The 72,089-nt window shown below is 40.6% G+C and overlaps 1 protein-coding gene across 1 annotated transcript; it reads right to left on the bottom strand.

Annotated features, from left to right (window-relative positions):
- Positions 1-880: 880 nt before the first annotated feature.
- LOC130681392 (uncharacterized) lies at positions 881-43,135 on the bottom strand. Its single transcript, XM_057494456.1, is given in 5 exon segments — positions 881-1,216; positions 23,509-23,611; positions 27,642-29,265; positions 41,000-41,066; positions 42,938-43,135. Coding segments are annotated over 5 exon segments (2,328 nt in total).
- Positions 43,136-72,089: the final 28,954 nt, after the last annotated feature.

Here is a 72,089-nt window from a genome sequence, read left to right on the forward strand (position 1 = left end):
AGACCAGTGAACTGAAGCCACATTTAATCAGCAGCATCTTACTATGGCTATTGACTTACTCAGCAGTTGACACCTTCAAATACATATGCTTTTCTGTGACCATGGCTAGTTCCCAAGGTAGGAATTCTGTGTGTGTGTGTGTGTGTATGTGTGTGTGTGTGTGTGTGTGTGTGTGTGTGCAGACTGATACGGGGTCATGGGCTGCAAGTGGGAATGTTTTTCTTCTTTCATAATAGAACATGATTGACCAGGTATGTGGTGTGACCTCCCTCTTAAAAAAAAATACTTGGCACCCCTAACGCCCTTGAACTAGGCTTCATTATTCCTATTCCAGGGGTTTGCTTTGTTTTATTAGTGAACACGTAGCTGTGGCAGTGGACAGGAGTAAATCCTTGACGGGTCCAGGAGAGCTGTGTGGGCGAGAGCCATTAGTTGAAAGTGGAATGTTCTCGATGAATTCTTACTCACAGAGACAGCCAACACTGGCCTGGACTTTAGGGTGCTTCAGGACAGCACCCTCAATCTATGGATGAGGGAAAGAAACTGAACTCTGAACGGCCAGCAGTGTGCCTCTAAATGCGGTCCTTCTCCCGCGTTCCCAAGTCAGTTAGTGAGGTCAGCATCTATCCCATTATTCAGCCGGAAACCTGGAAGTCCTCTCATTTCCATCCTCTTTCCCTAGGCATTCTCCAACTTCTCTTTTCTTCTACCGCTTTAATCCCCAACTTGTTCACTTCCCAGCTACCACTCTTAGTATCTGGTCTGTTGTAGCGTCACTTAGGCGGTCTGCTTGCAACAATCTGGTCACCTGGCATCCTATTCTCCATATTCCATGTTCCATTCTGGGCCTCCCCTGGTCCCCAGGTAAGGACATCAACTTCTACTCATCGATCCCACTCAACAAGTATGCCAGCAGAGGGATTTCTGGAGGCGGAGCTTTCTGACAGGACAGGGTCATCAGCGTGCTGCGTTCTCTGCTCATAACGGTCCAGTGCCAGTCCTTTCCTCCACCTTCTCTTCCTCCCCTATTCTTCCCTTTTGTGTCTTGATTCTCAGCTTCCAGAAGACCTGCCCTTGTGTACTCCACATTCCAGAGGGTTCTCTTCATTTCCCTCTTCCCGTAGCCTGAGGAGGTGGTGCTCTTCTCCCACAGATGCAAGACCGTTTTACCACCATGGAGACTCTTCACTAATTGTCCACGGTGCACTACGTGCAGCTGGTTGAAACCAGAACTTCCTGCTTAGTTCTGGCCTAAAAAATTTGAGTTGAGGATTATGTAACTTATTTTCTCTATTGGCACAAAATTTCTAAAGATCAGCCCACTAAACATACATTTTACAGTCTTAAATTCTATGCTTTATATAGACCCACTTAATTGTATCTATTCCTTAAGTAACTGCCATTCTCACTCTCCCCATATATGCCACCAAAATGTCTCTTTCCAATGGAAATATGATCATATTTTCACTTTACTTAAATTTTCTCGTTAGCATTTTAATCACCCAATGCTAAGGAACAAAATACTAAGAATGGCACCTAATACTTGTTCTCAGTCTGCCTGTGGCTTAACTTTCAGTGCTCATTTCTCACCAATCACCTGGACACAGCTTTCTTTTGGATATTTCCAATATTTATTACAGTGCATGGTACCTAAGAAATACTCAAAAAATTCTTATCTCTCTAAACCACTTGTGAATCTAATGAATTATATTCTCTTCTGCCTCTGCTTTTTTATTTTCTCTAATGGTCCTGCAGTTTCTCTTCTGCCTCATCCACTTGACTTTCTAGCTTCAGCTCCAGAGGACCTCCCCTGGAGAGCTTTCCACTCAGCGCCATGCCTTCCCCGACAGAGTACCCTTCCTCTTTATTTCCATAGCTCTACTGCAACATTTAGCTTGCCCTACAATTAAGTGTAGTAGCCTGTGTCCATTAGACTCTCAGAATATTTGCTGTGTTCATCATTATATCTCATGCCTAGCACTTTAACAGACACAGAATGAACATTTTTGGATGAGGTACATTTTTGTCATTTTTACCTACCATAGGATGAATGGGTAGAGTCTAGAAGACTTCAGATTGGTCATGCCGAGTATGAACTATTGTCCAGAAAGGATCCTCTCTCCCCTGCTACTCTGGGAAGACACTGCTAATGCTGTTTATGACATCTGCCTTGCCAAGCTGGGAAAAGTAAAAATTACTCTGCTGTGAGTCTGTGTGATTCCAGTTTTCATAGAGTTTCTATAAGAGAGGATGCTTTTGTGACTCAGTCTTGCATCTCTTTATATAACTTCAGGTCATGGACAGTGGCTCCACCATTACTAAATAATACTATTAAACAGACCTCTTTAGAGGATGTGCCCATGAAATAAACAGATAGATACACACACACACACACACACACACACACACACACACACATACATATATTTATCTTCTGGAGGCCATACTTCCATATGTGTGTATATGTATATATATAGATAGATATAAATGTATATATATATATCTATCATCTACCTACCTATCTTCCTATATTTAAATCTTTAAGAGACTATCCCAATTTAGATGTTCCTGACTAAAGAGAATGCACATTAGCAGGCTACCTAAATATTTATCACAGTAGAATTGTTTCTTAGAAACATGTCCAAAGATATTGGACAGTGGGTGCTTCTGTTGCCTTTCTCCTATATAACAAAGAAGATCATAGAATTTTAAAGTTAGAATTTTGTACATATAAAAGATTTATGCATTGTATTAAATTGCTTGCTAAAACTTTAATTGGACTTATGAGCACTACAAATCAGGTACGCAGCGTGGATTTTAAGCAACACCTCACGGAGCATCCAGGCTCACTGTTGCTTTGTTCTTGCCCCTCCCCATGCTTCTGTCCTCCATCTCAAGGGCCCCACTGGCCCTCCCATGTGGTACCAGCCTTGCTCTGAACCCACATCTATTTTTCTCAGAGGCAGTTCCATGAATCTGGAAACCAGCTTTTCAAAGAGGTGGTTCTAATAAATGAGTTGGCTCAAATAAAATCATCTTTTTGAGGGTGTATGACTGGTTTTTTATCAGTTTTATGAGCCTTTTTGATGGACTGTTACTTTGTTGTTTTCCCCCTGGTATTTTCCATGGGACTTCTATGATTTGTTTGAAGACTTATTTAAAAACTTGTTTATTCATCACAACAGAACATTGATGTTTGTAAATTATCTCACCATAGTTGATGTTTTATAGAACTATGGTTAGATCTGCTTATTTTTAGATAAAGATGTCTTTAAACATTTTGTGTTGAATAGAGGCTCCTGCTTGCTCACCTCGATGTTTTTTTCCTTCCTGGCTGGATTGAAATGACTATTGAGTATTTTTTCCATAGCCTGGAGACTGGCCATCCATCTTTCATTCCTCAGTACAAATATTTACCTGTCCCACAGGAAGCTGAGATGGTTGTCTTGAGCATACAAATTACCGAAGAGGTTTCTGGCTAACTTTTCCTTAGAAAGCATGACTATGATTAATACGAAATTGTGCTCTAACACTATTTTCTCTGCTGAGGGAAAGGCAGTGACTGTCCTTGCTCATTGTGAAATAGATGTGGCCGGAAGTGCAGTTGTAGCCTGTCATGAAGCATTTGGCATCTCTGCTAAAGTGGTGAAATGATGATACTGGCAAAACCATCTGGGTGTGCATCAGGTATGCTGGTGCCAGACAGACGCTCAGCTGTGGCTTGTGGTGTCATAATGGCCACACTTCAAGCCCTCATGTGAAGGGCCCAGGTGGGACCACCGGCCAATTTTTGCCATGTCAAAAGACCAACCAATACTATGGAAGCAGATTTTGTCTCCTTTAACTGCAGCTATGTTTATGTGATTTTATTTCTGCCTCTTTTTCATGTTTCATAGAACATTATTTCACCCAACATATTAAAAATCACCTATGTTAGAGGGTAAAAAAGGAAGGAATAGGTGATAGATCACATTACCCATTTTTCTGCAATTCAAATGTAAAAACCTCAATGATGTGGACATAGACAACATAATTTTACCCTTAATGAAGAGCCAAAATATGCTTTTATTTTGAATTTCCAATGTAAGCAAAGATGGTTTTACATTTCCTTGTGTTTTAATTTTTCCCTGGCCTACAGGGTAATACACATGGTCATATTATCTGGCTCTTAGTGTTTGTAGCAAGTCTAAAAAGTGTAAAAGGGCCTTAGCTTAGCTTTCCAAGCAATGGCATTAGTTTAATTCCAATGGTGCACTTCAAAATTTTAACTAAATATTCAAGTTTGAATTCTCTGCTCAAGCTTCATTAGGAGTGATTAGCTAACACAAATGCATCTCTGATTTATGCATGTCTAAAAATGATTCTGAAAAGCTGCCTTGTGCAGGGTTGATTGTTATTATGTACACTCTCGTCCTTCTAGACCATCTTCTTCAAACACTCTGATCAAGTAGGCCACCTTTGGGACATGACACCAGCAGACGGCTTGTACTCTGCAAATTAACTTTATAGATGCAGTGCTACAAATTGAGAAGACTGATATTTTTGTGATAATGAGAGGTTGGGACTAAAATTATGGAAAAACAAATTGATACCAGGAGGAAGTTTTTTTAAAAAAAAGCTACTGTAAATTTCTAAATGAATTTCTGACATTTTGAAATGTTTTGACAGTCCTTCCTTTGTATAAAGCTTTATGTACAGCAGCCTCATTGACTTGTTTCTGTTTAGTCTGGTTTTTATGTGATCATTTTTACCTCTGTTGAATTGGTGAAAAATAATGTAATGCTTTTTTTCGAGGCTCTAGCTGGCACAAGGAAACTCTGAAGCCAGCCAGGGATTTTTCTATGGCCTAATTTGTGTATTGCAATGAGCATAAAATTTGCATCTAGTTTTATTTTTCAGCCTCTGTACTGGTATTTGTGTAATGCAAAATTAAATGTTGCAGAGCGTTAATTAACCAAGGAGAACCATAATCATCAACAGAATCTATGTAGTAGACCTGTGAAATTCATAGACACTCAGAATATGAGGTAAATAGCCATCGTTTGAAATGATATTGCTGAGTTTGGGCTCCAACCAAATGACACAGGTGAGCAGCAGAAACCTGTGCTGCAGGAGACATTTTTCCATACTCCAGGGAGTTATAAGGGTTCTTCTTTCTCACTTCAAAAGATTGACCAAAAAAAAAACAGTGTCAGGGAAATGATTGAATTTAACGTTAATATTTTCTGGGCAGCCTAGAAATTAATATGGTACAATACATAATGTGATTTTTTAATGTCATTACAGTGTGCTTTTAAAACATGGGTTTTAAGAAGATTGTTTTACTTCATTGAGGTGTCTTAATTTTATTTGATTAACCAACCATTCTAATTCTATCAGGAATCAGAAAAGGAGTCTCTCATCTTGACATAATACCATTTTCTAATGCACAGTAAAGGGAATTATTAGATTATTTGGGGTAATATGGTTGACCCTGAGGCCTCAGAGAAGTTCTTTTCTAACTGGCTCTTAATTCTCCCTTCAGCATCAGAAATACTTACAGTGGGATGAGACATACTCCGATATTTTTTTCCCAGGGGGATTGGAGAATCCATAGCAACTTGCTACCCTGCTACCTGGGAGGACAGTCTTCACCTCCCAGTAATAAGATTTCACTCCTACGGGGATGGGATTTTACTTGTGTGCTAACAAGGTAGCATGCGGCAGCTTCGTGGACGCTGGCAGAAGACATGAGGCCTTTTCTTGGACACAAAGGACCTTATTATTCATGGCTTGACAGATGGCTTGTTTCCTGGTTGCTTTGGCTGCCCTTCTTGCCTCCTCTGTACCCCCCAGGTCCCATGGCAGGATGAGGAGCAGCTCAGGCAGCTGCTGTGCACGCAGTGGGTGTTCAGTGCTGTTGTACGCTGAGTAGAGGGCACCCAATATTATATAATGGGCTGTGTATAAACCTGGCCAATGTTTTCCCTGGAGGGAGACACTATCTTTACCTTCTAGGGCTATTTGCCATATAGACACTCTTGGAACAAAAGCTGATACAAGATGTGCTGAAACACCTTGGAGAGTTGTCTCTGAACACTGCCAAGTGAAAATGACTGAACCCTGTTTCAATCCTTCTCTGCAAATAGTGTATCTGTGGGGTTCTTTCAGTAGCAGGTAGAGGTAGGAGAAAACTGGTTCTTGAACAGTGTTTTTATTACAGCCACACATCGTCTCATTGGCCACTGGTTACTCTGTCTTTTGGAGGCCTCAGAAGTCATCACACACCTGGAAATCAGTAACAGGAAACTAGGATTTCATCCTGGCTCCCCGTTGGTGGCTGTAGTTGAGTCAACCTTGATTGAAACATTGATAAAGAAGAGTATCTTAAGTGTAACTACCCTTCTCGTTCTGGGTCTTCTCTCCTTGATCTTCCTTTCCTTATCTTGCCCTGTTGGGTATTTTTGGGTGGAACTGTATAAGATCCTTGAGAGAAGTTGATAGAAAAGGGGAAGAATCTCTTCCTCCAATCCCCACTCCCTGACGCCGAGCTAGATCACCCTTGGCCTTTCGAGCCCAGGGATCCCCTGCCTCAGCAGTGTTAGATCTTTGGCCAGAAGATGCTGTCAAGGATTGAATGTGTTACCCTATATCCTTTCATGGCACCTGTGGGTCAAGGGTCTGGAGATTAGGGCCTGTGTTAGGGACTAAATGTGCCTGGGCTCATGGCCATAAAGAAAATCATAGTAGGGTCTATGGTGATGCAGGGTGGAAATGTCCACCAACCACAAGGGCCTGAGATGTGAGGCCTTTGCCTTTTTAAAGTGGGTATGAGAGCTACTGTATATAATAGCAGACACTGATTTGGGGAGTAGTTTAATGGAAAGTATAGTACTATGAAAATTTGATTTTGCTGTATAAACCTAACATTAATTTTAGTCATTTATGTGAATGACTTAGCATTTATCCCTAATTACCATGCAGCACAATGATTATTCATAATACTAAATATGTGTCAGATCAATGTTTTTAAGTTGCATTAATTATAGCACTAAAAGCTGTTCGTGTATGATGCTCATCTTCATTTGATGGGCATCTGCTAAAGTAGAAAGGGCTTTCTTCTTACCACTTAAGATATTTAGGTTTTTTAAATGAATGTAGAGGCTCATTTGTATTAGAAGAGATAAGTCTGCAGCCAGTTCAACTGTGGGTTACTATGGACAGTTAGACCCTCATCTCTTGAGGACAGTGGTTAGGAATAGCAGGGGCACTGATATTTTAAGACATTGAGTCTAGTAGCTAGTTATCTAGTTCTCCTCTTGTTTTATATCCATTACCTCTGTTATTACCAAGGAATGATATTACTGACCCCTAAAAAATATGATTGCCTGTATGCCAGCCAAGTAGGGGAGTATACAATATTCTTGATACGCTGAAATAGGCGGAAGGAATTAACTGTGTGCGGGAAGATCAGTGATGTAAAGTCTTCCTTCTGCTTTCTGGATGATGACAGCTTTCTCCTCTACGTTTTTTTCTCTCAGTCTGACTACTAATTTTACCAGGGCATATTAACCAAGTCCACTTTGCTTTAGAAAGCAGATTCATTTGGGATGATGTTAGAATTAAGTGAAACAAAACAAGCCATCTTAACAGGGTGGGGGATCCACAGTGAGTATTAGCTCCACAGAATGATGAGTTGTAGTTTTCATAACTACAAGTGGATGATGGAACATTAGTCTATCAAACATATATGGAGTTGCTACTGTGTAGGCAACACATTTGTGTCCCTAGCCCTTGATAGATGAAGGAAGTTCAAAAGAAATAAGATGCTTGTAAGGCTTGAACTTGAATAACTGGCTACTTTTAATATGTTTGGCATAGTTTTAAAGTATAGTTGTAGTGATTATATAATTTAGAACTCTGTCTTTATTGTAAACCAATGTTTACTATTTATCCACGGTCAAGTTATCTCCTGGATTTTAGGTCAGTTTCAAACTGTCTAATGCTGGATTTATCATGGAAACAGAAAGCCTGTACTTCTGCAAAACAGAAGTTACCAAGGCCAGTGGAATTACTGTAAAAAAATATAGAAAAAAATATTTTTTAAATAACCTAAGCCTCTTGAGTTAAATACAGTCTCTGAGGTGTTCCTGGCATAGTAATGAAGCTGTTATCTTTTGTGGAAGAATCAGCTTCTCTGAATGCTTTTTATTATGTGTGTGTTTAGTTGAATTCTGCAACTTCAATGAAATTATAAAAACTTGGCTTTTCTAGGTAAATTTTTGAAAGAACAAATTTATTTTCTTATTATCTGGGTGTGGAGAAATGAATACACTCAGTGTACCATGTATGAAGTGACTGTATAATCAGTGTTTTGATCTTCTTGCTATAATTACTGCTGTGTAAAACTGAAGAAGACTAGATTGATCTAGCTGTATAATCAGCATTTTGCCCCTTTGTTATAAATCATCTCTGCTGCGTAAAACTGAAGACAAGAAGATTAATCAGAACATGAATTATCCACTTGTAATCCATTTTCAGATGAAACAAAGTGGCCCACCATATCCAGATTCGAATGTCCAGCCACCCTCCACCCTAATTACATAAATTACTGATGTGTAAATGCATTTCTTAAGTGATATATGTAAGCGCATTTTTCTTAGTGATGACTTATACAATATTTAATTTTATTTATGTATTCTGTAAATATCTATTATACATGTCTTTTACTTTGTCAGTTCCAATAGTCTTAGATTTTAAGTTCCTAGAGGACAGTTCCACCTGTGTCTAATTTATTTTAAAGCCATCTGTGACTTATATAACTAAGGTCTTTGTAAAAGCCTTGACCCCCCACCCCCTCAGTGATGGTGGTAGTTGAACTGAGGTTTTCTTTGTCAAATTTGCTTTTTCTTGTAACTTCATTTATATGAAATTATAACACTTTACTTTATATTTAGAAATAAATTTTTTGGCATAAGTCATGGATTTTACTGTGCAGTCCTGATTTTTAATATTTTTTTTCAATCTCAGATTCAGTATTTGGTTACTGTCTAGAGTTTTTCTTCAGAAAAACTATGTATGTAGTCATCGTATATAAAATAATAATTGCATATTTATGAAGTAAACTTATCTTGTTAAATTATTACCATAGCAATCCTCAATATATGCAAATAACTTTTAAACTCTAGAATTTCTAATCCTAATATTTTAATAAAGTACCAAAAGAGCAGACAAAAAATGTTGACATATGTGTAACTTCAAATTCTGTCAGTTACGTAGTTGTTGATTATAATTAGTTTAACGATCCTGGTTAGAATCCTTCCTTTTTTTGTCCTTGCCCTGAAGTGTATTTCAGGGGTCAGACATTTATTTATCCTTTTAATGGAAAATTTTTGTCATTCGAATGTGGCCACATTGACATTTATCTTTAAACACTTGGTGGAAACACTTAGCTTCAACTGCAAAAAATACTTAACATCGCAAGCTTCATAATCCCAAGATGGGCCTCTTTGAAAGAATCTCAAACCTCAAACAATATAAAGTGATTTCCCTTAACTTGCAACTACTGGCAGCTCAGGTGGTAGAAAGAGAAAACAGTTATTTGCTTGGCGACGACATGGCACTTACATAAATGTGATGTACAAAGTAAACACATAAATAGTATTTCAGAGACAGAGAATCATCTGAGTCCCTGTTGATTATCGTATAGGTGCTAGACATTTTAATGGAATTGCTTTTTAATTACCAAACTCTCTTTGATAGCCATGAAAAAAAATAGGATTGGACAGTATTGATTCCAAGCACTTCTGTTCCTCTTTAGGGATATTCTGAGCTGGCAAAACACACACAGATGGGCAGACAAGACTGCTTAGTTTGCCCTCTGCTGAATTTGATCAATAGGAACCTATTTCTGTATCAAGGAGAAGTGGCTCTGTTAATTCAGGTTTGGAAATCTCATCATTAGGCACTCTTGTGTAAGAAGATTTCATATATTTTAGTGAAGATATAAATTGTGTGTAGGCATTTTCAGAGTAAAATTTGTTTTTCTTTAACTGCCTTTTTTTTTTTAACATGTCAAGTACTTCTTGGAGGTTTTTTCCGCCCCCTTGAATAAGAATGCTAAGAGGGTCTTAGCTAGTGGATAATACTCCTGTTCCACATTATTCTGCTAGGGAACTGTTTTTCTTGCAGTGTTGCACATAGTTTTAGGAACTGGTGGAAAATAGAATGAAAACAAAGAGAACTATTTTGGCTGATAGCACAGTAGTGTTGTTTTCTTTTGTCAGTATCCAGATTAACATAGCTTCTTTTTTGCCTTCTGTGTTCTCCTACTGTGATCTTACTTTTATTCATTCAGAAAACATTTACTGAGCCTTACTATACTCAAGGGTAACTGGTTGATATCTTGGAATCAAGAATACACTACATATTAGAAATGCCAAATTATATTTTTCTATTTTAAGCATTTCTGTATATAATCACACTTGTAGTAGCAAAATTGTATGAGGTATATAGATTGGCTGTGTGATATGTGATTTATGATACTTCCATCTTATGACAAAATACCCAAGAAGATCTTCTTTGATCTTTTCTGCTCAGTCCTTCTAATGGAGCCATTTCCCTGAGTGCAAAAATAAAGTTCAGACTCACTCTAAGGAGTAGGAAGTAATCGAGAAGGGTACAAAGCCTTGGCGAGCAGCTGCATTTCTGTCTCAAGGTGCTCTGGCTCTGATTTGACTTTCTTTTAACAGTTGGAATAGGTTCTAAGAGACTGCTCTGCCCAATTTGTTACATTTGTCAGGTTTTCAAGAAAAAAGAAAAAAAAAAGAATGATCTTTGAGTTGTAGTTTGAGATTTGGAATTCCCAGATCATATTTCCAGTTCCTGCTATATGTATTCTGAGGGAGTTGGAACATCATTAAAACCATCAGGGAAGTGGAGATTGCAGGAGACACTGATAAAAATGAAGAGGTTTGTAAGGAAGAGGTGATGTGAAAATGGGGAGTGCATTCACAGTTTGTAATTGGTCTTGACAGGAGAGATACTGGAACATGGTTGTAGGCACTCTTCTGAAATTATAATTCATGCTCATTTGATTTTTATTAATTTTATCATAGATAAGGAAGAAACAGATAGATTTCTATCCAACTAAGGAAGAAAAAATATTTGTTTTCTTCTTCTGAACCCCCAAACCATGAATGACCTCAAAGAAAAAGGATGTTAGATCATCATTGAATGGCTTATAATGAAGATTATCTTGGTCACTGAATTGGAAAAGTCCAACAAACTATGAAAGGCATACTCATTTCAGGGTAGAGTATAAAGCAATAAGGGGAAATACTGAAGATGTCGGAAAATACAGGTACAACTCTAAGTAGGTCAGTTTATATTCCTAATGTCAGAACGAGGCATGAAGTTTTGGAATGAAGCTGGATTCCAGTATTTCTATTGTTGTAGTGTTGCAGTGTATCCACTCCTACATAATCACTGGGATAAAGGGGTGATTTTGATTTTCTTGTTTTTGATAATTCTTGGTAAGATTCACAGTATGTTCCTCTCCCAGCTTTAAGCATATGAATGACTCTAACTCCTTCCTGAAAATAATGCCCTCTAAGCCACAAAGGGATTGATCAGTGTTCACATTTGTTTTTGGAACTTAAAAATGATAAATTGAATAATGGCATAATTAAGATCTGCCTTAATTAACTGGCTATGGCATGTGCATATATTTTTAAACCACCTTTTAAAATTCAGTGTTTGAAAGTTGCAGGAGTGATTTGAAGTTTGACCTGAGAAACATTTTGAAAGGTTATTTGCTTGATTCTCTTTGTAACTGTAATGATGATTAATGAGCAAATTGGTTTGCTTTAAAGACTTTTGAATAGCTAAATTCACAATATCACAATTATCAACAGCAAGAGTTCCATTAGATTATTTTACTTGGAGCTCAAGATGTAGTGAGATATTACACATGACAAAACCGCCAAAAGGTAGTTTCTGTGAAAGGGCATAGTTTTCCTCAGGACTGAAGCATTCCTCCATGTGTTTTTAGCTCAGCCACTGAAACACTAGTAGTCCATGGGATCAGAAAGCCAAACCAACAATGGATGGAGAAGTCTGCCTTCAGACTACTAGACATTTACTGGGGATTTGAGCAAATTAAAGGAGTTTAACTGAGAAGGCTTGGGATTCTACAAGTCATTTAAGTTATTTAAGTTGTTGATGGTTTTATACATAGGCAAGAAATTTCTTATAATTTAGTAACTAAGCTTCATCTTAGAATGCTTTCCTTCTCAGGGATCATATATTTTCTGTAAGATTCCATAATGTTTTATAAAGATAGATAGATAGATAGATAGATAGATAGATAGATAGATAGATAGATAGATAGATGATAGATAAATATAGATAGATAGATAGATAGATAGATAGATAGATAGATAGATAGATAGATAGATAGATAGATGATAGATAGATAGATAGATAGATAGATAGATAGATAGATAGATAGATAGATAGTTGGTTTGTTAGGAAACATGTTGCTTTTTGCAGGATCACTCAGCCAGGGGCCTGCTCTATAGATGCTTTAAGACTAGATGTTGTCAGTCATTTGAAAATACATTTGTTTTCTTTAGAGGAATACATGCACAAGGGTATTGATCTTCTTATATCTCTACATTTAGTAGTAAACTGTGGGAAGCCATTACTTAACTTAACAGTGGCTCTAAGAATTAGACAGCTCTTATGACTCTAAATTCTATTTGCAGGTAGGTTTTGGTTAAGGAACTAGATCTGGCAGCATGCCTGCTCGGCATGGGCCCACTTTCAATGGTGAGGTCAGAGCATCTTGTCAATAAGTGTAACTTATGTTCAAATAATGCATGCAAGCCAGACAGCTACTGCCAAAAACAAGCTGCCTGGGGGCAGAAATGAAAAAAGCATCATATGTACTATTGAACAGCTCACTGTAGGCTTTTAATTATCTGAGATTTACATAAGCAACTCTACAAAATTGGAGATACATCCAATTAAATGACAGTAAATTTACTCTGCTACAGAATTCAATAATTTACATCTTGGTTCCCCTGCATTGCATTAATTACCTATTTGGTAGCAGATGAAAAAGCATCTGGATAAAATTTAACCTACATACATTTAAATTAACTGGAGTGATTGATTTATCTGTATGTTCACTCATTTATTTAGTATATTTATGTGCTAGACATTGGGGATAGGAAGACATATAAACAGCTTCATATCTTTCAAAAGCTGACAGTTCGGTAGAGGTGATAAACATACAAGTAAAAATGATGATGTATTGTAATAAGGATGACAACAAAATATGCTTAACATAGTTATAACGTTCCTTTGTTTAATAACTAATACCTGAGCCTCTACCGTCTGCCAGAGTAGGCATGGCAGGTGGACTTGGATAGACATGAGGTCTCCGAATCAAGGGCTGGTGGAATGTTATCAGAGGAACATAGCCATGGGGATGTTCATTTCTTACAGTATAAGAGACCACCTGATTTAAATAATCACAGGCTGGTGAAAAAATATTTTGAAATCTTTTAAAATGCATTGCTGAGCTAACACAAAAGGAAAAAATCTGGAGAAACCAAACTGAAGCAAAAGCTGGAATTCTGTGAGGTGGATGAGCCCCAAAGCTGGCCTTCACCCTGAGGGTTTCTGCAAAATCCATGAGACCTTGGACTTTCACTCAGGGAGTGGGTGACGCCTGTGTTACATGAACTCTTTCAGAGAAGGAAGAGGAAGCAATCCCAAACAGATGAGACGAGGCAAGTACAACCTTGATACAGAAACCCATCAAGGAAGCAAGCGGATTGGAAGAAACAAATGTTATAGGCTACTCTCCTCTTGAATATAGATGCAAATACATGAGTTGCAGCACAGGAAATCCAGACACATCTAGAATTTTAGTATATAATGTGCAGTTTCTTTTAATATTAGAAAATTGATTAATGTAATATATCGCACAAAACATATTAAAGATTTTTTTTAAACTCCCTATGGATTAAGGAAAATAAATTTGGTAAACTTCAGCACCTATTTATAAACTAAAAATAATAATTCTTGGAAAACTTGGAAAATAATGGAATTTCATATCTGCAAAGATGCAAATAATGAAGACGCAAAAATAAAAAACCATTAAGAATTTACTTTGACCATATTAAACATATTCTTTATCAAAAGATACTGTAAACAGTGAAAAGACAAGCCAGAAACTAGTATCCAGAGAACATAAAAGACTACCTCAAATAAGTAAGAAAAAGATAATCCAATACAAAAATAGAGGGAAAAAAGAGAAAATTAAGACTCACTCACAAACATGACAGGATGTGAAATAACATTATAACTCAGGGAAATAAAAATTAAGAACACAATGAGATAGAATTACCTACCCACCAAAGCTCTCAAACTAAAGTGTTGTGATAGCAGTGTAAAACCTTATCCATTTTTGGCACTGCTTAGTAACTTTAAACACACACACTCCCATAATTCTAAATACCATCTTAAAATATACATCCTGGAAAAATGCTTGCACACTATTATACAAAAACATTCACAGCTTCACAGTTTGTAATAGCTACTCTTGAGTGACGAGAGTAGAACATATAAATAAGTAGTTATATATTTTTGTCATAGAAGGAGAAGAACCAGTTTCCTGGACCTAACTATGTAGTTAAGATGTTGTCTAAATAGAATTTGATCAGCTACTGGAAGGTAGCAGGGAACCTACCTCATGGAAGGTAGAGTAATGCAAAGTGAGTGGACCAGAGTGATTTCTAGTTTTAATCTTCTCAATTACGTCAATAGTGCTGCCTTTGACCATGACATTTTATTCAGATCATTGGTAAATTTAAGTTTTAAAGTCAGATTGCCGGAGAAGTGCTTCTTATCTCTCCTGATCACTTGAAAATGTTCTAATAAAAGCCAGTTATTAACAGAATCCACAGTAAATATACTATGATATTGGCAAGACACTTTACACACGCACGCACATGCACGCGCAAACACACACACACACACACACACACACACACAGAAACTCAAAGAGCTGACAAAAAAAATACTCCAATGCAGTAGCTTCCTTTGTTTCAATTACTTCACACTGATGTGTACATTTTTACTTTGTTCTTTCTTCCATTTGGGAGACAAGCTTACTGGACTCAGAGTGAAACTGGTGTTTTCCGAGTTTTTGTATTTAAAAAAATTTTTTTCTCCCTCAGTATCATGCCCTGCTTTTCACTTTGGGTGGAGAAAGGGGCACCATCTGGTTAGACATTAGGTGGTTTGTTTACAAACAGAAGAGTTTGTCTATGTGGTTGTACCTACCAACTGTTCTTCTTTCTTTGAGCCCACCATGCCTGCCTGAATTCAACATATCACACACAGATCTCATCCCTGTTATTCTATTTTTTACTTTCTTTTCTTGGTATCATTAATATGCAATTACATGTGTGACATTGTGGTTACTAGATTGCCCCCATTATCAAGTCCCCACCGCATACCCCAGCACAGTCACTTTCCACCAGCGTAGTAAGATGCTATAGAGTCACTACTTGCCTTCTCTGTGCAATACTCCTTTCCCTGTGCTGCACCTACATTATGTGTGCTAATTGTAATGCCCCTTACTCCCCTTATCCCTCCCTTCCCACCCATCCTCCCCAGACCCTTTCCCTTTGGTAACTGTTAGTCCATTCTTGGGTTCTGTGAGTCTGCTGCTGTTTTGTTCCTTTAATTTTTGCTTTGTTCTTATGCTTCACAGATGAGGGAAATTATTTGGTATGTATCTTTCTCCGCCTGGCTTATTTCACTGAGGATAATACCCTCTAGCTCCATCCATGTTGTTGCAAATGGTAGGATTTGTTTTCTTCTTATGGCTGAATAATATTCCATTGTGTATATGTACCACATCTTCTTTATCCATTCATCTATTGATGGACACTTAGATTGCTTCCATATCTTGACTATTGTAAATAGTGCTGTGATAAACATAGGGGTGCATGTGACTTTTTTAATCTGAGAAGTTGTTTACTTTGGGTAAATTCCTAGGAGTGGGATTCCCAGGACAAATGGTATTCCTATTTTTTAGTTTTTTGAGGAACCTCCATACTGCTTTCCACAATGGTTGGACTAGTTTATATTCCCACCAGCAGTGTAGGAGGGTTCCCCTTTCTCCGTATCCTCCAGCATTTCTTGTTCCTAGTCTTTTCTATGTTAACCATCCAAACTGGTGTGAGGTGGTATCTCATTGTGGTTTTAATTTGCATTTCCCTGATAATTAGCCATGTGGAGCATTTTTTCATGTGCCTGTTGGCCATTTGAATTTCTTCTTTGGAGAAGTATCTGTTCATGTCCTCTGCCCATTTTTCAATAGAGTTATTTGCTTTTTTGGGTGTTGAGGCAAGTGAGTTCTTTATATATTTTGGATGTTAACCCCTTGTCAGATATGTCATTTACAAATATATTCTCCCATACTGTGGGATGCCTTTTTGTTCTGCTGTTGGTGTCCTTTGCTGTACAGAAGCTTTTTAGCATGATGTAGTCCCATTTGTTCATTTTTGCTTTTGATTCCCTTGCCCGAGGAGATGCATTCAGGAAAAAGTTGCTCATGTTTGTACTCAGGAGATATTTGCCTGTATTTTCTTCAAAGAGTTTTATGGTTTTATGACTTACATTCAGGTCTTTGATCCATTTCAAGTTTACTTTTGTATATGGTGTTAGACAGTGATCCAGTTTCATTCTCTTACATGTAGCTGTCCAGTTTTGCCAACGCCAGCTGTTGAAGAGGCTGTCATTTCCTAATTGTATATCCAGGACTCCTTTATTGTATATTAATTGACCATATATGCTTGAGTTTATGTCCAGGCTCTCCAGTCTGCTCCATTGGTCTATGGGTCTGTTATTGTGCCAGTACCAAATTGTCTTGATTACTGTGGCTTTGTAGTATAGCCTGAAGTTGGGGAGCATAATCCCTCCAACTTTATTCTTCCTTCTCAGGATTGCTTTGGCTATTTGGGGTCTTTTGTGGTTCCATGTGAATTTTAGAACTATTTGCTTTAGGTCATTGAAGAATGCTGTTGGTATTTTGATAGCGATTGCATTGAATCTGTAGATTGCTTTAGGCAGGATGGCCATTTTGACAATATTAATTCTTCCTACCCAAGAGCACAGGATGTGTTTCCACTTATTGGTATCTTCCTTAATTTCTCTCATGAGTGTCTTGTAGTTTTCAGGGTATAGGTCTTTCACTTCCTTGGTTAGGTTTATTCCTAGGTATTTTATTCTTTTTGATGCCATTGTGAATGAAATTGTTTTCCTGATTTCTCTTTCTGCTAGTTCATTGTTAGTGTATAGGAATGCAACAGATTTCTGTGTATTAATTTGGTATCCTGCAACTTTGCTGAATTCAGATATTAGTTCTGGTAGTTCTGGAGTGGATTCTTTAGTGATTTTTAGGTACAGTATTATGTCATCTGCTAACAGTGACAATTTGACTTCCTCCTTGTCAATCTGGATGCCTTTTATTTCTTTGTGTTGTCTGATTGCTGTGGCTAGGACCTCCAGTACTATGTTGAATAAAAGCAGGGAGAGTGGGCATCCCTGTCTGGTTCCTGATCTTAGAGGAAAAGCTTTCATCTTCTCACTGTTAAGTATGATGTTGGCTGTGGGTTTGTCATATATGACCCTTATTCTGTTGAGGTACTTGCCCTCTACACCCATTTCATTGAGAGTTTTTATCATGAATGAATGTTGAATTTTGTCAAATGGTTTCTCAGCATCTATGGAGATGATCATGTAGTTTTTGTCCTCTTTTTTGTTGATGTAGTGGATGATGTTGATGGATTTTTGAATGTTGTACTATCCTTGCATCCCTGGGATGAATCCCACTCGATCATGTTGTATGATCCTCTTGATGTATTTTTGAATTCAGTTTGCTAATATTTTGTTGAGTATTTTTGCATCTACGTTTTAAATGATAATCTTGCTGGTACAGTATTCTTGGTTTGCAGCCCTTCTGTTTCATTGCATTAAATATATCATATATCATGCCATTCTCTTCTGGCCTGTAAGGTTTCTGCTGAGAAGTGTGATGATAGCCTGATGGGTTTTCCTTTGTAGGTGATCTTTTCCTCTCTCTAGCTGCTTTTAATACCCTGTCCTTGTCTTTGATCTTTGGCATTTTAAATATTATATGTCTTGGTATTGTTCTCCTTGAGTTCCTTGTGTTGAGAGATCTGTGGACTTCCATGTTCTGAGAGACTATTTCCTTCCCCAGCTTGGGGAAGTTTTCAGCAATTATTTCTTCAAAGACTCTTTCTATCCCTTTTTCTTTCTCTTCTTCTTTTGGTACCACTATAATGTGAATATATATATTGTTTCATTTGGATTGGTCACACAGTTCTCTTAATATTCTTTCATTCTTAGAGATCCTTTTTTCTCTCTCTGCCTCAGCTTCTCTGTATTCCTGTTCTCTGATTTCTATTCCATTAACAGTCTCTTCCACCTCATCCAGTCTGCTCTTAAATCCCTCCATTGCTCATTTCATTTCTGTTTTCTCCTTCCTGAATTCATCCCTTAGCTCTTCAACATTTGTCTGTAACTCCATCAGCATGCTTATGACTTTTATTTTTAATTCTTTTTCAGGAAGGCTGGTGATTTCAGTATCACCAAGCCCTCTCTCTAGTGTTTGAGGGATTTTGGATTGAACAAGTTTCTTTTGCCTTTTCATGGCAATGGGAATAGCCACCAGCGAGTGGTGTGTGTGTCAGCTGGGAGAACAAAGTCCCTTCCTGCTTGCCAGCCACCTTGCCTGTCTCCACTGTCTGTGCCAGTTAACTGTACACAGGAAGCAGCCTCTGGATTAATCCCCTAAGCTGCCATGGGTGGGGTGGGGCGGTCCTCAGGATGGCCTAGAGCAATGGTGGGGGTCCCAGGCCAGCAACACATGTTCTGCCACAAGAGCAAAGCCCCTTCATGCCTCCCTGTCTCTGCACCCATCTCTGCTGTCTGTGCCCATCAACTGCATGCAGGGAGCACCCTCTGGGTTAATCCCCTAGCTGCTGTGGGTGGGGGGCAGCCCTAGGGATGGCCTAGGCACTGGCAGGGGTTGCAGGTGAGTGGTGCCTGTTCTGCCACAAGAACAAAGCCCCTTTGTGCCTCCTGGTCTCTGCACCTGTGTCCTCTCTCTGTACCAGTCAACCGCATGCAGGTAGCAGCCCTTGGTTCTTGGCCAGTTTGCCACATGCAGGGAGAAGCCTCTGTGTTAAGCTGTGTGGTTGCTGCAGTCAGGGCTGCTCTCCCGCTGGTCTGCAGCGATGGCAGGGACAGCCAGTTTACTTGCAGGTGCCAGCAGGGAGGAAGGAACGGCAGGCTGCTTATTGCTATGAAGGGTCTCAGAGCTGTGTTGCTAACCAGGGGGTTAGGGTGCCTGAAGGTCCTTAAAGTTCTGAGCCTGCTTAGCTGAGTGTGCCAGGACGATTTTGTCCACCTGTTAAAGCCTTGTCCCTTTAAGACTTTTAAAGCACCTGCTTTTCTTTTGTCCCAGGGCAACTGGCTGCGGGAACCTGTTTGCCATCTTAGTCTCAGATTTTGCTTTTCTGCTCCTCTAATATCCAAAGCACCATGCAATGTGTGTCTGTGCTCCTGGGGCAGACTACTAGGGCTGGTTATTTAGCAGTCCTGTGCTTCCACTCCCTCCCCACTCTGATTCTTTTCCTCCTGCTGGTGAGCACTCCCAGGGTCGGGGGAGTGCTTGGGTCCCACCGGGTCCTGGCTTTATATCTTATCCTTTTCTGTGAGATGTTGGGTTCTTGCAGATGTTGCCTGGCTGGTGTACTGTATCTTCTGGTCACTCTTTTAGGAATAGTTGTATTTGCTCTATTTTCAAAATATATATGGTTTTGGGAGGAGACTCCCACCACCCTACTCACGCTGCCATCTTTTCCTCTCCCTCTCATCCTTATTATTTATATGTTTCAGAACGTGATTATACTTTCCAGTTCTCTTTGTATTCCTTTGACTTAAAGGGAAAGATACCTCTCAAGCACTGCCACTTGATATGATGTGAAAGACAAAAACTGCAGGACCATTTGCAGGAATGACATATTAGCAGTTGGCACCATTCTCGGCTTAAATGTGTCCTCAGTTCCATTTCTCTAATTAGTCTCATAGGAAAAGAGAAGCAAGATTATGCTACAAAATGGGATATTTTTGGAATTCTCATTATTCTTCTATAATTGTGCCCCTGGCCATTTTTTTTTTTTTTTGTCTTTACCTTGGTAGAGTTTCTAACAAAAACCAGAGGCTAGACTGGTTTAATTTATTGAGCTGCTACCATATACAAGGCATTGTTCAGTCTACACAAATATATAGGACCTGCATATATTCCTTCCTCAAGGAATCTATAACTTAAAAGGGCCAAACAGTGATGTTAATAATAATAATTATTGTGAGTAATGTTGTGATCAACATGGGAGGGACAGATATCTCTTCGAGGTATCAATTCCATTTCCTTTGACTATATGCCCAGGAGTGAGACTGCTGGATCGTTTGGTAATCCTATTTTTAATTTTTGAAGAACCCCCATACTGTTTTCCACAAAAGCTACACCAATTCACACTCCCACCAAGAGTATACAGAAGCCCCTTTCTTGGCCTCCTCACCAAAGCAAGCTTTTGTTAACAGTTTTCTTTCTGATAAGAGCCATTCTAAGAGGTGTGAGGTGATATCTCACTACAGTTTTGCATACGGAAATATCTGTTCACCTCTCTGCCCATTTTTTAATTGGGTTGCTTTGGTTTTTTTTTTCTGTTGTGTTGTAGGATTTCCTTATCTGTTTTGGGTATATATTTTTAATTACCTTCTATCAGATGTTAGCCTTCCAAGTATTTTCTCCCACTCTGCAGACGGCCTTTTCTTTCTGTTGATTGTCTCCTTTGCTGTGCAGAAGCTTTTTGGTTTAACATGGTCCCACTTGTTTACTTTTGCTTTTGGTGCCACTACAGTGTCATTCACAATGACAAGAATATGAAAACAACTAAGTGTCCATTGACAGATGAATGGATGAAGAAATACCACATAATATATATATATATATATATATATATATATATATATATATATATATATATATAATGGACTATTATTCATCCTTAACAAAGGAGATCCTGACATTTGTGACAATATAGATGAACCTGGGGGACATTGTGCTAAGTGAAATAAGCCAGACACAGAAAGAAAAATGCTGCATATTCACTCTTATATGTGGAATCTGAAAATGTTGAATACACAGAAGCAGAGTGTAGAATTGTGGATATAAGACAAGGGTGTGATAGTGGGGGAAATGGGGAGGTGCTGGTCAAAGAGTACAAAGTCACAGTTACATAGGATGAATAAGTCTAGAGATCTGGCACAAAGCATAGTGACTATTGTTAATACTGCATTGCATCCTGAAAATTAGCTTACAGAGTAAGCTTACCACACAAATGCAAAAAAGGCAACCACATGAGGATATGGATATGTTAACTAGCTTGATTATTATATTCATCATTTCATTATGTATATGTGTATCAAAAGTCACATTGTAAACCTTAAATATATACAATATTTATTTAAAATAATTATTATGATAACATATAATACAATAATGTTATATGTAACATTATATATATAATATAATAATATATAATTATATAGTAATATAATATATGATATAATTATAATAGTAGAATAATGGTGATAACAACAACCCAAAAGTAATTTAATCATTTTCTGCATGACAAACAGTCTTCATATGTTAACTCACCTGGTCTTCATAACAACTATATCACCTGGGTGCTATTTGTCATCATTTTATAAATGAGGAAATTAAAACAGGGAAGACAAATTATGTGCCCAAAGTCATACAACTGCTAACAGGTACAGTCAGGATTCAAAAACTGGGTGGTCTGGCTGTAGTTGTGCTGTGCCCTCTACACACACACACACACACACACACACACACACACACACGCTGTTCAAGTTCGCTGCAAAATAAAGCAGAGAACAAGGTTAGTGAAAGGCCCAGGTATGAACTGAGAACGGTACAAGTGTTGGATTCTCCCAGAGGAGAGCGCCGCCCCAAATCACTCACAGAAGGCGTCTCTTGATGCAATAAGCAAGAGGAATTTATTCAGAGACCAGCTAGCTGGGGTCCAAGTGTCAGCCCGACGCAGCGGGTCTCAACAAGGACCCCGAGCACTCAGAGTCAGAGGTTTTTATAGCAAAAGGGCAGTATTTTTCCACAAGCACATCACAGTGTTTTTCCAAAAAAACACATACATTTTGGCTGACGCCACATCCTGGGGGTCTGGTGAGATAAGATCACTCTCGGAATGTTAGGGTGGTTCTTAGTAAGGTAAGCTTGGTATGTATGATTAACTGACTGAGGTTGGCTAACTAAAGGTCACTGCAATCAACGCGGCTGACTAACTTGTTTTTCAAGGTTCTAATATTTTCCTATTTTCTTCCTTCTAGGTTAGAAAATTGTGTCTAAGCTTTAAGATGGCTATACTTATGCTAACTTTCTATCTTCAATAAGGTTGATTCTTAGTGAAGGGTTCTACATTTCCCACTTCTCTTTAAGGAGCATTCCAATCATGGAATGCTTGTGTCTTCTTGTTGTGCGAGTGAATGATATTGTTGCCTCAACATTAGCACTTGAACGGTACTCACTCTTTCTCTAACAAAAGTCATCAGCCGATTTAGTATACAGGGTCCTAAAGTGAGGAGTAGTATAAGAATAAGTAAAGGTCCAGTCAAGGTGGATATCAAGGTTGTAAGCCACGGAGATCTAGTAAACCAGGACTCAAATAGCCCTTGGCCGGCCTCCCGTTCTCTCTTCCTTTGATCTAACCTTTCCCTAAGTTTTGACATTGAATCTCTTACTATTCCAGAATGGTCTGCGTAAAAGCAGCATTCTTCCTTTAAGGCTGCACACAATCCTCCTTCTTTTAAAAACAACAGATCTAATCCTCGTCTGTTCTGCAAGACTACTTTAGACAGGGAGGTTAGAGATTCTTCAAGTTTGGTAATGGATTGTTCTATAGTCTTTAGGTCTTCATCAATTGCTGTCCTCAATCCCGCATAATGTTGGTTCTCTTGGATAATGGCGGCTGTCCCTGTTCCTACTCCAGCTGCGACTCCTATTCCTAATAATACAGCTAAGGTCAGCGAGATTGGCTCCCTTCTAAACCTGTGTTTTGGTTCGAATTCAGCTACGAATGAGAAATCATCATGATACATCAATCTAGGTACTAATTGAACCATGATACAGAAGTCACGGGAAGAATTGAAGACGGAAGTAGAGACACATGGGGTCAATCCAGTATTACAGGCCCACCACCCTTTGGGAGGAGGGACTAGATATTCATTTTCCCCTGAGGAATTTATGGATATGGTTTCATTACACAAAGCTTCATGAGTGGGGGGAACTGAACCTAAACATTTCCCTCTTCTAGTCACCTCGGTCAGGGTCAGCTTCTTATGGCTTCCCCAGCTACAGATCTCGTGGCTGGTTGTTCTGTTAAAATTGCTCAACAGCCTCAATTTTTCATAGTAAGGAGGTCTAGAGGAGAAACACAACTAACAGGATTTAGTAGTATTAGGGTTGGTGGTGTTTAGAACTTGGAAAGCCCCCTCAAGAAGATTGAAGAGGCGTTGTCTAGTGTCAGGAAAGGGGGCTATTTGGTCAGGGGTGAGGGCAGCAGAAATAGTGGTAGGGTCTACCGGAGGCACCGGAGTCTGCTTCAGGATCGAGGCTGGGAGACGCGGTTGATTTCTTAGGACAGAATTAGGTCCTATTGGGGCAGCTGGAAGGGTCTCAACTTTGAGTCTGACAGTAAATATGAGGCTCTTGTCATACTTAGATTTATAATATCTAAGTCTCCACTGTCGTCCAGTGATCTACTCATCATACTGGCGTCCCTTATCACTGAACGTGATATTTAAGGGGAGGCACAGTCCTGTCCATTCACAGTTGGGGGATGTGCGGTTCTGGGCTACTTTAAGGAGGTCCCAGTCAGACACAGGATTCCAATAAACGTTACCCGTAGTCTCACAACCCCAAGAGCTACAATAAAAAGATTCCAAGCCCCCACACTGTCGGACTAGTTGATGGGTTCATCCGTCACGGGGGCAGACATAGAAAGTAGTGGCTTTTGTCTTATTTCGAGCGTCGGGTGTACTGCATCCAAAACTGGCGGGCCACCAACCGCTCACTAGGGGGTGATTGAGAGTTTTGTGGGCCTGTTCCCAGGGTATATTAGGTATATCCCAGGTATCTAATCCAGCGACCAGGGCACAAACATCGGGGTGCAGGGACGGCCACCAAGTCTTAAGGGGGGCAACCTTAGAAATGGACCACACTACCTCTCCTGTCTGAGAGCAAATTTGCCATGTCAACAACCTGGGTTCATGGGAATTGGGATTCTGGAGAGTTAGAAGTGGCAGGAGCATCAGAATCATCAGTGACACACTCATTCTTACACAAACGAAGTTTAAGGGGGTTATCAGTTCGAATTACTCGCCAATCCGGGCCTGGTTGAGGCGCTCTCTTCAGATGTGAAGCATGGACTCAGGAGGAGATGCCATCTACTTTCACAGCTGTGGGAGTAGTCAAAAGGACAATGAAGGGTCCTTTCCACCGGGGCTCAAGATTTCCTGTTCGGTGTCGTCTCACGTAGACAGAGTCTCCCACTTGGAATTGATGAGGTACTGAGATGTCCTCTGGCCGATAGACTTCTTGGATAGAGGCCCACACTTCTTTCTGCACAGCTTCCAGAGCCCGTAACCTTTCAAGCAGAAACTTATTAGTCATACATTCAGAGGATGTATGGAGGTGAGCTGCATTTAGCAGAGCTGGAGCTCCAAACATTATTTCAAAAGGTGTTAGTTTAAAACGGCTGGGGGTGTTTCTGACTCGAAATAAGGCGAAAGGAAGGAGGACTAACCAATCACATAAACCAGTCTCTAAGGATAATTTAGTCAGGGTCTCCTTTAGAGTTCTATTCATCCTTTCTACCTGTCCTGAGCTCTGGGGTCTATATGCACAGTGCAATTTTCAATCTGTCCCCAGGATCTTGGCCAATCCCTGACTTACCTGGGCAATAAAGGCAGGACCGTTGTCAGAGCCGATTACCTTTGGGATCCCGAATCTGGGAAATATTTCTTCAAGGATCTTCTTGGACACCATCTGAGCTGTCTCAGTTTTGGTGGGGAACGCCTCTGCCCATCCTGAAAAGGTGTCTAGGAAAACTAGGAGGTATTTATATCCATACTTAGCAGGCTTAATTTCAGTGAAGTCAACTTCCCAGTAGGCTCCTGGCCGATCTCCTCGAAGCCTCTTTCCGCATATTACTTGATGTCTGTTCACATTTACTAATTGGCAAGGAACACAATTTCTTACCACCTCGTCCGCCAATTTTCCCAAACCGATGACATGATAAGGGGAATCTCGAACCAGGGTTTTTAGATTATTGGCCCCCAAATGTGTCAACTGATGTAATTGCCTTAAGTATTCTCCTGCCTTTTTCTGGGGCAGGATAATTTTCCCATCTTCTGACTTATACATTCCAAGGGTTGGGGATTTTTGGATCCCCAACTTGTCCATCTGAGCAAGATCCTCGGGGGTATACTGAAAGTTCTTACTACATGTGGCTTCTGGGTACACCTGGAGGGGTAAGATGTTCGTTCCCTGGGCTGCTTGTTTTGCGGCTTGGTCCGCCCTTCTGTTTCCTTGAGCTATTGGAGAGTCACTTTTTTGATGCCCAGGACAATGTATTATTGCTACTTCTCTAGGTCTATGGATAGCTTCTAACAGATCTAAGATTTCTTGTTTGTTCTTAACATCTTTCCCGGCAGAAGTCAGCAGCCCTCTCTGTCTATATATAGCCCTGTGTATATGAGCAGTGGCAAAAGCGTAACGGCTGTCAGTATAGACATTAAGTCTCTTACTTTCTGCCATTTTTAAAGCCTAAGTCAGGGCGACGAGCTCTGCTCGCTGCGCAGAAGTGCCCGTTGGGAGTCCGCTGGCCCACACAACTCGGTCATCATCTACTACTGCAGCTCCTGCCATCCTCTTACCTCCCATGATGTAACTGCTCCCGTCTGTGTACCAGGTCAGGAGTCCCGGTCCTTCTAAGGGCTGATCTCGTAAGTCCCGACGGGTCCCCGTCTCCTCAGCCAGGATTTCCTGGCAGGTATGAAGCACTTCTTTTCCCACATCGGGGAGCAAAGTAGCCGGGTTTAGGATGGCAGGCGGGGCAAATTCCACACGACCACGATTCAGGAGTAAGGTTTGATTGTGAGTCATTCTGGCATTCGACATCCATCTTTCGGGTGGTTGTCGAATTACGCTTTCCAGCGCATGAGGAGCAACCACAGTGAGTTTTTGTCCCAGCGTTAGCTTGTCAGAATCTTTAACTAAGAGGGCCACAGCTGCCACTACTCTCAAACAAGTGGGCCATCTACTACTCACGGGGTCTAATTTTTTAGACAAATAGGTGACAGGTCTCTTCCAAGGTCCCCATTGTTGGGTCAATACTCTTTGAGCTACTCCGTTCCGTTCATCCACGAAAAGGATAAATGGCTTAGTTATGTCTGGCAATGCCAGAGCAGGTGCCGAGAGGAGGGCCTTTTTGATATCATCAAAGGCCTGTTGTTGTTCAGATCCCCAAACAAACGGGGCTGCTCCTTTAGTGAGGGGATACAGAGGGGCTGCCAAAGAAGCATATCCGGGTATCCATAGTCTACAAAACCCTGCTGTCCCCAGAAACTCGCGAACCTGGCGTGCAGTAGTGGGAACCGGAATCTGCGTCACAGTCTGCTTTCGGGCTTCAGTAAGCCACCTTTTCCCATTTCTCAGGGAGTATCCCAAATAAGTCACTTGTTGTTGGCAGATCTGTGCCTTCTTAGCAGATACCCTGTATCCCAATTTGGCAAGCTCAGCCAAAAGGGCTCCAGTGGCCTTTTGGCAGGTTCTCCGAGTAGGGGTGGCTATCAATAAGTCATCAACATACTGTAACAAAGTTACCTGTGGGTTAGAAGCTCGGTAGAAAGCCAAATCTTGATGTAGAGCCTCGTCGAAAAGGGTGGGCAAGTTCTTAAATCCTTGTGGCAAACGAGTCCAGGTCAATTGTCCAGTAGTTCCTGTGGAGGGATCTTTCTATTCAAAAGCAAACAGCGGTTGGCTGTTCTGGTGCAAGCGCAGACAAAAGAAAGCATCTTTTAAATCTATAACTGAATACCAGGTGTTTTCCGGGGCCAGGGAGCTTAGTAGGTTATAAGGATTTGGCACGGTGGGGTGAATGTCCTGTGTCCTTTTGTTAACTTCTCTTAAATCTTGTACTGGTCGGTAGTCTCCCGTTCCTGCCTTTTTTACAGGCAGCAAGGGGGTGTTCCATTGGGATTGACATTTTACTAATATCCCCTGTTCCATAAGCTTCTGGATATGTGGCCTAATTCCGTCCCTGGCTTCTTTACTCATTGGATATTGTCTCACAGTTACTGGTAAGGCTGAAGCTTTTAGTTCTATGACTACAGGGGGCTGGTTCTTGGCGAGCCCCATGCCGGCCGTTTCCGCCCAGGCTCCTGGGAACCTGTCAAACCACTCCTGGCTAATTTTGGAGGGCCCCGGTCCCTTAAAAAGATGGTATTCATCCTCTAATCTTATAGTCAGGACGCTTAAACTCAAAGGTTTATTCTCTTGATTGGTCACCAGAGGTTCCCCGGCTTGAAAGGATATTTGGGCCCCCACTTTGGTTAAGATGTCTCTTCCTAACAGGGATGTGGGGCATTCCGGTATGACAAGGAACGAGTGGTTTACTCGTTCTACTCCTAAATCCACTGTTCTCCGGGTAGTCCACACATATTGTTTCTGGCCCGTAGCCCCGATCACCCAAGATTTTTTATCAGAGAGGGGGCCCTTTGCCTGAGTCAATACAGAATGTTGAGCACCGGTGTCTACCAGGAATTCAACGGGTTGCCCCTCCACTTTCAGAGTTACCCTGGGCTCGGGGAGGGGCTCCGAGCCCCGTCTTCCCTAATCCTCGTCTTCCAGCAGGGACAACACCTTCTTCGGAGGCTTTTTTAGTGGCTTTTTAGGGCATTCTTTTACCCAGTGCCCTTTTTCCTTGCAATATGCACATTGATCTTTATCCAAAGGAGGCCGGTTGCCCAGGTGCCCTGCCTTACTAGTTCTGCCGCTAGAGGGCGGGCGTCCCTTGCCTTCTACCACTGCGGCCAAGATCCTTGTTAAATTTCTCTCATGTTTCCTATCCCTTTTTTCCTCTTTACTTTCTCTTTCCTTCTCCTTCCTCAATTCCTTTTCTTCCTCAGTCTCTCTCTTATGATAAACTTTCTCAGCTTCTTTCACTAAATCTCTCAGCGACAAATCTTGTAAGCCTTCCAATCTCTGAAGCTTCTTTCTAATATCAGGCGCTGATTGCCCAATAAAAGCAAGAGCCACTGAGGCACTGTGCTCCTCGGAAGTGGGGTCAAAGGGAGTATACCGCCTGAAGGCTTCCATCAGGCGTTCTAAGAACACTGCAGGCGCCTCAGTGGCTCCCTGACTGACCTCTCTTACCTTGGCCAAATTGGTGGGGCTCCTCGCGGCCCCGCGAAGACCCGCCACCAGAGCCTGGCGATAGATGGTTAGTCGCTCTCTACCTTCTGGAAAATTAAAGTCCCAGTTGGGTCTGGTCAGTGGGAACCCCCTTTCTATATCGTGAGGGAGTTGTGATGGTCGTCCGTCAGCTCCAGGCACGTTCTTTCGCGCTTCCAGGAGGATCCTTTCTCTTTCTTCCGTGGTGAAGAGCACCTGTAAAAGCTGCTAACAGTCATCCCAAGTGGGCTGGTGAGAAAACATTAGGGACTCTATCAGCCCAGTTAGTTTCTGTGGTTCTTCTGAAAAAGGAGGGTGGTTAGCTTTCCAGTTGTATAAATCAGCAGAGGAGAATGGCCAATATTGCAGAGGTTGGAAAGGCGGGTCCCCTTCCTCTCCGAGGATGGGGGCCCCATAAGACCGGAGGGGAAAAATACCCGGTGGGTCCATTGCGGCCCCTCGGCGGCATCGAGTTCCCTGGGCCGGTCCTGGAGGCGGTCCCACTGCCCCGGTGCCTGGAGCTAGGGGCAGCGGGGGCGCTGGGGCTGGGGGCACCTGGGCCGGAGGCGCCGGAGCTGAGGGCGCCGGAGCTGGGGGAGCCGGGGCTGGAGGAGCTGGGGCTGGGGCAGGAGGGTAGGGAGGGGGATCATCAACCATGAGTAAATCTTGAGTGTCAGGGTGAATTTTGGTAGTCTCTTTTCCCTTGCTCTGAGGTTGAGCCTGGGCCACTAAGACTTGAGAGCTCATTTTCTTTTGCACCCAGGGCTTTACCCAGGGTGGTGGATTTTCCACTAACTCCTGCCAGACCACAATATAGGGTTGCTGATCCGGATGTCCTTGAGATGAACTCTGAAAGACAACAGCTTTTACTGCAAGTAAAGTGTAGAGGTCAAAAGTCCCCTCCGGGGGCCACCCTACATTAAGAGTGGGCCACTCGGAGGTACAGAAAGTCTGCCATAGCCCCTTCTTAACTTCTACTGACAAATTGTGTGCCCTCGCTCTCACTTCTGTCCAGTGATCTAACGTCAGACTGAGTGGAGTCGTTACCGTCTGTCCCATGGTCAGTATAACAGTTATTAGAAACGTACAGAACACAAAAAACAGAGACACACAGAGATTAGACACACAGCGGCCGCACTTAGTTTTCTTCAAATTTCTGACCAAAAACCGAAAAGAATCAGTGGGCTGATACTCTTGGCGCCCGAATATCAACCTTATCTCATCAGATTCACTTTGCCGGAAAAACAGATGAGAGGGCACCAGGCGTCCCTGGCCCTCCAATCTCCCTGAGGCGTCCCCCAGGGTTGCAGCCTGCGGTTCTCCAAGTACGTCTACCGACCGCAGTCTCGATCCCTTTATGGGGTCGGGACGACTGCCAGACAAGGGTCCCCCTTTTCAGAATTCTGACCGGTCTTACCAAGAAACAGAACACAGAACACAGACAACTCAAGGCGCCACTTAGTCTTACCTCTCCCTCCAAGGGCGACTTTCAGGAGTGAAACGGGGCGAGCGCACAATCCCGGACGAGCCCCCAAATGTTGGATTCTCCCAGAGGAGAGCGCCGCCCCAAATCACTCACAGAAGGCGTCTCTTGATGCAATAAGCAAGAGGAATTTATTCAGAGACCAGCTAGCTGGGGTCCAAGTGTCAGCCCGACGCAGCAGGTCTCAACAAGGACCCCGAGCACTCAGAGTCAGAGGTTTTTATAGCAAAAGGGCAGTATTTTTCCACAAGCACATCACAGTGTTTTTCCAAAAAAACACATACATTTTGGCTGACGCCACATCCTGGGGGTCTGGTGAGATAAGATCACTCTCGGAATGTTAGGGTGGTTCTTAGTAAGGTAAGCTTGGTATGTATGATTAACTGACTGAGGTTGGCTAACTAAAGGTCACTGCAATCAACGCTGGCTGACTAACTTGTTTTTCAAGGTTCTAATATTTTCCTATTTTCTTCCTTCTAGGTTAGAAAATGGTGTCTAAGCTTTAAGATGGCTGTACTTATGCTAACTTTCTATCTTCAATAAGGTTGATTCTTAGTGAAGGGTTCTACACAAGACAGCGTCAAGATTCCATCTGACACCCAAGAATCTGGAGCTGCCTTCTCCCCTGGGGTGTTGTGTTCAGTGTTACTCAGTCCTGGGTTTCTTTATTTGACATACATGCACATCCTGTGTCTTCTTAATGATTACAACTTATATTTTCTTTAGACAGACCTTGTTGTTGACTTTCCCAGCATCCATTTGTCTTTCAAAATGTCCAAAATTGCAGCACATGATCCTATATGAGACTTTAAGCCTTATATTTAAGAAAATGACAAATGAGGCAACTTATGAACAAATGTACGAACAATGTATGGCATGATGTGCTGAGCATCTTGAATGAGCACTTTTTTTTCATAAATTATGAGAAGGCTCAGAAAGCAAGAAATTGGATGTCTTTAAACTGAAATAAGTGTGAATAAGAACGCAGAAAATGAATTGCTGAAACATTTATTTGGTTGTGTGGTCATTTAATTGAATGATTTTATGGGGTCATTTGAGTTTTATAGCAGGCTGCACACACCCATACACACCCATATATACATGTCATTATGCAATCAATCACATCTCCTTTTTCTGTAAGGAAAACAAGGAAACAGAAAGAAAAGGACATGCTAATCAAGGCTGTGTTTAAGCTGTAGTTCCCACTGCAAGTTTGGTCAACCCAGCACACACACCTGCTGGGGCAAAGGATTATCATCATAAACAATAAGAAAAGTCTACTGTACATATACTATGGAGGTCTGTTTACTGAGGCTGTGGAAGCTGTAATTTAGAATTTCAGTTGTTTTTAAGAAACAAAATATTTGTCTTGGGTCTTTTGGCATTAGATTTAAATACAGCAGTTCACAGGACACTATGGCTTCACTGAGCTCCTTTCTTTGGCAACACTTAAAAAAAGGCCATTTTCGATTACTTTTCCATATTGATCTCCTTCAAGGAAGCTAGTAAATAATTTCAGCACCACTGTTCTCTTCTTGTTTATTCATGTCTTTTACTAGAGAAAAGAAATATTTGCTAATGGTAGAAACAAAACAAAATATTTACACCATGCTGTGCCTTTCTTTTGACAAGGGCAGATGTGGTAAGGAAGCTTTTTCTCCCTCATAAAATTGTTTACATGAAACAGTGGGAAAGAGCTAAAGAATAACAGTTTTTCTTAAGCAGCTGGAGGTTGTCTGAATAGTGTCTTCAATTCCCATGCATGTTTTGTAATGCAGATGTCTTTGAAAATGGTCTTGCCAGTGCACCTTAAATACATTTAGAATTATTTTACCATGAAATTAGTTTTCTCCATCATTGGCTTAGTTGAATCCCCTCCTTTTTTTTTGATCAATGCTGAGACATTAAAAATAAAGCCCTGGCTGCACATGCTATTTTTGTAAGTTCCTATCAAAAATCCATCCTACAGCTGGGCAATATTCTTTGAGAGTCAGTCATTGTTTCAGCATAGTTACTGGGTATCCTGGTCCTCCACCTCTCACTCTGAGGCTTAATTTTCCCTTCTGTCCCTGTCACTGGCCTGCATTTGTGTGTTTATTATCCACATAAAGAAGGAAAGGCATTTCAGAAGAAAAAGTAGCACAGAATTTTGTTGCAATCGAATGGGCCATACCTAAAATTACTGATTCAAATAGCAACTCATGGTTCAGAAATCATGCTGGGAAACTAGCTGGTGGTGATAATATTGGTAGACTTGGTGGTGGTCATGGTGATGGAGATGGTGGCAAGAATGTTAATGGAGATGGTTAGTGGTAGTGATAGTGATGGGGATGGTGGTGATAGTCATGGTGATGGCAATGGTGGTGGTGGTGGTGATGGTGGTGACGTTGGTGGTGGTGGTGGTGGTGGTAGTGGTGGTGGTTGTGGTGGTGATGGTGGCAGGGGCATGGCAGTGGCTTCAAAAACATCCCCACTAGGAAATGTGGTTGGTGCACTACTTTATTTCTATGTTCTACTCATTCAAAACAAATAGTTCTCTTCCTATGGCAATATTTTCCTGTGTCAAAAAATACAAAGAATTTTAACTAGGGAAATGTTTATCAAATATGCTACATAATATAGAAGATTCTACAAAATCAACAAAAAATTTTTTGATTGCTTGGTACATATTCAGTACCTTAGGAAGATGAGAGTTGTAAAAAGGAAACCAACCCTGTAAGTTTAGGAGGGTTAAAAATCCCCCATATTCACTTTTCCAGTTGCTGTTATACCTGAGAGTATTATTTCTGTGTCGTTGCTAGTTGTCACATTTCTTTTTCATTCCACACTTTGAACTGTGAATCTATTACAGAAGGATCACATTGGTGAGGCCTGAGAGATGAATAAGTTAGGAATAGCAATTAGTTTCCAGGCATGCCATTTAAGGATGTCAATGCATTTTCCCTGCAAAGTAAAATTATATAATAATATAATAATTATTATACAATATAAATATATATATAAGTAAATGTAAAATAAAAATATAGGTAAAATAAAATATATATATAAATCATATAATAAATAATGTAAGTTCATATATATAGTAAAACCAAGCAGTTGGGTTATAATACTAACAGCTTAGTTTGACCAGTCTTGCACATTCTGAATGGACTGTCCTTATCTCCTTAACTATATCATTTCTCAATTTCATTGCACTGTTCCTTTCACTCATCATTTCCCACAAAAGATACCCTCTTCCAGGTACGTCAGCCTGTGATACCTATTCCTCATATCTGGAATGTGAAGCCTTTCCCACTTTGACAACAACAATGGACTGCTCAGTTTCATCCCATACACCTGACACCTGAAGCTTGCCCCTTCCGTAGTCAAGGTCTTTGGAAGTGTAGAAATTGTCTTCCCTTGTTTCTACTTTCTCACTCTTCTCTTCAACCCACTGCAGTCTGGCTTCTGTCCTGACTACATCTCAAAATTTCTTCCAGTATTAGGCAGTAGCCTTTTTTGCTCAACGGAGAAACCATTTCCGACCGTTGCTGGCTACCTAGATGACATTTGACCTTGTTCATTACACCCTTTCTGGTAAACTATTCAACTGAAGTTCAGCTTAAATATCAGTTCCTCCAAGATGACTCTTTGGACTCCTCCAAGTCTGAGCAAGTGTCCGAGCAGCCACATTTCCATCATAATTTAGGAACTACTTGAAACTGTCTATTCATGGATCTGTCCTGTTTCTTTTGTATCTCTCATGCCTGGCACATAACAGGTACCTCTTTCCCTCAAGTTTCTTTTGGTTTCAAGTAACACATCTTTTACTGAGCTTAACAAATGGAGGACTTATTATAATGGTTTAGAATTACGTCTTGGGTTAAAAAGCAGGAAATGCTGCCTGGCCTTGTGGGGACTGAAAAGAGGAAGAGATAATTGTAGGAAACAAGACAGTTTGTCTCAGATGTACTGTGTCCTCTGGGTTCAAATCACTATTGGTTTCAGCTTCTTTCTGCATTTGGGCCCCATTTTTTTTCCCTTCATCGATTAGCTTTCCCTTGCTTAACTTCCTTTTCCCTCTTCCGAGCTTTTACAACCTCAGCTCCTATCCTCCCTGCCAGGGGAGCAGGGACAAGCAATAGAAGCATGGCTTCTGGGGATGTATCCTAACGGTGCTGTGGGCTGCTCACGGAAGAGGGGTATCGTGAGCCAGGCGGGCGCTCTAATGTTTGTCCATTTCAGTGCTTACTTAAAAATCTGATGAGTGATTGAACAACCTTCTGCAGGTATTCTCTCATTTCCCTGAGCAACCTGAACTTTCAAAATGCTAATATTTCTCACTGACAAGAAAGTGATTTTATCCAGGAGAGCTTCACCTTTCCTCTACACTTTCCTTGCTCCCACACTGGGACATAAGGTCCTATCGAAAGAGCTGTTTTTATCTAGAATTAGTTCCTTATGGAGTCCAAGTTGGCCATAGTCTTATTATTGTGGTTACAAAAGTGGGAAGAATGGACTCAGTTCTTAGGTCAGCTAGCTAGTGCTACAGTAGGATGGTGTAATAAACAAACAATGGCCCAAATCTCAGGGGCTCACAACAACATACCTTTATTTTTCTTGGCTCATGGGTCTGCAGGAGCTGAGGTCTGGCTGAGCATGGCTGCGTGTGGTTGAGCTTGGAGCAACTGGGTTTGGATCTTATTCTAGGACCTGAGCTGAAGGAACAGAGGCTTTTGGGGGCTTGCTCCCCCCAGGCAGAATCCTGAACAGAACTACGGGATGCTTCTGGGCTCAGAAGGGGCAATTGTCCCATTCTATTGTTTAAAGCCAGAGACAGAGCAAGTTCAACTACTGTAGTCCTAAAATGCTTAAATAAATTCAATGAATTTTTACTTTTTAAGGTAAAGCTCAAATTTCTTACTTGGGTATGCTAGATTTCTAGGTCTGAATTTGCTTCTGGCTTATAGCTTGCTTTAGCTTGGCTTAGCTTCAGCCAAATTGAATCACTGTTGAACATAGCATTTTGTTTCATATCTTCCTGCATGCTATGCTTTTGAACCTTGTTCCCTTTCTTTATTTAGCAAACTCCTATTGAACCCTTAAAACTAAGACCAAGTAAAACTTCCTCTTAGAGGCCCTCCATGATTCGATTAAACTGACATTGTTCCTCTTCTTTGTTCCTTAGCATCTTGTATTTACTCCTATTATTAGACTTATCCCTCTATGCATATATATATTGTACTTATATTGTTGCTTTAATGATCTGTTCCTCCAGACAGAATGGGAAGTTCCTCAAGGGGCATGGTAACACCTTAGTTAACTTGCATCCCTAGGAAGTAGCACAGTGCCTGATACTGAGAGACATTCAATCAATGTGAAAGGAAAGGAAAAGAATAAAAAAACTAGAAGGTCAAATAAAGGGAAGCAGAAAGGAAAGAAAGAAGGAAGAATAGGTGTGAGATAAGCTCACTGACTGGGTTCATCCAATAAATATGTCAAGAATATTTATTTCTGTAATTAAGAGATGCTAGACCTTAACCAATATACCATTTTTAGCTCAATTTCCTAGGCAATAGTCTTTCATTGACAGTGTCTAAATATATAGTTCTGAAAGCATACGCTTGAACCATAAAACCCTTTCCAAAGCCATGTCTGTGCCCTTCCCATTTCCCTGTAAATATTTTGTGGCCACTACCTTGCATAGTGATGTCTGCCTGAGTGGCTTAATTATACAGGAGCACTCTCGCCCTGTTATTGACTGGTCTGTAGTTAAATGCACAGCCTGGAGTACCTAGGGCAGAATGTTAGTAAGGAAATAGAGAGTTCGTTCTTATTGGGTCATTTTCTTATTAGAAAAACAAAGGGTGATAAATGTAGCTGGCACTGAATTCTTCCATATTCTAGGCATACATCAAGAAGAGTTTATCTTAATCGAGCTTCCAAAGTGTCTAAGTGACTGCATGACACTTCATGGTAAATAACTTCTTTAAAAAGTATGTGCTGACTTGTTCTAGAATGCATGTGCTGTTTAAAAATAGGGAGGGAGTGTGACACACACCTGATTGCCTTGGAGGTGGAATCCGAAGTGTCTGGCATTGCAGCCTCTTCTGGGAAGGTCCCTCTTCACCTCGCCTCTGTCTTCAGCTGCTCCGTGGCAGTTAGGTTACAGAGGCAGTGTTCAATTACTCAGAATATCTTCCCCTGCTCTTGGCAGGGACTTAAACTTCCTGGCTTTTGCAGATGATGGATGGCACTTTTTGTAAAATGCAATTTCTCTAGAATACTAGGAGTTTGAGTCCAGAAGAGGGTAGTCTTGGTTCCCACAGGATAGCATAACCGAAAATGTGTCCAAAGTCAAGAGGCCACTGAGTGAGGGCCACAGTGTGATTTCATCAGAATCCAGCCAGGATGGCATTGCTCACGAATGTTAGCTGCAATTTACTCCTGTCTTCATTTCTTCCATGTGAATTTCTTTCCGCTGTGTTGTTATAACCCAGTGGAATGACATGGGCCTGGCTAATGTTGTGAGCATTTCCGTGTCATTGTGTGGCCTCCCTGGCAAGCACAAAAGGGGTGGAACATTGCAGAGATGGCTGTCAACATACAATGAGCAGTGAAAATCAATGGGAGGAAAATGGTCCATTTTTGCTTTATTGATTTTTCGCTGGTCATTGAATCCTCTTCATTTTATGTCCCCCCATCATTCAGTGTTTTTCCCTGTTGAACACATCTTAATGTTCCTGCTCTGCATCAGGCACGGTACTGAGAGTGACAGTTCCTTGAATCACAGGGCATTGTTAGTGATGACATGTGTTAGGTGGGGATAGGAGCACAGTGAGATGAAGCTGAAGCCTGGGGAACATGAATGAGGGTCTGATGCAAAGGATGGCTGGGGGATGATGGTGTGATGACTGAGCAGGTTAGCTTAGAGACTGGAGTGGTTGTGTTCAAATGGACAGGAAACGTTTAAAGAATAGAGGACTTGTGACAGGTTCTGTAGATGAAGAGCAGGTGAGTGGTACCAGATCTAATTATAGGATTTAGGAGGTGTATTTGGCTTAACACAAAGTTACTGCATCGATATTTTGTGAGAATGTAAAAAAATAAATAAAAACAGCATTCAGTTTTCAGCAATATAAGTTTAATAAAATAAGTTCATCATGTGGAGTTCTTTGTCTGTTTTTGATCCCCACACTAGGTGGAAGAATAATTTGGCTATAATGAAGAGAAATCAGAAACCCAGAAATCATGATCGCTCTGAAATGTTTGCCCCAGGGGGTTTGTTCATATTAATGAGAAAAGGATGAAAAGAAAACTTTGGTGACCTACAACAACTATTGTCTCTAGCTAGAAATTGTTCTATTTGTCTTTTTCCAATGATCGTTTGGATCACAAAAATTCATATTTTTAATTTTCAGATGATAAAATAAGGCACAGGATATTTTTTAAATTGTTAAAGACCAAATAGGAGCTAAATGCAATGCTTGAATGAGAGCTCAAAGCCCTAAACCTTTTGTCTATGGATTGGCTATTTAAACCTACTACCTTTTGGGGAAGCAGTCCACAGGTATAGGAATTGCCCCAATTAGAAAAAGCAAGGCTGACATGCAACTCTATCTTCTAACCAGTAAGGCTGTTTTTGGGTTCCTAAATAGACCTTTTAATTTATATTTTTGCATTTGGATATCTAATACCAAAGTGTCCTAAAAGCTCTTGGTTTAGAAAACATTAATTATCTGAGCTTGTGTTAACTCTTCAGTCTTCTGCTTTTTTGCTTCTGGACCAAGAAGTTGGACAGTGACTTAAAAGCCTGCTCCCTGGTCTAAGCAATGCCTTTTAACAGGACACGGTGCGCGTATGTAGCTCTGGGCACACGAATCAGGGTTGACAGGAGGTTGATAGCCATTATTAAAATAGGTTCCATGAATGCACATTTTCCTTGAGGCCGTGGGCGCTAATACAGACATAATAGATTGGCTGCTTGATAATAAACATGTAGTGTGTCCTTCAAGCTAGTTTTCACAAGTTTTCTTGTCTTTCCCAAGAGAGCTCTGCCAGCTCCTTGACCGTCAGCAGTCTGTTAAGGCACATGTCAGCAGAAGCGATTTGGCTAGAGTATAGCCCTGAGAAAATAGTGGCATTACCCATCAAACAGTATTTCAAAGAAAAAAATACCTGCGTGAAGTGTTCTGAATTGTTTGCTGATGGCATGTACTAGTTAATTAGGGACTCTACTCATTCCATAGTGGTCACAGAAAAAGAAAGTCAAATGAAATCACTGTCACTTTGTACCTTGATAAACCTGATAAGGCCCAAAGACATCTGCCATCACAATCTAAAATGAGGAATTTAGAAGCTGAAATGGAACTTATGATGATTAGTTTAACCTCATCCAAAACTGGCTGCAAGGAGAAAACGCAGGAAGGACTGAGGAATAAAACAGGCAAGGAAGCAAACAGACACCACCCTAGCCTCTCAGCTTCACATCCAGACCAGAAGGACATAACCTCACCTGCTGAGATGCACAGTGACCTTGGCACCTGGTGGATTTTTACTTGAAGAAAATAGCTACCATCTGAAAAATAAGAGGCTAACTATCCTTTTGTTAAAAGGGATAAATGGCACTCCTTCTCAGCTGATGAAAGCTCTTACATTTCAGGGATAAATCTGACAGGGACATGATAAGAGGAGACTATCTATGTCTTTACTGGAGGCTTAACACTCCAAGGACACAGATAATTAGGTTAATTTCCCTCTGTAGCTGCTTAGGATCCTGAGACAAGTCACTGGACAATTTGTTCAAGGAGACTGAGAACTAAGGCTTGAATCTTTCCTTAAGACTATTTGCTACCTGTGGTGACATTAGATCTTGTGAATGTTGCCAAGTGTGTCTCACCAGGATAGGGCCCATGTATGGTGCAGTATCTTGAATCACAGAGAGGGACATATATTCATGCTGTTAATGATGGAATCCAGTCTCTGAGGAGTTCCTATCAAAAGATGGTGGAGTAGAACCTTCAATGAGAACACCTTGATTTGATAATGTCCTTGTGTTCCTCTAAATAATTCAGGGCATTTCATAAATACTGAGTGTTGGAGTAAGTTTTAAGGAGATTATTTCCTGAACGTCAGGGCTGTGTAATACTGGACACGAGTTACTCATAGTAACTTGTCAACTTCCTGTGTGTGTGTGTGTGTGTTTAAATCAACTCCTTTTAGTAAAATATTGGTCATGTAGCATTTCTTTCCATTTTCCTCAGAAAGCCACTTATCACACTCTAAGTAGCTCTAGTGCAAGGTCAGCCTTTGGAATTCCTAACCACCATACTCTCCACGATACAACCGCCTCATTTAGTTCATACCCAAGGCAGTGTGGGGGGATGGAAGATGGGGGGAAGAGAGGTAAAAACTGACTTTTCATTTTGATCATCAGACTTCTTTAGCAATGATAACCGCAAGTTACACAAAACAAAACTTAAGAAATTATCAAGCCCTGTAATATGCAGCAATGCTCTATGTTTTATTGATGCCTGTGAGATTTTTATGCTAAAGAGAAAAATGCATTTATGTATTGATAGGTTCGGGTTCCCAGAGTAGCAGAACTGACATCCATGCCTGCCTCCCTTCAAAGGCGTGGTGAATTTTCATGACTATAAAGCAAGTCTCATATATGCTGAAAATGAAATACTGTGCTACCAGTTTGGTATATGATTTATTAAGAACAAGAACAACAAAATAAAAAAAACTTCTCTCTCTGCCTGTGTCCTGAGGAGGCCTGAGTATGGAAGGGGACTGGCATTTCCTCCAAGAAATTTTATTCTGATTAAGTATGGTCAGTAGTTTATACCTAATTAATGTTTGCTTAGAGAAAAAAATAGCACTTTTTTCAGTGCCCCAGGCCTCGATTAGTGGGTACTCCACATGTGTTGAGTGAATGACTGATGTGGACTTCGAAGACCTGGAATTAAGACTTTGCATTTGAAAGGAGAATAGATTGCTCAGCCTCACTTGTGCTCATTAACAGCCTGCTTCTTCTGGGCCATGGATACACAAAGGGCGATGTGCAGAGAGCAGTTTTAAGCACGACAAAAGAGGAGAACGTGGAGAATGCAGGGAGTAATGGCAGGAGTCCTAAGAGGCAAAAAAGGGAGGAACATTGGAAGTGGCTTAAACATTAACGTGTTTAGAAAAATATGAAAGATGAGGAGGACAGAGGAAGATGGCAGGGTTGTTGAGTAGAAGTCCATTATCCCCCAAATAGTTTCCTCTACTTATTTCCAGTCTAATTGTTTACTCTTTGTTCCTGCTTGAAATGAAAACTGATCTCACTTCCAAGTAAGTGCAGTTCCATTGCTGCCATCAGACTAGTTTTATGTGATCAATAATCATAATAACAAGAATAATCTTACACCTACCACTTATATTTAGCATTTGCTTTGTGTCTCTTACTCTGTAGCTGTTTCGTGTTCACAACCCCAATGTTTACAACTCTGTGATGGAGACATATGATTACTCCCATTTCACAAATAGAGATTTTGGGACTCAGAAAGATTAGGTCATTTGCTTGGGGTCACACTGTTTCCAAGTGGTAGAGGAAGAATTGAAAGCCAGAATGATCAGACTTGAAGCCCTTTCTCTTTCCTTTTGTTCTACACCTGAGATAACTAAGAAAGGAATAATAACGGAGACGGGAAACTGGGAGAGAGAAGCCTTAAATTTAAGCATTCACTCATTGATTCTTTGTTTGACAAATACTCGTTAAAGGTCTATGGTATGCTGGGCCCTGAGGATGGAGTGATCACTAGAAAACAGCCCCTGTGTCAAGGAGCTCTTATTCTAGCAGAGGATCACCTAGACAGGCAAGTGTGCATCCTGAGAAGAATACTAACAGGGGCAAGTGGACATTGATTCTGGAACACTCAATGCAGGAGTCAGGGAAGGAGGTGGTGCCCGAACCTAGAGAAAATTGGCAGGATGGACAACTGTGTTCTAGGGAGATGGAAAGATGGGTCTCTATTTTGTTAATTCCAGAGAGGTCAGACGCTTATAGGCCTGAAGCACAGAGAGTGGATTAAGAGATGAGAATGGGGAGGTGCAGAGGTGGTCACATTCTGGAGGGCCTTGAAGGCCATGGGAAGCAGTTGCATTTTGTTCTTGGAACAATGGGCAACCACTGAATGGTTTTAGATACCAGAAGAGAAGACTCTAGTGTGCATTGTAGTATGGTGACTCTGGCTGTACAAGAAATGGAATAGAAAGGATCTAGACCAGAGGCAGTGGAAGTTCCATTAATACAGGTAAGAAGGAATGATAACCTGATTTAAGGCAGCGACGATGGTTAGAACTAGATGAATCTGAGAAATATTGATGAGATGGAATTAAGATAACTTGGTGATTAATAATATGGAAAGTGGACTGAATTAGTCAGATTAAGCTAAGTTACACTGCTACAAAAAGCAGCTCTCAAATCTCGGTAAGCACAACAAAAGCTTATTTCTTATGCAGAGTCCATTGTAGGTCTAGGCGACACTTTCAGGCAGTGGTCCTCCGTGCTCAGCGATCAGCCTTGTGTGAGCTCCAGCTCAGCACAAGAGCTGCCACAGTCACCGGGCTGGGGGAGAGGGAGACTGGCATGTGCAAGAGACTTTCATGCCTCCACCCAGAAGTGATCTACCTTATTCTGCTTCCATCCCATCGGCTAGAATTAGTAATACAGGCCCATCCAATGGCAAGGATGTACCACAAGGACCCAGGTCTGCACTTTAAGAATTTAAGAAAGTATGTAAATATGGAGAAAAGGGGAGTAGAGTGATGTGGCAACAGTGGGTTAACTTTCCAAGTCTCGGGCTTATTCGTGAGTTGGAGAAGGACATGCAGGTCTTGGCAGCTTTTACGAATTTGGCTTTTTTTTCCTAAAGAAAATATCAATGTGTATTAGTGTCTCTGCATATCGCTGGCCCTTTGAGCTCTGGAGCTTGTCCTCTCTGCCTCACTATTGCCTGCCCCCACTCCTGACCACCTTCGGCCCTCTTGTCTATAGTCTCCATTTAAAATGATTTATGGGAAAGTTTTGTGCGATCCTGGGAAGTGACTCACAGCAATCGTGAGTCCTTGTGTGCACTGACCCAGATCGTGGGTTCGTCCGAGTGTGGCCTCAGTGCCCTCTGGAGCCCATGGTGTTCAGGTGCTTATGTTCACATGTGACAATGGCAGAGTGCTGAAGAGAAACCAAGTGATTCGGACACGTTTTGTTTGGTTTCATTCCAAACCATAAAGAAAATTGATTAATCACAAAAATATCTTCTTCATCTAAAACCTCATTGTCTCTTTTATAACATGTGATTTAGGTTTTTAATAGGGGATGGGAATTTTGTTATTTTCTCCATATAGTAAGTTGGAGGATCTGAATCACTCACTAAGCACATCATGGGTATCTCTGCCTTATGTTTTACGTATGAATTAAGTGAAAGTCAGACGAACTTTTGAAATCCAAGAGCATGTGATCTAGAATTCTTGTCAAGGCTGTTGAGAAAAAGTTCATGATGTAAAGTGAGAATTTAAAAAATGTGTTTGTTGATTACAAAAACCAAGAACCATGCTTCTTGCTTTTCCTCCAGCATAAGCAGGGAGGGAAGTGATGTTTTAGAGAGGATTTGGGGTCTGCTTTTCTCTAGAGGAGGCCCATAGGAGGCTTGCAGGAAATGTTCATAGAATGATTTAAGAGTAAAAAAACAAGACTTAAAGGCTGTCTCCTTTTCCAGAAGCAGCTCTGCTTAACTCCCAGCCTGGCGATGGTACCAGCGGGTACACAGACTCAGTCTACCAACCTCAAAACTCTCAGTCCTTTCTTGCGCCCTGCCAGCTGCACCCTGCTGCCAGGAGCACCCTGCTGCCAGGAGCACCGTGCAGGTTCGTCCTGTTCCTCTGCTCACTGGTCTGGGCCTTTGGCCAACTTCCATCCTCTCTGAGCCTCGACTGATCACGTAGACAAGAAGGACCAGGGCGGTGGTCTCAGCCTGGTGCATGTTTCAGGCTTGTTGTGAGGTGGGATAAAGTCGTAAGCGCCAAGTGCTTCGGAAACTGGAAAGCGCTATGTGATGAGCTCTAAAGGGAAACTACTTAATTTTCAAAATTCTCTTTCTTGGGCCATACTCTCACGTTGCGCACCTTTATGTCTTTCTTCCCTTTGATCTCTCTTGTCCTATTCACCTCTGTCCTCTTTGCAACGCGATCGCTTTCTTGCGCTTAGATCTCTGCCCTCTGTGCTTCATCACCTCCCCCCCTGCCCTGCCAAGAAAAATACAGGTGGGGGAAAAATCTGCTACTACTGCTGAAAGTTTCAGCAAAACGCTCTTTCAATTCTTCCCTCCTTGTCCTCAAGTATATTATTCACAGTGCCTCTCATGGTCTGTGCGTGCTTTATAAATATTCCTATTAATAACAACCCAGAGAGTTATCTATTTCTGTCCCAGTGATGACGTTTACTAGTTACCTGTAACGCTAATCGTAAGGGTCCTTTCTCCTGGCGTAAATGCAGGCTCATTATTTTGGTCTGTCAATCTGCTTTCTTTGCCATACTTCCCAGAGGGGACTGATTAGGGGCCCGGTTAGGATACTGAAGTCCTCGGCTTTCAAATCTGACTCCTGAAACCAAACAGAATGTATTTTCTGCTCATATGACAATATTTTTCAGTATCTTACAATTCATATTCCTCCTTTGTTTTATTTTCCATAAAGCTCAGCTTGGAGACAGCACTGGCTGTCCTACAGGGACTGACTTTTCATTTGTTCTCTTGGGCAGTTCTTCCAGAAGTCCGTAACAATCAAATGACTTGATTAAGGTCATTTCCTGGGCTGAGGCAGCTTCAATCTGTCCAGATCCTGAGCAACTTTCAAAATGACTTTCTTTCAGCAATAGTCTTTCCCCACTCTAACTCAACAACCAAACGTTAAATACAAGGAAGTAGTAAAATAGGAATTTATAGGAAAGCATAAAACTAAACAGAGAGATTAGCCTGCATGGGTATGTTCCTTTTGGTTGTTGATATTATTATATTCAAAGGAGACCCTAGGAACAATAGTTAAATAGAAAAAATTTAGTTACAGCCATGCCTTAAATACTGACTACTTTTCTTCTGACTTTCTTGATGTCCCCCAACAAATGTCTGTTTTTTTCTCCCTAGTATTACTTTTAGGATGTCATACACTAAGGTTCTTCCTCCATTAACAGATTTGATAATAAGCAATGTTTATTGAGTACTTAGAGTGTGTGAGCTACTAGGTTTATGGGAAAGTTTTGGGCAATCCTGGGAAGTGACTCACAGCAATCGTGAATCCTTGTGTGAACTGACAGATCGTGGTGCACACAAGGGTAGATGTAGTCTTCACCTTCATGCAACTTTAATGAAATTTCAGTCATTGAGATGACCATGGCAGTGATAGTATAAAAGCAAACTGAGATCTAACTTCTCAGTTAGAGGGAAAAAGTCATGGTTTTCTGAGAGTATTCAACCACAGAAATGACCATATTTTGAGGCTAGGTCAGCAGGGAAGTGAGCCAAGAGACTTGAAGGGTAGGTAGGCTTGTCCAGTGGAAGATGAAGCTTCCAAAGGCAGGATGACGTGGGGACAGAAGGTGCAAGGGCCCAGTGGTGGAAAGGGACTGGCACCTCTGAGGCACTGAAAGGAAACTGTTTGGGGCTCAGTGAACAGGGGACAGTGGTTTGGGATGAGGTGGGAGAGGTGGACAAAGTCAGGGCAGCTGAGGTCATATAGGCCATGCGTGCAAGGTCATATGAGGGGCCTAAAGCATTCTTAGTAAGAATTGTGATCTAATCAGAATTTCCTTTTTAAGAGACGTGTTTAGCTTCATAGTGAAGGAAGGGTCAAGTATACTGTCAGAATCAGGAAATATATTCAGTTTGAGGGATTTGGAGTGTCTGGTCCTTTGGCCCACAATTATATTAGTCATCATGTTATATTATTGTGTGTCTTTGTGCACTATTTGTCTCACTCAAGAAATGAACAACCTTGAGACAAGAATTTTTTCTGTCTCCTATCTTTTTACACATTAGTGCCAAACACAGTGCCTAGAGCATGGGTGATCATTAAACAGGTTTTGGGTAAATGAATGGATAGAGGGAGAGATGAATAAAAGAAGGCACATTAATGTTGTGGGCACATATGGAGTTGTTTTGATCTTATTCACATAGTATAAGATACTTCATAGCTCTCAAATTCTTTTTAGAGATGTATGAACTTCCTTGTTAATTCTCTATACAGTAATAAGTCTTGAGTAGATAGATTAGAGGTACAGAGTGATTAATATCAGTGGTTGGAGAGCCTGGAATTAGAGCAGCCTTCTGATATGTGGGGTGACCCGTATTCAGTGGCAGAAGTGCCCTTGGGTCAGACTTCACAAATAGGCAGGATTTCCAGGGTAGGGAATGTAAAATTTGGCAAAAGTTGGTAAAGGAACAGGGTGACTGAGAGTTTTAAGAGGTGGGATATTATCTGGAAAGGAGCCATGTAAGGTGGATAAGGTTGGACCCCATTTAATTATGGTCAGTTTGTTGTGAAGCATCTCAAACCCAGTAGAGTTGTGTTTTGTTTGATTCTTTAGGGGAGATCTGACTTCTTTTGGGTGGATTTTCCTGTTCTCTCCCAAAATGAAATCAAATGGTTAAGAAAATGGAAAAAAAATAAGGAAACTCTCCTAGAGCTATGTTACTTAGAAAGGTAAAATTGCATGGGGTAGTTGAGGTTTCCTAGAGCACTGGTTGAGTGCCTTTGGCTTAGGGTTGTGAGCCAATGCCTTAGAGGTTAGTGAGGGGACTGCTAAATTATCTTAGAGAATTCTATGTGCTTCAATTTCATTTCTAAATGTGATATCCCTGCAAAATTTTTTTAAAAGTAGAATTTTAACAGGGACTAATGCTTCTTGGTGAGGCTGGTGGTTAGGAGATCCTTCTGGTGACCTCCAATTCCAAACTCAAGGGTGATCTCCAGTTACACCCATTTATGTAATATGAATGTAGAATATTAGATGTTAAAGGGCAAGGGCTGTGTTTGGTATCTATATGCTATGGTTCCTAGCATGGGCTGCTAGAGTATTTTAGAGATACAATCACTATTTTTAAAAAGTGGAGCAAATGATTAGATCCTGGGTCATTTTCAGACTATTCACATTTGGCTCATAATCCCTTTTCAGTGTGATTTGGAACAATATGAGAGTTCTGCAGCCGAGTGTGTGCACATTGATTTCATAAGGTGTGTTCACCCCTAGGACACTGAGTGTGTGCTGCGAGAGATCAACCACATTAAACAAAAATTAACTTAAGTTTACCTGGCAGAAGAAAATGATTTAACTAAACAAATCCATACAATCAGAGACTTTCAGTATAAGAGGAGAATGGTTTTCTTTGCAAAACATTTCGTTTTTGTTGTTGTTACTCACACTTTAGCTTTACCCCCAAATGATCCTTTGTACCTTTTTTTCTCCCCCTTTGCCTTCCTATCTTCGGATGTGTGTGGACCCTGTGCATCTGATTTCTTCTTGCCCGTGACAGGTAAGAAAGAACAGTTTACTGCTTTTATTTTCTTCTGTGCTTCAGTTATGTTTAGTAGGAAATACTACTTACCTGTTCTACTGCTATACCTTAATATGCTTGAGAATATGCACCTACACTTGAAAGCTGATATCTCTTAGGATGCCTCTGGGATGGAATCTTTAGATTATTGATGATATACACTATACAGTGCTATTTAGATCACATGTTGGCATTCTTATCAAGGCGTTTTAGTAAGAGGGATGAGTTCCTGAAAATTATACTGTAAATTGACTCATCATTCCCCCTTGACTTTGGTCATAACTTCCGGTTGAATGTCCATTGGTAATGCTGCCTTATGTTCTCAAAGCTGAGCTTCTGTTCTCTAGCTTCCTCTCCATCAAGTACTTGTGTATTTATAAAGATCAGGAAAATGCACTTGGTAAAGAAGAACATGACCCGAAACCTTTTGTCAATCCAATCATCTTTTATATTGTGAATAATCACTACCATCTGTAGTGTAGTTATTCTTTTAAAAGTGCAATACGCATGTAATTAAAATAATATTCTTGGTCTTTCAATGCTTCCACATCAGTCTTACTTACTTTTGGTACATGGGAATATGTTTCATATTAGTGACTGCAAAACTTTGGAATCCTTAAAAAAGCACTTTATTGTCTCTTCTTTTCCCTCTCTCCCTTCCCTCCCTCCCTCCCTCCCTCCCTCCCTCCCTCCCTCCCTCCCTCCCTCCCTCCCTCCCTCCCTCCCTCCCTTCCTTCCTTCCTTCCTTCCTTCCTTCCTTCCTTCCTTCCTTCCTTCCTTCCTTCCTTCCTTCCTTCCTTCCTTCCTTCCTTCCTTCCTTCCTTCCTCTCTCTCTCTTTCTTCTTCTTGGGGAAAATAGATAAAAAAAAGAATTTCAAGAATGTATGCATAATGGTGCCTTCTATCTAAGCATACGTGGTCTTTGGGGTATGTGTGCTTATTTACTGAGGATTGCAGATTAGCAATGTATGTGACATTCAGAAGTCATGAGAAATATTAAATGATATTACAATGGGCATATTAACCAAACCATTCCCTTAGGTTTTCTCTCTATATATATCTATAAAAGATATATCTTTATACTATTGAAGGAAGAGGAAATAGCATTTCTAGCCTCTATTAGCTTTTGTCCCCAAAGAACTGCCTTTGTAGTTATGATTTAATGTTACATCTTCAGCTTTTACCTAGGATTTTTATAGCAAAATGACTACTTACAGAACAAACTACAGTTAGTAAATAGCTCTTCACTTTACTTGATGGCTCTTAATTCATCAAGACACACCATAAACTCACAAGATTTTGTGCCAGGAATTTTTTGCTATATACACACACATATTTGTTCTCAAACTAGTGAAAAATGAAAGTAAAACGTGTTTCTATTTTTGGCTACTAAGAATTAGTTAGAATTAAACTTTGTTCTTAATTATAGTAACTAGTTCATTGGAATTCCTGGTAAAATTCTTTTTGCCCCCAATATTTTTCCATGTTTCTAAAAAAAAACCCTCATTTTTAATAGTACTGCTTATGTGTGTTGCAATATTGTGAGTATCTATCTTTAGTCAGCAGTATAAATAGTAAATAACATTAATAGGAATCATAATATGAACTAACATTCTTTGAGAGCATCCCAAGTGCCAGGAACTGGTGGTAACTTGTCTAAATCATACATACATGCACACACACGTACGCCTATACTGTTTATATGATTGGAGCAGATTTTGTTGCTGTTTGGGGGAAAGAGTACATTCATTCAAGAGGACAGCCATGTTAAACTGAATATAGATAATAGTGTTCATAAAATGTCCTCCTGCACATAGCTCAGCCAATCTTTTTTCTCTCTTCTTATTCTGCCCATTCCTTCTGATGTATAAAAATACACTTCACTCTTTTTCTTATGTAGGGCAAATTAGCTGCATCAGCCCATACTCAACTCAGCCTTCTTTTGCATAGTAAAGCACCCCAGAGATCATTAAGGAGCCTCACATACCTACAAATATATGTAATTTCTGAGGATTAGGTCCTTCAGTTAGATGGGCAATAATTATAATCCATAGTACCAGTTCTGGAGTTAAATTCTTGCAAACTTATTTGAATTTAGAAGTTGTAGAGCTTAATTCTGGAGCAATAGGAAATGTCTGTAGTTAGTACAGACCCAGAATCTTAATTCTAGAACTGTTACATGTTGGTGGTACACAACAGAATAAGGGCATCTGACCTCTGTTCCCATGGTAGATTCCTGAAGGAGAAAGTGGACCATGTGCATACTAACCTAAACCTCAGAGAATGAACTGAAGTTTGATTTGCTGCCAGGAGTTCTACCATTAACAAGTATCTTCAGTGTATTTTTAAGGGTCATAAATATAAATGTGCTGGGCAAAATTTTAGGGGTATGAAAATGATGAAAATGAAAATAGTATTACAATGCTGCAAGATTCATGAGCTGACCGTTTTGCATTGGCCAGACTAAGAATGCATTTAAAATATTAATGTGTGTGTGATAGCACTGAGATGCTGCAGATACTTAAATGACATAGTTATGGACTCTCTCTTTCCAAGTACTGAACAATCGCACTTCATGGTTATGATGTCACTTGAGAGAGATATTTTCTTGGCTTGCCTGTGTCATCTGTGTTTATAAATAGAACTCCCCAGAATGTCTACAGAGTGCTAATCCACTAAATATAGGTCTTTTCTTAGCATTCTCAGGGTAGGAGGCAAACTTGTAGATAACCCCACGCTCTGTTTCTATTATTGTATCAACACCGTCAGGCTATGCTGCTTCACATCTTGGAGTGCACCGTGCCAGTTGTCGTCCTAGCAATCGATATTCAATCACCTCTATGGTGCACCTTACAAGGACTCTTATTGCTACTATGTATTCGGGATATGAGTGTGTGGTGAGCCATTCTGAACACTTACCATCATCGGGTTGGGGACCACAGCCTGGGTTAGTTCTTAACATAATTTACTTTCTTGGACAAGTTCCGAAGGACAACCTTGTTAAACTGAATATTATACTTCAGCTAATTTAGTTCAAGGGAGATTCCATTTATTTTAGTGAATTATCCCATTCTTTTTTGCTAACTACACACATTTTGAAAGACTGAAAAAAAAAAATGACCATTGCTGAAAGTTGTTCCCAAAGCCATATGCATGCCATCTGGTGTTTCTTCCCATGGCTATAGTTGCTGTATTCTGTGGCAAGTTGGAGGGACTCAGGGACACATTTCATGACTACTAATAAGTGAGCAGGAAAAGTGGAGAGACGCTTTGTTTTCAAAGCGAGGAAGGGGATTGTCCTGACACAGAGGTATTAGTGACTTTAAGGTACAAGGTGCTTAAAACATCCAGAACAGCACAGGTGTATGGTTATGAGACTGAGAGGAGCAGGTTTAAAGTGGGGGTTTCCGCTTGTTTACTCTTAAATAGGTCATGTTTCATGAATGGATTGTGTGCCACCACTCACCTACAACCCAGCTCACGCACTAGCAGGCTTGTGGGCCCGTTCTGGATAGGGCACACCCTCCCTGTTAGCATTATGTCCTACTGGCCCACCCACATACACGTGGCCTCTCGCAGACTCAGTCATATGCGCGACCCTTCAGTGGTACCACGGTCGTCATGCCAGTGCTCACTGTGACCTCGTTTCCAGGTCTCTCAATCCCAGCCCCTCTTGCTGACAGGTGTGTCCTAGACAACTTTGTTAACACTTGCTTATTGTTTGCCACCCAGAGAATTAATTTACTGTACAATATGAATCAGAATTAATGTTTATTAAAAGTCTTTCCACACTACTTCCCCAGCTGTTCTCTTTCCCCAGGTAATCTATGTAAACAAATGTACACCTTGCATTTCCTATAGTGATGCCAGTAATTGGGTATAGCATTCAGCATTCACCCCGAGTCATATTCTCACCTTGTCTTTCTTCCTTGTCTCTCCCTCCTTTGTAAGTTCTCTGTACGTAGTTACTTGTTCCCAGCAGATAACAATTGAGTTCAATTGAATTGAAAATCTTTAATACATGTTCTTGTCCAGCACTGAAAATCTCACCCATTTCTAATTGCAACTGGACACTCTTGTACTGCTTTTCTGCTTTCCATCTTCTTAGCATGTGATCCATAGAAGCTTGATGGCCCATTGTTAGTTAAAATGTCATATTTATCAAGCATTTCTTTGTGTCAGCCTGGCTACCTAATATTGTGCAAGTACGGCCTTGGGAATGACGGCTACAGTCTTGTCGGGTCATTTATGTTGATCTTCACAGTAGCTCAGTGGGCATTATCATCACCATTGACTTTTTTTCTCCCAGGTATGACAGAGACATTATTAAACTCTTATTTTCTAAGCCTATGAATTTGAAAGACTTAAAAATCTAAACAGAAAACTTTAAGGCTGGTGTAAGAATTTTGTTCCTGGGGTTCCAGTTCCAGGTCCCCTTATAAGGGAGGTTACCTAGATGGCTCTTCTCAGGGGTGCATTTATATTCTAGGGGATGAACGTCCTGCTTTCTCTTGTCCTCTGTTACCCATGGAGTGTGGGCAGGTTGGGTTGCTGTGTTGCTTTCAGCCAGGTGCCACCACAACATCTCAACTCCTGTTTCACATATGCTGCCATTTTGTTGGTCAGTCCACATTCTCCAGGGGCTTGGCTCTTTCTTGCTGCTTTTGCTGCTAAATGCACACATCCCCAGGCAGGGAGTCTTTCTGTAGCAACTGAACAGAACCTCAGTTCTTTCGGTCAACTTCAGAGAGGCCAGCATCTCATTTTGCTTCAGCACTGGTTCTGTTAAGGCATGAACACCCGTTGTCAGGAGACTGGGCTTAGGGCTATCGGGGCTGCTGCTCTGTGTATTAGCTGAGTCCTCTTCCCTGACGGGTCTACCTCACGGCACACATCCTTCCGTTCTCCTCAGGAAGGGGAGTACTTCACCTTTCTGGGCATTCTCTATCTCTGCCTTGAGAGTAGAAGTTCTCACATTTACAGATGATGATCAGTTCCAGGATATCTTCATCATTTCTAACAGAAAGTTTATTTTGAGGAAAGGACTTTACTGAGACCCTAATACATATATGTGGGTATATAACGGAGTTTGAACTCCTCTGTGACTTTTACATTCGAGTTAAAATTGATTTGCGTCTTCTTGTATATGGACAGAAAGTACTGCAGTTTCTTTTTGAGGGATCCTCCCTCTCAAAATTTCCACGGAACCTGAGGGCTTATCCAATCCAAATGGGGGCTGAGAGGTCAGTTCAATTTCCATTATAAGAGAGGAGAGATTGAATCCTCTTCAGTTCGCACTAATGCTGTTGCTTGCGGCTGCCAAGTTTGGTGGCTGTTGACAAAATCCTGCTCCCTGCTCTGACAGATGCTGCTAATTCACGTCTCTACCATGGCCAAGGGCACTCTGCCAATGTTGACTTTTGAGCGAGGACAACTTTAATTTCTCAGAGCCATGCACAGAGAGTTGTCCTTCACTTGGCTTCCCAAGGTCATAGTTTGTACTATTTAGTTCACATTGTCCCTTTTCAGAACTAGAACCACAGTTTTCTCACTGCCCCTAGAGACCTGTGCCTAGGAGTTGAGCAGCTCTTCTCTTTTTGTTCTTAAAACACGAAAGGTCTGACTATACCCCTTTCCCAGTTAACCGTTCTGAGGGAGGTTACCTCAATGACCGGGGTGTCTCCTTTATTCATGCTTCTCAAGGTTTCTCTCAAGGATTTCAAATTCTCTGACACCTGTCTCTGATACCCCCTCTCAATTCTCTGACACTTCTCTTAAAAGAATATTTTTAAAAATCACAGTAGATCACGTTGCTAGATATATACCTAAAAATGATAATCATTTAGGTTTCACAATGTTTTATAGGCTTTGAAGTGACTTATTGCATTTATTCTCCACAACCATTCTCAGGATCAATGTTACCATATTCCTTTGTGACAGTACGTGGCACAGTGAGGGTAACTTTTCTTCAGGACGGTATCAGCTCTCATCAGTTCAAATAAATTACTGCTACCCTCTTGCCCTTTGTAATGATGGGAAAATGTTAATATCCCAACATATGAAGAAAATGACATATTTCTTCAATAGGAAAACATGGGATGTATTGTGGTTTTGCTGTGTTAGCTCTGGGAAAAGGGTAAGTTTTCTCTTTATTTTTATGGCCATGTGCATTTAACTTCAAGTGACATCTGCTGGAAATTGGAGTAGCAGAATGATCAAAAGATAGAGGCAAGTACAGAAAGATATGAGAAATATTATGATTTATTAAAATAGGAATGTCAACATCTCACATTTTTTAACAAATACAAGGATTAGGTATTATTATAATTTTTCAGAATGTCTAAGTAAATTACCTAAGATCTCATGGTCATTGCTTAAAAGTCATCAGTTCAGAGTCAGGATTCAAACATACTGCCTTTAATCTGTGTTCAGGTCTCCACTGTGCCAATGATTCTCAGTCTCTGGGATCTATCAGAACGACCTCTGCAGCCTGTGATGATTCAACATGGTGGGAACTACCACGTGTTTACTAAATCACAATCTGTGAAGGCAGGTATAGTCCAGGAATTAGTAGTGATATTGAGTTCCATGGGAATTTTGCAGCATCAAGTCTCAGAATCAAGAAACACATATACACACAACATGCAATGAAAGGGACAAGAGAAGGAGAAAGTATGCTTTTGAGCACATGCCCCGCACATACACTGAGGAACCCCATTAGTATGGGGTATTAACGAAGAGGTTATGGGATGATTGCTACAGGCTACTCAGCCCACTAATCATCCAAGACTCAGCATAAGCAGTGTTTTGAGGAGACCTCTCTTTGACACATGGTTAAGGAACAGACCATATGAAGAACAACTAACAACTGTGTCACCCTAAGGACAAATTGAGTTTGACTGTTACTTTGTTCCAACACTTCCATTTCTCCTGCTCTCACCCCTGTTTCTTCCTCTCCTTTAGCTGCCCTGCTGCTTTCCTTCTGTGTTGACATTGCTTTCCCATCACTTGACTGATTTTATACTATTTCCTTTCTCCACAATCACCCTGAGGGAGATTTTTCTGGTTTTTTCTCCATCCCACTTATTAACATCCAGTTCTTGTAAATGGATTCTAGAATTTTCTGGTGCAGAATTTGTTAATGGAATGAAAAATTCTCTCTTTCCATAGTGGCAAAAGGCTGCGGTGTCATGAGGGTTTTTGTTTTGAGTGCTGTTGCCACTTATAAGAAATACTCCTCCCCTTTTGTTTTTATTTTTTGTCTAGTTAGCAGTTCCCCTATTGCCAATATTTTATAATAGACTTCATTAAGAGGAAATGCCTTTACTTTACCATTACCTCCTTAGAATTTTAACAGTGCCTTAGATGCTGAGAGCTTGTGGTTTTTCATCTTAGGTAGAAAGAGTTGTTGAGGGAAATAGCCACAGAATAAGCGGAGAGATTGTTTTGTTTTGTTGATGGCTTCTTTTACTGACTTTCTTAGTCCTGTTCAGGCTAAGATTATTAAGAGCTTAATGAAAAGAGCATATTGCCTCTTTACTTAAAGAGCCATTTAATGAAGACTCTAATATCATTCCAGCCTGGGGCAGAGAGAGTGTAATTGATATGACTTCACAGGGCCACAAACTGTCAGTTGTGTAAATGTGTGGCCAAGACCTGAATCTTAGTATTTTTGAATGCATCCCTTTGCATAGCACTAATACTAGATTTGGGAAAAATATAAATATGGAACAAAACATGCTTTTTTTCTTCCTCTTTAAGGTTTGGACTTATTCTTGTATACCTGCTACCCTGATGATACAGGCAGTGCTTCCTCTCCCCCCTTCAACATGAGGCCTAGGCACAGACAGGTGCAAGCATCCTGGTCTGAGTCTGAGATGTCCTCAGCTGAGCCTCCCTGGCTAACTGGGCCACCCAGTGCCCAGGGTCAGAGGCAGAAAGACTCACAAGTGAGAGGTGGCCGCAGGACTGCCTTACTGTCCGGACCACATTGGAGGAAGAAGGCAATGAGCCGAAGAGCTTTGACAACAGTAAACAGAGTTCTAGGGACAAGGCTGTGATCCAACCCAGTTTGACCTAAAATCCTTTTCATCTGCTTCCTAAATGCTCCATCTCAACTCCAGAGGCCATATTTTCTCCCTGGTGTTCATTTCATCTTTGCCTTTGGGAAGATTTCCTTCTTTCTGGGAATAGAGGAAAGATTTCCCTCTTTCTTGGAATAGAGGGAAGATTATGGGGAGAGAATAGCTGAAGTCCCTAGAAATTACTCTGTGAGGCTGTGGGAACCTGTCCCCAAAGATGGTCACCACCAGCTACCCCCTTGGATTCTTATGCTGCTTTACCCACCAAGAGGTAGAGTGTTTTTTTCTGTCTTTGAAAGGACTGGCCTTCTGACTGCCTTTGACCAGTAACATGTGGCAGGCCTGACACTGGGTCTTCCTCTCTCTTGGAAACTAGTTCTCAAGTTAGACATCTAACTACCCGAGACTTCCATGCCCAGATGAGCCTCTTGGAGAGGCCCTGTGGAAAGAGATATGCCCGTCCCCACACCTCTCCATCTCTTCCAATCATCCCAATTGAGATGCCAGATATGTGAGTGAACATCCAGGTTAAGAACTGAGTAGTACATTTTCTGCTCCATGTGGATTCTTCTGGTATTAAATGCCTCAATAAATTTTCCTATTCTGGATGTTCCATATAAATGGAATCTAGAATATGTGGTCTTTTGTGACTGACTTCTTTCACTTAGCATCCATGTTGTAGGTGTTCAAGGTCCATCCATGTTGTAGTATGTATCAGTATTTCATTCCTTTTTATTTCCAAATAATATTCCACTGTATGGATATACCATCATTTGTTTATTCACTCATCAGTTGATCGACATTTGGGTTGTTTCCATATTTTGACTTTTATGAATAATGCTGCAATGAACATTCATGTACAAGTTTTTGTATGGATATATGTTTTTCAGTTTTCTTGGCCATATACCTATAAGTGGGATGACTTCTGTTTTAAAATTATCATTCTGTCTGCTGCGTTAAGAACAGAATTAAGGGGGTCAAAGGCTAAGACCATTGCAGTAATCCAGATGAGAGGATGGTGACTCCAGGATAAATTGTGTTTGACCCGCCACAAGTCCTGCGACATAACTGAGCCCTGGGCCTTTGGTGATGGTTACTGCTCAGGATGAGTGCCATCACATCAACAAGCTGTCCTGCCATTCTGGACATGGTGTGAAAAGCCTTATATTTAATGGATTACCACTCTGTGGTATAAGTTTTCTAGAGTTTCTGATGCCCATGGTTGATGACATCATTAGTATACTGTACCTATGCTTAAATTTAGAAGATCAGAGTCTTCTTTAATAGCTAATAGTTGCTAGTGGAAGGGTGTCTATTCTTTGAGCATGTACAGCACATAAAATTGGTTTCTAAATAAGGGAAAGTGGAGTAAAATATATTGAGTGCCTACTATGGTATATGCTTTTCATGTTAACCTTCATTACACCCTCTGAGCAGATGCTATGGTTTAAAAAATGGCTTCTGAAGCCAAACTCCCTGGATACAAATTCCAGCTCCTGCCTCATCTTAGCTGCTCTCCTTGGGCATATTATATAATTGTGCTGTGCTGTATCCTTACCTGAAAATGGGGATACTTCTACTAACCGATCTCACAGGGCAGTTGTAAGCGATATATTCAAAGCATTTAAAGCAGAACCTGGTCCACAGTGGGTGATGCATGATCCGATATGACCTAAATGCTGCCAGAGAGCCTGGTTTCTTTCCAGCCATCTTGCATGCTGCCTCTTCCCAGCACACATAAGAAGAGCTCCTTATACATGATTTATTGCTTTCCTAATTTATTGATTACATTTCTGATAGGCTAAGGAATCCTTATGAATGAAGGAATTATATTATGAAGGAACTTCAACTATATAATGAAGGAATTACAGTCCTATAAAGCACTAAATGAGTCATTGAATTTGTTGGCTGGTTAGGACTTGAGACAATCTTGGAACTTGACCTTTATACATACCACAAAACTTTCATAATCAAGCATAAAATTGAAATGGTGAACGAAGCAAAATTTCAGGGAAAATGGGATTTAACTCACAATACTTCTTATATTCTCAGTTACATTTGTTCTACCCTAGTCTTCTCTCCTTAGACCTATAACCAAATATATGGACCATCAATCATGGCTATTTGTCAAGGCCCCATATGACATATTTTGTTCTTTACCCCCTCAAAAAAAGCTGGAATAATAAACAACAATTCTCTGGCAACCCTCCGGTACCCTAACTTCCCTGTGTAGTCTGTAATATTCAGTTAGCTTACTTTTCCTGCCCAGATTGGAGATCGATTTTAGGTGATATCTGAAATACCAATGTTTGACATCTTGTAGTTTCACAGATCTGGACATCTAGCAAGCATTCAGTAGATATTACTTGATTGATTGGATTTCCACAGCTTTTTGGTTAGTGTCAGCATATGCTGTCTTGTCCATGTGTGTGCACATTTATATAATGTTCTTTTCTTTCATGTGGCAATTTTGAACACTCTAAATGGGAATAGAGCAGAAGTTTCAACACTAGAGGGAAATGGTTCAAAATACTTGTTCCCTCCTGACATTTTCTCACAAATGAGCTCTTTTACTATTATTATTTAAAGAATCTATTTATTAGCAAACAGGGACAAAGCAGACATCCAACCTGCTTTGTAAGTTTGATGGAGTCCCAGCTCTCCATTCGTTTAGGGGTTGCAACCAGGACCTTGCCAAAAAGACTCACTGGAGTCAGATATACAGTAATGGTAAGGATTTTATAGAAGTTTCTGTAGGTGGCTTTATGCAACTGGAGGTCTTCCAATACCAGGCATGATAATAGAAAGAGATACTGGTCCTTATAGTGTAGGTTTTATACCCTGTTCATTCAAGGATGGAAATATACCTAAAACATTTTAGCCAAACCGCACATCTTGAACACCAGTGAGAACCAATTCTATCCTCTTTAGTGCAGATGAACAACCCATGAATTTCACCGATGAAACACCATCTCTAACCTTCCTTATACTAATTAGCAAAGCTTCTAGTGTTGGTAACAGAACAGAGAGAAGATAACAGAATCTTCTCTATAGGGTTGTTGGTCTAGTGTGACTACCATCCCTGGAGTGGGAACTTCTGATCAGGTCAAATGACTACAACCTGTGTGTAACTTAATTAAATCACACACATCCTATCTGCTCACTGTCTCTGGTGCTCACAAAAGAACTTTTTATCTTAAATATGCTTTTGGTGACCTTTATTGTGTGCATTTTTTGTATGATGCCAAAGTTCCTTCTGCATCTGTAAATGCTTGGATTAAATGCTTGAATTGAATGAAATGCAAAAGAAAATTGGGAAAGCTCCTGGTTCTCCTTCTTTTTGTCCTTCTTCTCCTTCTGGTTACATGCCCAGCAACCCCACTTCTACCCCAGGATGTTCACAAAAGAGTGAATCAACACCTGTTTGGAACTACACACCAGTCAGCATCTGCCACATGAGGCATTGATCAGGTCAGTGTCTATGTTGGCAGTTAGCTATGAACACGAATACATGGGAAATAATCAGAGAATAGCCACCCTAGAGTACCTAATTAATAATGAAAGGATAAGAGAGTGTAACTGATACAGTAGAAGTAGGGGGAAGTCACTCACTGTGACCTGACACATCCCAGTAACAGCTCATAGCAGAGTGAGCCCAACAGGAAGAGCAGGATTTATGTAACTGGAAGAACATGGGGAAGGCATTCCAGCCTGGTGGGATAAAGAGTCATCATCGGTGGGGGAGTGATGTGTGAAAGCACTGTGTGTGCTAGAACAACAAAGAAACCAGTCTGAGTTGGGTTGTAGGATAAAGGGGGTTTATTATTTCATAATAATAGCTCACATTTATTGAGCACTTGTTATGTGCCATGCATGTGCTAAATACATCTACGAATACATTTAATGATTCCAAAAACTTTATGGAGTCTTTGCTATTATTCCTACTTTACAGAAGCTGAACTAAGGTATGACAAAGTTAAGTCACTTGCCCAGTGATCACACAGCTAAGTGACAGAAGTGGAATTTGAACCCCGGCAGTACGACTCCCTCTACTGCCACACTCACGTTACTGCACGACTGTGTTGCCTCTCTGGTGGCCACTGGTGGTGGCAGCTGGGATATTGAGGGGGGTCTTGGAAACTGCAGATATTCTAAGCGGATTCTGATCAGGTGTTCACAGTTGCTTAGCGATGTATGTTGCCAGGGGAGTTCAGCAAGCCTTAGGATATCGACAGGAAAAGGAGACATGGAGTGACAGAAAGAGACAGTCAGAAATAAGAGGCACAAAAAAGAAAAGTTTTGAGAGAGAAAGGGGGAAAGTAGTACAGAATGATGGGGCAGTGCATACCTTCACCTTTGTGATATTTGACACCCCCTTGGTTTCCATTGGTTCGACCTAGTCCCAAAGGACCTAATAATAAAAATATGATCTTTCCCCCTTAAAAGCGAGGCTCTTTTTTTTCTCACTTTCAGTATGTTTCTTATGAGTATGTTGTGATATTGGACCACAACGTCAAAGAATTCAGAAATGGTAGAATAGTTTATAAGTGTTTGAATTATATAAAATTCTGCTCTGTAACTCTTACTCAACAGTAATAATACTAGAATTTTAAGATGAAACTGTGAAATGTAAAATTAAAATTCAAAATAATAAATGATTGAAAGTCCAGCTTCTCTGCCTGCCGCTTTTGGAAAACATCGCCCCGATGAGACAACTCTGACCCCCAAGTACTGTATTATATATTCAAGTATTAAATTTTGGTGACATCCTCTTTATGAGGGTGTAAAAATGCTTATCCAACAGGATGGGAATATTTCCAAAATTTTCTAAGTGATCTCCCAGAGCAGCTGAAAATATCTGTAATGTGGAACAAATTTATTCCTTTGTAATTGCTACTTCACATCCCATGTAATCATATGGGAGAATTCCCCAAAGATTGGCAGGCTGCAGTGTAAATCTATCAATAAAAAATGTGAGAAAATATGAACAGGCAGGCTTCTGTTAAAATGAAAAATCATTATTAAGAACAGCAAGTGGGTGATGAAAGTGGGCCCCTTTGTAGGACTGCTCTCCCCAAGCTTCCAGGAACAGGCCCTTTCCCTGAAGCTCTGTGTTTGGGAGATATTTCTAAGAATCCTGAACACGTAATTCAGGCTGTGAGTTGTAATGTTCCACAGGATAGAGCTGAGTGTTATCCAGTTGTGCCACAGGGCTGTAGAGTTGGCACATGCCTTTTGCCCACATATTCTCCATCAGCCTTCTCCATCACCCAGAGAATACTGACTTACACAAAGCATTCAGAAACACACTCATTAAATAAATTGAAGTGTCTTGTCAATGGGTTTCAGCCCCGAGCAAGTTCACTATGGATTCAATGTGACCAAAGGAATGACAATAGAATGTTCTTGGGGTGAAAGAGTTATACCCAACTTTATTCCCATGGTGGCAGGTCAATCACTAAAATCTCATTCACTCAGAGCGAGTCTGCATGCAGCAACCTGGTCTCTGCCTCTGGGCCTCTCTGCTCACACAGCCATCCTCTGGGCCTCTGTCCTTGGTGCTGCCACCATTCCAGCCTCTGCTCTGCCCACCTGCAGCATTGCAGCCATGCCACTATGTCGCCCAGAGCACTGGGAGGAGCTCTTTATATAGATTCAATAGCAATGTATTGCCCACATGTGTGTAGTCAGCTAGCTGACCAGGGCCAGGTGAGAATCCTGGCCACAGGAACCTTCACTTTATCCACATGAGGGATAGAATCCAGTATACATTTGTGGAAAGATATTTGCTTGCCTTCATCCATTCTAAAATACACCTTGCAAATTAAGACAGCTTCCACATGGTGGGACTTCTAGTGACTCAATGGTGAAACTTTGGGGGTTCTTTAAAAAATCCCTTCATAAGTACACAGAGATCATGTACCCATAGAAGTACATCTTTCCTGTTTTCTTTCAGTTAAAAAAATGTATGATATCAAGACATATAACTAAGGAAATGGTAGAAAAAAGGTGGTTTATCCATACTCTTTGTGCAAAGGGTTTATTTTGTTGGACTAGTATTGTAATCAGATATATACTTTTCAAATTTAAAAGCTGCTGATTCAGGCTCTTTCTGATATTAATGGTTCTGTTTCACTCTGCCACCATGCCTGTAGGATGTTGCACACAGAATCAGTATTTGTTTCTTTAGCTCCTCTGCCATGTGTAATCTTGAGGAAGTTCCTATTCTTTTTAGGTCTCAGTTTACCCCCCTCTAATAAGGAGCTAAATAATGCAAGATTTTTTAAAATAACATTTGAATAATAGATGTTTGAAAAGCTTTTAGATTTGGGATTTGAAACCACTGTGTAGTGGCAGTGATAATAATAGTAATAGCTCAGATTAGCAGAGAACTTTTCTTCCAAAAGCTCTAAACACTTTTACAGTATTCTTCCATTTGTCCTCAGAATACCCTTACGAGCTATGGATGAGAAAGTATCAGTGTCCTCTTTTTGCAGATGAAAAGTGAAGCAGAGAGATGTTGGAATGAGTGCTAATTTTCAAAAACCATGTTTCTGATTCCAAGGAGCTTTTCCTGATTTTAAAATGGCAAGTGCGTTTGCCCACATACCTTATATTTGAGTGGGGAAACATCCCAGGCAGGCTGCTTCCACAGTTGTCTGCCATTAATTCATCTCTTAAATAGGATAAGAAACCTTTCTTTGCCATTATTGCTTCTCTTCTTATTGGATGCTGCCCCTCCATTGAGATGGTGAGCATTATTTCCGTGCTCAATGCACTCAGCAAATGGAGAGATCCATATTATTTCTACCCCCTGTGAAACTGATTGCATTTTCATAGACCTGGATAAGCACTTGTAAGGTATGTGCAGATATCATTATGCTGCCACACAGGTTATCCATATGCTGGCATTACGGTTTTCAGATGACTTCCACCTGTAGCAGTGTGTAGCTGAAAACCAATCACTCCTCTCGAGAGAACATCACAATTTCTGCTGCTGAAATGGAAATTGACAGGAGGAGTTAGATACAGCTGTACCTGGTCATCAAGGGATAAATTATTTTGTGTAATTGTTAGAGACTTGCTAAGACCTAATGGAATGAACATGCTGTTTTCCACACCTGTGGGCACAGGTAGTCCTAGCAAATATTGTGTGCTTGGATTTAAAGATGTGGGAGACTGTCAGCCTGCTCATGATGAGGAAAATTAATTTGAACTGCTGATAAGGAAGGAAAACATACACAATGAATTAAATTTAATAGGCTGAAAATGTATGTTTGTCCTTACTATTTCCATGTGGGAATATGTCAGACTTCATTTAACTCAAATAACTATGGATACCGAGGGCTGCTACATTGCAGCCTCTGTTGGAATATTCTGCGTGGCAATTCGATGCATCAGTCCTGAGCATTATTTTGGTTAACCTTACCTTTTAATGTGAAATGTAATGATGTGTGTCCTGAGCAGAACAGAGAGTGGTTGGTTGTCGATGACAAATTTGACATTATTTCTGTTTCACTGTCTCTTGTGGTTTTGCCTTTCCAGTAATGAACAGTGGAGTAAGGTCAGACACTGGCTGGGCTCTGCCTTTCTGAGATCTAAGGAGATAGATCTGGTCTGTAGAAAAGGAGGTAGAGTTTTACACCTAGGATCTCACTCAGAATAACATTTTTGCTTTCAATTTTCTGCAATTAAGATGTGGTACCGGGAAATCTTGGCATATATAGAGCTTGATTTTCTTTCCCTATTATCTACTTTTATAGCCTAAGAACTAATAAGGATGGTTTCTGTCATTGTAACCACTTCCTTACCATTTTCCTTTCATTATATTAGTAATGACTTTACTGTTTCTGTAAAGAAAGGTTATAAGCATCTTTAAATTTTAAACAATTAAAAAAAGACAAGGAAAATGAACATAACATTCAGGTATAGTCATCACTAACATCTGGTAAGCATCATTCCAGATGTTCTAAGTAGAAAGTTAGAGAGATTGAAAAAAATAAAATCGAAGTAACTTTAGAATGCACCACACCATGTATACAATTTTAATATCTACTGTTCAGCTGAATTTTAGTGGAAGTTAACAACAGAAGCTGAGTGAACCCAGTTGAAATTCAGGTTAAGTCCTTCACAAGGAATATTACAACCTGAAAGAATCCAAAAAATAAGAGTAGATGAAGAACTTTAAAGCTGAAATTAACAGTTCCTATTTTACCTACATGTTCAAAATTTAGAGTTTATCTATGGACTCCCTGCTATGAAAAATGAGGAAATTAGCACAGTTTTACCCTTTTATATCATGCCACCCACTCTTTTTTATTAGTTACATGATTAGGTTTTACATTATCAAGGTTTATAACATTTACCTTTTTCTGGGTAATATTAATCCCCACAGTTTCATAACTGTAATGGGATATTTAAATTAATAGAATGCTCAGCTCAAGCCTTTCTACTATCAGCTTTCCATTTTTAGTTTTTTGCTTTGATTCATTCCATATTTGGCTGGATATGTTAAGCAATAGTCATCCCCCATCATTTTGAACTTTAGTGTACAGGGTGGGTTAATTTTGCTCTGTATTTCATGTGACACAATCCTTCTCTTTAAAAGGTTATCAATGTCATTATTTTATTATTTTTGTCATTATTTATTCCTTTTTATTCTCCAATTTCATTCTCTTCCCACCACCTGACAGATAATCATTGTAACATGTTGAATGAATATCCCATGTGTTTGATGCACGTAAGTTTGCGTCCTTGTATAACAATTACTGTTGTGCTTTACGTAAGTAACACTGTGCTAAGGACCTCATTGAAATTCTTCTTTCACTGAACATATTTTTAGGTTTTATCCATGTTTCTGTGTGTGTAATCTGGTTGTTGCTTTTATCTCTGCAGAGCATTATGTGTAACTTTATTTTCCAAAATAGGACATTTTTCAGGCTAAAAAGGGCACTGTTAATCACGCCACCAGGGCAAGATATTCACTGGGACTGACCCAGGCCACCAAGATGAATGGTCACCTTAAGCTTACTGTACCTTTCCCACATTTTATATTTTCAGGGCTGTATTCATGAAAACTTAGGTTGTGTCCAACCTTCTGCCACCATTAGCCATGCTAAGATGGATAAGGTTGCATATGTCCTCATGCAACCGTAAGAGAATTCCCTGGGAGTTTATACCTCGGAGTTTCTAGGCCAGAGGTGTGCATATGATGGATCTAACTAGCCAGTTTGTGCTCCAGAATGACTGCAGCTGTGTGAACTGTATCAGGAGTGCATGCGGACGCTCAGATTTCCGTATCCCCCAACACCTGACATCAGGCAGCTCTTCAGTTTTTGTCAACCTAATGGCTTTATTTTATTTTATATTATTACTTTTTTTGCTACAAAAAACTTTATTTCCTCTTGGTCCATGGCCTGGAGGAAGACTCCAGGGTGGTTGAAAAGCTGCCTCGGGCTGCAGGGAGAGGTTGAGGCAGAGCCCTGCACCAGGGGCCAGACGGGCCCCTCCCAGGCTGCTGGCTCTGGAGGCTCCAGGTCATATTTGAGGGTGAGCCTTTCTGTGAGATACTCACCCAGCCCCGCCTGGAGCCGGCCAGCCTGCGGAGGCTGGTCAGGAGGAGGTCGCCCACCTGCTCGATGAGTTTCACCGCCTCTGGGAAGTGGCTCTCCAGGAAGTCACGGAGATGCGGCTGCGCGGGCAGGACCCAGCGCCGGCTGGTTGCAAAGGACCTGGTCGAGGTCCTTCTGCAGGACCGTGGCAGCTCCCAGGGCGCCCGGGCTTTTATCCCGTTCGTCTCAGGAGCACTTCTGCTCGTCCTGGCAGAGGGCGGCCGCGCTGCTTTTGCATCTCCTCGGCCGCCGGGAGCCCCGTCGTCGCGGTGGGGTAGAAGCCCAGAGGTAGGTGTAGGCGGCCGCGGGTTCCCGAAGGTGGCGCCTGGAAAATAGGTTGGAAGGCTTTGGACCTGGAAGGAGTGGCGCCCCAGGGTCAGTTCCCTCCAAACCCTGTGAGGCCAGAGACAGACCCGCAGGACTGCCGGACGCACTGCCCTATCTCGTGGCTTCACGGTAATGGCTCAGTGTTAACGTGGATTTGAATTTCTCTAAATGCTATTGAGTTCGAACATGCTAGCCTTTGCGTTTCTTCCTCCATTGATTTCCTGTATCGTGCACACAGCCTGGTTTTGTTGTTTGAGGTATGGGCATTCGAGATATATTGCTTGCTGGTGTGAGATTGCAGGCGTCTCCAAGTCTATCAATTTGTTGTTTTTAATTTAGCACATGGTGTCCTTAACTGAGCAGAAATTGTTATTTTTATTTAATCCAATCCATCGATGTTGCTTTATGTCAGTGCTTTGAAGCTTCTGTTTAAGAGTTATGTCTGCATTCCTAGGTTACAACAATCTTCTACATCACTTACTAACTTTATTGTTTTAATTCCCACATTTTGGGTTGAAATCCACCTTTGTATACACTGTTAGACAGGAATACAGGAATACAAGTTTTATTTTTTTCCACAAAGCAGGTCAGTTTTCCTAACTTTATTTATTATGCAGACTAATATTTGTCAATTGACTTCGGTACCAAATTTATCATATGAAAAAGACATATGATCATATAGTCTCTTCCTTGCCCTAGTGTCATATTGTACTTACTACCATACTTGTTTTTAGGGCAAGTCCCCTGTCTTTGCTTTTCATTTGCAGGGTTGAATTGGCTGTCCTTGGACCTTTCATTGAAATTTCAAAATTGATCAAAATCCACCAAAATTTCCCCTGGAATTCTGATTTTAGTTGCATTGGATTTTAGATTGGTTAGGAAAGGATTGACTTCTTAATATGAAGTATTCCCATCCAAGACTATAAACTATTCATCAATTATATCTTCTTTAAGTCCTTCAATAGGTTTAATAGTGTTCTATATAAAGGACTTACTGAATTATTTACAAATTCCTAGACATTTTCTTAAGTTTATTGTTACTGCATATGCTATCGTAATTCTCAGTTATTTTCTAGTAGTTCATTGTTGTAGAAAATGCTACTGTTCTTATAAGTTGGTCTTGAGTCTGTCAATCTCATTGAACCCTCTTGTTAATTCTAGTGGTTTGTAGATTCTATTGTTTTTTTCTCTGTGGGAAGTTACATCATCTGTAAATACTAAGGGTCATTTTCCTCTCACTTGTTTTTCTGACCTTTAACTTCTCATTTCTTTTATTGTTCTTCTTGTGTGGGCAGATTTCCCACTACAGAAGCAATGATGGTACTGCCCCTCAATGGTTTAAAGAAAAGCTTAGTGGAAGTTGTCTTCCTTTTGTTCTTGTAAGCTGGAGAATATCTTTCTGTTACTCCAATCGGGTGATTCTAAAATTACTGTGAAACCTTTTCTTTCCCTTGAAATTCTGTGGGCTGTTGCACTATTACATAGCATTGTATGTTGCTTTGGATAAATCTGAGATCAAACTGTATTTTTTTCCTTTTAAATACCACTTTTCCCTCCTCCTCTGCCTTTATTGGATATCTATATGATATCTCTCCTTGTCCTTGAAGTTCAATGACTTTCCACAGTACATTTTGCTCTTGATCTTTCTGTGCTTCTTTTTCTGGGACAGGATCTGAAGAGTCAAGTCTTGGGGAAGAGTCAAATTGGGGAAATTTTTCTCTGTCATACCATTGAACACTTTTTTTTGTCATTTATTTTTTTCCCCATTCTCTTTTTTCTGAATATCAATAATACTCATTTGGAGTTCTCTTTGTTTTTATGTCTGTATGCTCATTGCCATGCATTTAAAAATCTGATAATTTCCCTTTTGTATTTTTTTGTGATTTTCACTGTTATCCTCACCTTTTTTATGTGATAAAAGTTACAATCCTAATTTTTGTAACTTTATGTGCATCTTTCCCTTCCACTTCTTATCTGAGCTCTGCCAGCCTCCTTTTTATTTTCTTATGTTGTCTTAAATACTCTTTGAACTCTCATATCTTTCTCTGCTCTTTGAACTTTAGAACCATCATACTGTCAATCATTTCTTTGAGGCAACAGAGAACTCTCTGAACTTTGCCTCTGTTTCCTCTGATGTCCCCTCTTGAACTGTATGCTCCCAGGTGCCTTTGCCTATGTTCCTAAACTCTTCTCTTCTCCCAGATTTTATGCATAATTGTGCAACTGGATCTTCTTGGATGATTACTTATGTTGTAATGTGGATGGCTATTTACTGAAGAAAAGCACATGCGGACAATGAAAGCAGGGTGTTTTGGGAGCCGAAACAATCTGAAGCCTCTTCTCATTCAGTCTCACTAGGGACACCTCTCTGACTGGGAGTTTCGGAGCTGTGGCTCAGAGCAAAACTATTAATATTGTCACGTGGTTCTTACATGTCTGTCTGCCTCATTCCCTTTGCTTTATATGCCATGGTTTCCCTGAAGAAAAGAGAGATGGTAAACACTAGAAATACATGTGGGGCACGGCTCCTCCTTCAGCAGGCATTCCCTGATTTTCCATGATATTTAATTGTGATTTACAGAATCATCATCCTCCTTTCCTAAGTATGGCCATGACTCTAGATCTCATTACTCTAATCCAAGGACCCCTGAATATTCCTTCCAAGATTCTGTAAGTGAACTGGAAAACATCTATGCACTGCCTGAGTTCTGAGGGGTATGCGTCTGCTCCCAGGTGGCCCCACACATTAGTCCTGGACTCACGTCATATAGCAGATGTGTTCATAAAGCACATGGCATGCTTTACATGAACTATACTTGTGTAAATAAGAATATATTTATGTGAAACTACCAAGAGTTATTCAGTGTCATTTCACCAAGAGCTTGTTCATTAAAGTTAGCACAATGGTTCTCAAACATGTGATCTGTGTTCCATGCTCCCAGGTGCCACTTTCCAGTGGAAAAATAATTTGACAATACAGTGATGAGGTGTGAATAATTTGAAGTGTTAGGTCTACATCTTTAGGAGAGTGAGGAATTGAATGGTTTACATTTGAATCATAGCCTATAGATATCGTAAAGTCCACTTATTAAGAAATGTTAAGTTAAAATAATACTGATACACTATGAAATATGTATTACTACATATTGTAAGGCTAACCTAGGAACCCTAACAACCTAAATCCCTTCATTTATCTCATCCAAATTACTTAAACAGATACTAAGGTCTAGGCACTGTTCTAGGCAGAATAGAATGGGAAGAGGAAGGAGAAAAAGAAGCAGCAGGAGGGGGATCTCCCTGTCCTGAAACAAACAGGTGAGTATGTGACATCATGTAGTGTGAAAACTTCTATGGGAGCAAACTAAGGTAGGCAGTCATTTTAAACAGGTTGAAGAGGGAAGTGGTCTCTTAGGACATCTCTGAGCAGAGGCCTGAATGGAGTGAGGTGAAGTGAGGAACAGAGCCACGTGACCATCTGGGGGGCGGTCTCCCAAGTAAGTAAGAAGTACCTGAGATGGGCGAGTAACTAGAGAACCTGAGGCAGGTGCACCCCTCAGGTATGTCGGGGAGAACACAGAGTGCAGTGTGGCCCCGCCAGATGAGTAGGGGACAGTGAGAGGAGATGCGGTTGGAAATCTGCTCAGGAGCCCTGTGGGACATAAGGATCTGGATTTCAATGAGAGGTGAGGGGAGGGGGGCTGTGGAAAGGCAGTGGGGGGCCTGAGCAGGGAAGCGATAGTACACATTTTGTTCTTCAAAGGACCACTCTGGCCTCTTTGTAGAGAATGTATTTGGGGAGGGCAGTGGTGGAAGGAGGTGAGGGAGAACAAATAGGAAACAATTGTAGTAATCCTGATTCTGATTAGATGATACTCACTGGCCTGAGCTAGGTTGATGAGAATGCAGTACAGTAGAATTTACTGGATTTGGGCTTTAAGTTGAAGGTAAAGCCACTAGGATTTGGTGATAAAATTCAGTGTGAGATATAAAAAGTTTGAAAGGATTCCAGTTTCAAGGTTTTTCTTGATCTGATCATGGATCAGAATGAAGAGTGATACAATTTATCATAGGTACCAGCTGTGGTCCCCCCAAATTCCTATGTTGAAACCTTAACCCCCAATGTGAAAATATGTGGAGACAGGACATTTAGGGGGTAATTAAGGTTAAATGAGGTCTTAAGGGTGGGGCCCTAATCTGATAGGATCGGTGGCCTTATAAGAAGAGGAAGAGGTAGAGATCTTTTCTCTACATACACATGAAGAAGAGGCCATATGAACACACAATATGGTATCTATTGATATGCCAAGAACCCTGACATTGGACTCCAGCCTCTAGAACTGAGAAATAAATTTCTGTTTCTTAAGGAACTCCAGTCTGTGTTTTGTTTTGGCAGCTTGAGCAGACTAATCCAGTAACTCAGAGCGAAGTACCTTTTATGTACTTAGTTATTTTGAGGTGGCATTACTAATCTAAGAGTTCAATTTTTCACAAGTTAAATTTGAGATTCTATTAGACACGCAAGTGATATTGTCTAGTAGCAAGGAGTAAAGAGAAAAAGTGTTAAATAATGGTGAAGGTAAACTAACAGTAATTTATAATTTAAAAATTCTAGACTAGCACTTGAAAGCCAGAGCTACCTCAAGGCAACATGGATGATGCACTAAAAGTAAAGGTGGCTTTCTGAAATTGATAAATTCCAGGTACCTTCACTTTGGAGGAAGGAGCTTTGCTGTTGGTGTGGCAACCAGCCTCCTCACTGTACTCTGAGAGTCCACATTAACTTTAGAAATGATAGAACATTTATGAGTACCAAATATTGGTAAACTCGAACAGATCACTAACATGCAGCTCTAATAAAAACAAGATCTGTGGGGATTCTGAAAATTCCATTAGAAGAATTGGAGAAAGCAATTACACTTACCTAATCAGGATGTAGCCCACTAGGAGGGCTCTCTCAGTCCAAATTGTGAAGATTGGGCCATCATTTGAGACATTAAGCTAGTGGAAGTCCTTGCTAATGGTGGCCTTGTTTTCCTTTCAGTAGAGTTGTCTCTGCTTTATTTTGAGGGTTTTTATGTATTGTGCCTTTATATGTTCTAGCATTCCTTTTCCCTGCTCCTGTATTTGCAAACTCTTAGGCATCTTCTCACTTCACCCTAAGTGCTACCTCCTTTAAGAGACTGTCCAGCCTCCCTCAGGCAAATGGAGGCTCTTTGTACTGTAAACTCCTATTTCAACTTTATGCAGAGCTCTATTTGAGCAGTTATTGTACTGCATGATTATTATAATAATCTCTATTATTTGTCTAGATGATGATGAAGTTAATGATTGCATTGACATTTATATCATATATACTATGTGGTTGACACTATTTACTTACTCTGTACTTCTCATCTCTATATTCCTATATCTATTGAACACTTAGTAGTTGCTCAATAAATAACCTATTAAATAGTAAAAAGTTTTCCATCCCTGATGTATTTTGTTGAAATTTAAATGTTCTTAAATTTGCATTTTTTTAAAAAGATTCAATTTATATTTTTTGTTTCCTATGCATAGGAAAAATTAATGGAAGAACTGTTATTGGCTTAGAGTAATCTTTTGTATTAGAACCTCACTGAACACATTGACAAGAAATGCATTTATTCTAGTCTTGGTGTCTTGACAACCCATCAGAATTATTATGTGTTAACTTTATTGCCACAATACAGTATAAAGAACTCCCTCAAAATCTAGAGGCATGAAACACTAAGCATTTTTTTCTCAGATGGATCTGCAGGTTTTATGGAATTTAGAGGTCAAATCTGAGCATAGCTAGTCTTTATTCAAAGCCATGGTGAGGTGCTTTGAACTCTATGCAGTTCTCATCCTCCATGACTAGGGAAGTAGTTGGAAGCTCCCAGAGGGGCAAGAGGACTTTCTCAGAATTGGCATAGCAACACTTCCACCTACATCCCATTGGCCAAACTGAATGTTGTGGCCAACCCAACACCAGTGGGGCAGAGAAGAATACACCTCTAATTTGGGTCCTGGGACCCAGTTCCAACATGTGTGTGTACAGGGAGGAGAGAGATTTTTCTCCATGCTACCAAGTGATGCTCTAGACAACATCTAGGTGTCCTAACAATTTAACTCAGTTCTGACACTGTCTACCCAGAGATAGTGTCAGATCCCACAGTTTAAGTGTTCAGTACAACACGACTGCCCCCCAAAACCTTTAGATGCCAGTTGCAAACACAGCCTGTTACCTGTGCTTCTGGTCAGCTGGCTATAGATGCGGGGTTCCCACCATCTGCTCCTTGGGTTCAATTAATTTGTCAGAGCAACTCACAGAACTCAGAGAAACATTTTATTTATTAGTTTATTATATGAAGATATAACTCAGGAGCAGCCAGGTGGAAGAAATGCACAGGGCAAGGCATAGGGAAAGGGCGAGGAGCTTCCATGCCCGCTCCAGACACTCCACTCCCCCTGCACCTCCACGTGTTCACCAACCTGGGAGCTCTCTGAACCCAGTCCCTTAGGGTTTTTGCAGAGGCTTCATTACATAGGCAGGAATGGTTCAATCATTGACCACTGGAGAGTGATCCAGTCCCCAGCCCCTCTCCTCTCCCTGGAGTCAGGTGGAACTGAAAGTCCCAACCTTCTAATCACGTGGTTGGTTCTCCCGCCAACAGCCCGCGTCTTTAGTTGCAGCGCCAAAGTCACCTCATTAACATAAAAAGAACTACCTTTGCCTCTCTCATCGCTTAGGAAATTCCAATGGTTTTAGGAGCTCTGTACCAGAAATGGGGACACTGACCTAATATGTATTTCTATTATAAATCAGAATATCACAGCCTCCCATGGAGGTCAGGGTTGGTGTCCAGAAAGGGGAGACAATAAGCAAATCTATGTTGGGCTTGTAAATTTTCCTTGACATAGAAGCTTAGATAATTACAGTGGCCCATTATTAACCCCTCTCTTTTAGCTTGGTCATTTTGGGGTGCCTGGACATGCTTCCATATCCATGAAGGTGATACCACCTCCTAAACAGATTTTTTATTAAAATAAAAGTTTTATTAAAAGAAAAGCAATGAGACCTAGAATATTCTGAGTTTCTTTCTGATTAAGACCATTTAAATATTAGTTAAATATGTCTTACATGAGGTAGTGGTCATGATTGCAAATTAATGCTTACTCCTTTTTCCATAGGAAGCAATTGGAATAGTACTAGTTAATCTAGTTCCTTAGAATATGATATTAATTAAAGCAGTATTATTCATTTAACATATATATTACATCAGGTATGTTAGAGGAGCTTTGAAACTATTTATAAAAAATATAAAAAGAGAATATTATTCTGTCTGCACCAACACCACCTCTACTCCT

This window comes from Manis pentadactyla, chromosome 17 (genome assembly GCF_030020395.1).
Source record: "Manis pentadactyla isolate mManPen7 chromosome 17, mManPen7.hap1, whole genome shotgun sequence".
Lineage (NCBI taxonomy): Eukaryota > Metazoa > Chordata > Mammalia > Pholidota > Manidae > Manis > Manis pentadactyla.